We start from the raw sequence: 69800 nt of genomic DNA on the forward strand, positions 1-69800 counted from the left end.
ATCCCAGAAAGCAAAGCCTCCGCTTCATTAGAGACATGCTGGTGATGAACGCGGCCTCGGGGAGCAGGGAAGCTGTGTGAATCCTTCCCTAAATGTTATCTCCACAAGGTTCAGAGCGCAGATGTTGGGAAGCTCCTTCGACAGGATGGCTTCCTCTGGAAGGAGCCTGCTCCATCCCCACTGTGCCCATCACCTGTGTGGCTCTGAGGGGCACTGGAGCTCCCTGGAAATGCTGAGGCTGGAAAAATGCACCTTTATGCCTTTGTGTCTGCCTCTTCCCTGTGTGCTTCTCCCCACCGAAGTGTGACCGAGGCACAGTGCCCTGGCTCAAAGCAGTGCGAGCTGTGGCTGCGCCAGGGCAGAGCACCTGGGTGAGATCCAGCTTCCACATCACCCGGAGTCTGCGTGGAATTCCCAGAGCCTGGGGGGGGTTGTGAGGGATGTTCACCCAGAACCATGGACACAACAAGGCCTTGGAGAGCTGGTTCAGGTGCAGGCAGCAGGGGCAGGGCAGAGAAGAGGCAGCCCCATCGACTGAGCACATTGAAGCCGGGCAAGACCCTTGTGCAAAGTCCTGCTCCTGAACCACGACCGTACGTATACAAAATGTTCTAACTGTAATAGCCAGATCCTGCTCTGTCCTAGCTGAATTCCTGATTTTCCTCCCCAGGTCAGCTCCCCCAGAGGGAGGTTTCCATACTGGCTCCTGCCAACAGTTACTGGCAATAACTTCTTGATGCCCTTCAATGCAGCTGCTCAAGGCAGCAGATGGGGATGGGGGTTGAAGCTGAGCCAGACTGGCTGCTTTGCAAGGATAGCTAGCTCAGGATAAGCTGGGCTTATGCAAGTAGCTCCATCTACTCCCAAAGTTCCCGTTCCCTCCTGTAAACACTTATTGAGATACTGGTGTTCCTGGGAGCAGTTTCACTGAGGTAAGCATTGCCCACAAGCTGGAGCAGGGCCCTGCACCATCCCCTTCCCCGAAATCATGACTCTGCATGCTAACAACACCCACAGGCAAAAAAGCAAGGGAGGGACTGTGAGCCTTCCACATGGAAATTTTGAAGGTTTTCCTGGTTCTTTGCACGAGGGGAACAACACAGGGGACGTGGCTTTTAAGGAGGTTTCTGCTCCAGGGAATCACGCTGTGCTGCTGGTTCAGGGCATGGATGTGTCATCCTGCTCCTGCAGGTGTTAGGACTTCCTTTTGCCAACTCTTCCAAGAAAGCATCTCCCGTGGGCAAACCTGGCTGGCAGGACTCCCTGACGCCAGCACAGGCATCCTCAGTTTTCACCAGTGACAAGCCTCCCACGCCGTGACACGTCCCCTTCGCAGGGGCAGATCTTGAGCTCCCAAGCATTTGGCTCCAGTTTCTGGCTCATGCTGAGACATGGACGAGCTGGAAGCAAAGCATCCTCTACCCAGCTTGGCTTCCAGTTTGGGAGCGTCTCAGGCTTTTGGAGAATTTAGGTATGTGGAGGTGGTGTTGGTTGTTCTCTGTATCCCTGGGTATTTAAGGGAACTCAAGGAACAGTGGGGGCATGGAAAGGAGGAAAGGAGCAGCTGTCTCTCTGGATTTACATGGATCAGCAGCTGAGCAAGTCCTCAGCATAACCAGGGTGTAACTGGGAGCAGAGTCTGCCTCACATACCATATGCTCCCAATCCACTGCGCTCAATCAAGCCTAATAAAATTGATAGGGGAGCATTGAAAATCTTGTGATTAATTCTTTATGATCTGTAATAGGGGAGCTGTGTGCCAATTACTCAAGTAAATCATTCATCAGAAAATAAATAGAACTAACCTCCAGCACAAACACTAGAGGATTTCCACCAGGATTGCAGGTCTGGATTGCAGCATTACACTGCTGGTGACAGTACATTATCTGATGGAGGACACAGGACTAGCTGAAATTTTGCTGCTTCTCCCCAAGGTTTTGGCTGTGTGCTCCAGCATTATTTGTTGTTCTTCACCACACATTTCAATGCTCTGTCCTTGATCTCCATGATCCATCAGCACAGGCCCTTGCAGGTTTGCAGGGGCCAAACCCACAGGATTAGCTGTGTTTCAGGGCAGGTTTGAACATGGGGACCATGACATAGAGACATGGAGAAAAAGGAATGGGAACAAGACTTGTCTTTTATTTTCCCAGCAAGAAAACCAATCATCTGGCCTGGAAATTTTTCCTGGTCTTGTAAGGAGACCTGTCCCTCTGTGCTGAAGTTACTGGACTGCAATTTCCCAATCAATGTTTTCCCATTTCTAAGGGAAAATCACCCAACAGCTCCCTGCCCTAGATTTCCACATGTGGGGAATTTCCCGGGTTGTGCTTGAAATCTGAAATGCTCCTGAACAAACTGCATCTTGCCAAGCCACAGTGTCCTGCTAACACATATTCAGCATCCTTCGCCATGATGCAACTCCATATTCATCGGGGGCCTCTTGGGACCATGGTGGGATTTCAAAGGGCACTGAGGGAGTTCATGCTGAGAAAGGACTTGGGAAAGATGAGGGCAATATCCTCTTCCTGAACTCGGTGCTCAGAGAGTTGGATTAAAGGCATGCCATTGGGAGAACGGGAGGGATGGGCACATAAAATCCAGCCTTTGCAGAAAGCCCTATTTGTCTCCTGTGTCCAAGGTGGGGTGAAGGCCAGCATGGAGGGGCCCCACTTCCAGAAACATCTTCTTTCCCTCTTACACGGAAAAACTTCCATGGACAGGGAATTTGGCAGTGGAAATGGCAAGGAGGCTCAAGAGTGATTTGCTGTCCTAAACACAACTGAGCTGGTGGCAGGACACTGGATTCTGCAGCATGTGCCTTCACTGGGGTGACAGGACAGATGTTTCCATGGCAGCCCAGTTCTGCTGACCTTGAATGAGGAGCCAGTGAGACAGTTCATCCCTCTGTATCTCCTCACCATCCATCCCTCAGCCAGACCCATTCCTCCTCCCACTGTACTACAGCATCCTTGTACTTCCCCAGCTGGAAGTGCTGGCATCACCAGGACACCCTTCCCTTGCAGCTGGGAGGACAGGTTGGAGGTTTCTCCCTGCTAATTCCTCTTGGAGAAGGATGTTAGCATCTCACACCTCCCAGCCACCTTCCACCACCACATCCCCATCACCCCTCCTGCTGCTCCCAGCACCCAGCTGGTGGGACTGAGAACAAACATCCTCCCACCTGCTCCCACGGCCCAGCCCGGGAGATGGCAGAGGCGATAATTACACACTTGGCACAGCAAAATTATCCAGTGTGGAGGAGAAGAGGCTGGAAGCAGCTGGAGATCATCCATGGGGAACACTGCTTCCACCCACAGTGCCTCGGTGTGTGTCTCACCCCAAACCAGCCCGGTTTGTACTGCAAATGTGCTCCTTGGGCCCCTGTGTGAGCATCCCGAGTGCTGGAGCTGATGGTGCAGGTGGGGATGTGGGGATGTGCTGGTGCACCAAGGGGTTTGGAGCAGCAGAACTAAGGAAGGCTGGCTTCCCATGGAGCCAAACCCTGGGTTTTGCTGAAGTGTATCCTCCAAAGATGCTGTTTTCGTGGGGAGGGCTTCAAGTGAGCCATCACTCATGCACACTTTCGGTGCCTTCCAGGCACACCAGTAGTCAGATATCCTGTCCCTTCCCTGCTTCCATGAGACCTCTGGGAGGGACACTTGCAGCTCATTCACACCAAATTCCTTTTCAAATAAAATTTATTTCCTTGAAAAGCAGGATCTGCAAAAGCAGTGATCCTCAGGGACCTACAGGGATGATACTACCCTATCTTCCAGACAGGTCCAGGACTGTAGCCCATGAGCTGCACCAACCAGAAACATCATAGAGAGGACTGAAGAAGAAAAATGAGTAGTAATAATAACAGCAATAAAAAAAAAAAGAAAATATATATATATATATATACTGTACTGGCTGAAGGGAGAAGGCTTCAGTGAATTGTCCTTAAAATACATTTAGACTTGGCCTTACATTTTGCCCTTGAATGACTTATACTGGTCCAGCAACATTTAATTTCCTGTGCCAGGAGCCACTGTAGCTGGTGCGAGGACTGAACTGGGACGGGGCAGGAGATGGGCAGGAATCATGGAATCACAGAATGGTTTCAGTTGGAAGGGACCTTAAAGATCATCTCATTCCACCTCTACCCATGGCCTGGGAAACCTTGCACTAGGCCAGGTTACTCCGAGCCCAGTCCAGCCTGGCCTGGAACACTTCCAGGGATGGGGCAGCCACTCCGTTTCTCTGGGCAAAAGGCAATGGGCAGAGATCAGGCAAGGGGAAGGCACGGGAGTTGGCAGGGGACAGATCGGGGGTGGCAGTGCCCGCCTCTGCCCCCGCAGCAGCGCTGCCCACTCGGGTCTCGCTCTCTCTCCCACCAGGGCCATCCCACTCCCGGGGGCTCCGGGCGCAGTCCAGCCCCGGCCGCAGGGCCTCTCTCCGTCCCGCCGCGGCCCTGCCCGCTCACGCACCCACAGCGGACGCGGCCGGGCCGCCGGCGAGCTCAGCGTTGTCCCGGCCCGCAGGCCCCGGGCCCGGCGCGGCTCCGGGCCCGGCTCCTCCCGGGGAGGCGGGACCGCGGCTCCCGGCAGCGCCACCGCGGGCTCGGCGCTCGGCCCGGGCCGGGGGCGCGGCGGGGGCACCGGGCCATGGCGGGGCGGCCCGGGCCGGGCACGGGGCGGCGGGAGGCGGCGGCGGGCGGGGCCCGGCGCTTCCCGCGGGAGTGCTGCGAGGGGCTGGGCGGCCTGGACTACGGCCAGGTACCGGCGGGCTGGGAGCGGGCGGGAGGGCGGCCCCGGGGAGGCCCCGGCCTGGGTCAGCGAGGGAGAGCCCGGGGATGGATCCTCAACCCTCCCGGTGCCGCCGCGGGGCTCGGTAGATCCGCCGGGAATCGTCCCCCTACCCCGCCCCGGGTTATGCCGCAGGTGCAGCAGGCCTCGGGATGCTCGGTCCCCGGTTCCCCAGGTGCACCCACGGCCCTCCCCAACCCGGTTTCAGCTCAGCCCGGACGGCACGGTGTGAGCAGGAGGGCAGGCACTGCCCTGGCGCTGCGCGGAATGCCCGGGGGTGCTGCCACCGGCTCACCCGGCTGCCTCTGCACTTGTTTAAGTGCCCATGCGGCTCATCCAGGTATGCATTCATCTCTCCCTGGGATGCCGATACAGCTCTCACCCGTGCGCCCATGCAGTTCTCATCTAGGTGCCTGTATTGTTGTTCCCCGAGTGCCTGCGCAGCTGTCACCCGTGTGCCCGTTTATGTCTCACCCAGGTGCCCGTGCAGCTGTCACCTGGGTGCCCGTACAGCTCTCACCCATGCTGTTCCCACCCTCCTTGACTTTGGGGCTGTGATCAAACGGGCACCGCTTGCCACGGTCATTGATCCCCCCACCGTGAAGGAGAGGGCAAAGTTGAATGTTCTGTGCCTGTTACGTGGCTGTCCCAGCAGCTCTCAGAGACAGCTCATCCCATTAGGGCTCCCCTTTTATCCCGAAAAGCACACGCCAGGCACAGGCCAATCTGCTTCCCGCTGGCAGCCGCGAATTTCGTTGTTGAGCAGGAGAAAAGAAGGTGAGTGCAACGTTAACGAATGGTGCCTGCCAGGACTTAGTAGGTCAAGAAGCTTTTGTTCAGCCCGTGCTAGCACTGTGCTCAGCACCGTACAAAACGAGAGGAAAGAAGCTGTCCTGGTCCCACGGGTTTGCAATTGAAGCGGGATTAGACAGTTCGGCCCCGGTGCCAGCAGCTGCTTGGATTATGGACTGAGTCTGGAGGGACTAGGTCTGGTGGGGAAGGGCTGCTCGGGAGAGAAGGGAGGAGAGGAGAGGCTGTGGAAGGTGGGAATAAGGGGAGACGGGTCTGGATCAGGCCATGGGGGCTGTCCCTATTGTTCCTGCCTGTGTCCCCAGGGCTAGGATGAAGGAGCCTGGAGGATCTGTGGCAGTGGTGGTTTGAGGGCAGAGTGGACTCCCCTGAGGATCCCCCCTTTCCCCAGGGCTGTACCGTCTTTGCTCCTGCACTTTGCACCTTGGGCAGTCATGGCTAGGCAGGAGGGACTTGGAGCAACTGGATGTGCTCTGGGCCAGCATGGGAGCTGTTCCCACAGTCTTTTCTATGGGCTAGGAGGGGTGCTGGGTTTACCAGCTCCTTTCCATGGATGACATTGTGGCTCTGGTTCTTTTCAAGAGTCTGTGAGGAGCCAGTGGGAATTTCTGTCCCCGGACAGGTGAGGTGGAGCTGATACCTTTTTGAGCTGTGTCAGTCCCCTGGCATCCAAAGGACTTGAAAACACAGCTGTGTTGGGGAAGCAAAAACCTTCCACATCTCGATGTTGTCTTGGTTTTGTTTCAAGTGAGGGCTGGGCTATTTTGTTTCTTGTTTTCAAATGTTTTGACCAAGAAAAAAAAAGAAAAAGACGCTGTTTTTCATCAAATACCAGCACAGGGAGAGGGAGTGAGGACGGAGAAGCAGCATGGTTTACTGCACGTAAAAGTGCTGACAATGTCAGGGAGCCGTCTGAGGAAGAATCTCTCTTTCCTAAAAGATGAACAGCGAGTTTTAAGGGGTTTTTGTTGTTGTCATTAAGACAGGAAATATTTTTACAGCTCCTTACAGTGGAAATGCATTTCCTCCTTGCTGTGGAGGGGGTTTGCATCACTGACTTTATGGGAGACAAGTTTGAAGCTGACACAGTTCATTGCTAGGGGGCTCCATGCAGACTGGCATCCCTGTGTCCCAAGGGACACTGAGTTGCTATGGAATGGTGCTCCCTCTCTGAAAACACTCATGAGTTGGCAGCTGAGGGCTGTGCTCGTCCTCAGAGAAGCAGTGTCACCTCTGAACCTGTGTCCTTCTCACAGGCTGTGAGTGTGGGGCTCCTGAGGTTTGGGGGTGTGCAGCTTGGAGAAATCCCCATCCTTCTGGACTTTGCACCCTCACACAGAATTTTGCAAGTTGTAACAACACGTTGGTTAAGGGTAGTGAAAGGTTCATCTACCCTTGGGGCAGCTGGTGGGTTTGGTTTGAGGTGAGGTGTCCCAGTGGGAACGTGCACTCCAGTAACCATCCCTTCTTCCACAGGTGGATGTGGCAGCCATGGTGCAGCTCTTTGGCTACGTGGATGTGACCGACACTGGCTTCATTGTGGCTGTCCTCTCAATTGCCTTCAACCCTCTCTTCTGGAATGTGGTAAGAGCTGCTTTTGTGCCAGCTGCTCCTTTACTCTCAGCCTTCCTTTCCCAGCTCCCTTTGGGAGGAAAACCTCTCTTGAGAAATCTCCTGGGTTGGTTGGGGGTCCTGTGCACAATTAGACCTTAGGAGTGGATGAGCAGGGAGCTGAGCTGCAGCTCCTGGGGCTGGGGGTGACTGTGAGGGCTGTCACAGAGGAGGTGAAAGTGGGAGCCAGCACAGGATACAGAAGGAATTGGGAGCTGAGTTTGGGAGAGGGAGCAGAGCAATCAAGCCCATCCTTCAGCCACATGGCCCACCCAGCAGCCAGGCACTGCTCACTGCTGGGACTGAGCATGAATGGCATTAATCCCCATCAGGGTGGCTGCACTGGATATGTTGCCTGCTGCTTCCCCTTGAAATATGTTGGCAGCTGTTTGTGTGGATGGCAGGAAGCAAAAACAGCCAAAAGTTGGCCTGAAAAAATTCCTCCTCCACCATGCTGCAAAGCCTGGCAGAGAGCTGCAGGGTTGGCAGCAGGCCTAGGAGGAGCAGGATACCTGTGCATGGGTGATGTTTGCTCTGGCTGTGGCTGCCACAGTGCTTTAGGAGCCAAGGCTGGAGAAACCTCCACTGCCTGTTACTGCTGGGATCTGCTGCCTCCTTGCAAAACCAGCAGGAATCATTGCTAGCCCAGTTCTGGAGCATTCCAGAGCCAATATGCCAAGCAGGAAGCCCAGGCTGGCTGCAGGATGAGGTGACTCCCACCCTGCAGCACCTTCAGCAGCACAGCTGAGGCTTGGGGTAAAACATTCCTGTAAGCACTCCTGGGAATGGGATGTCATCTCAGCCATGATTCCCAAATCTGCCTGCCAAACCTCCCTGCAGGGATTCTCTCCCTGGAGAATTCTCCTTTAAAAGGCCTTATTTTTCCAGAGGGGGAGGACTCCTCTCTCTCTCTGAGTGCGGGGGCTCCAGAGATTGTCTCACGCTGGGCTTTGGAAAAGGGAGGCTCTACTGGCTGTGAGTCACTTTGGAAACCTCTGTTGGAGCTCTTTGTTGCAGCCTTCCTAATTTTTCATGCAACTTGTTATTGAAAAGTCTCACGGTGTCTGAAATGCGAGCTGGAATATGCCACATTATTTCGACTGCGGAGTCATCATTTAGCATAAAGAATCAATGAACAAGAAGATTCAGGATGTGGTCTCTGGGGGGAGAGGCTGGTTCCAGCGAGAAACTGCATGAAAGGCAAAGAAAAAAGTACTTTATTAGCATCTGCTGCTATGCCTGCAACTCGTGGGACGCCTGCAGCTTGGGAAATAGTGTTGCTTTTTGGAGCAGGAGTTTGGCTGCTGTTAAAGGACAGGGAAAGCCGATGTAAGAGCAGGAGGTTTTGTTGCTCTGCGCTGCTGTTGTCCCCTCGCAGGGACTGGAGAGCAGCACCGTTGGCAGCAGGTGGCACTCCAAGCCAGACGTGCAGGGCTGTGCCTGGGAGCAGGAGGTTTGAGTGAGCAGCCTGAGCTAGGTGTTGGGGATGCTCTGAGCGTGGCATTCTGTGTTTCCCCAGCTGGATCTTGCAGTCCCTGTGCCTCCGTCCTTGCTCTGCCCAAGCCCCCAAGCATCTCCCTGGTGTTTTCAGTCCCCGTGTGTGGCTCACACCAAGCAATGCTGGAAGGCTCTTGCAGGGAGTCTGTGGGTCCCTAAACAAGCCCCCACTGTTGGATACATTTCATCAAGAGTGGCCCTGGCTATCCTTGGATTTTCCCTGACCTGCTTCCTTTACCTCCTCCCCATCCTTTTATCCATGTGATCATTGTCCCTTCCCTGCACCCAGCTAGCAGCTCTTCTTTCTTTCCTTACTTCCCCACACAGACTCTCTCTGTCCTTGGCTTTTTGGTTTCCTTCCCAGAAGCTGAGATTGCTTCTGCATCTGAATTACTCTGGGTTTCCAAGAGCTTCAGTGCAAAGACTGGAATTCTGCACAGTGCCAAGCATTCTTTGCTCTCTCTGCTTAATAACTAATGTGGGACACTGGTGAAAATCCCTCCTGTGCATGAAATTCCCGATTTGGATAGAAACTGGGTGGGGATGCATTGGTTTAGTTCAGTGTCTTAATTCCCTGTTTCTGCTGAACTCCAGCCAGGTCTGCCTCTTCCAAAGTTTGGTGCTGGGTTGTCCTTGCTGTGCAGTGCCTCTGAATGTGGTGGGGAAAACCCAGCTCCATGCAGTGCTTGTATCATGGAGAGGCACATTCCAAGGCCTTGATGATAGCAAGGTGACCTGGTGTGCACCAGGCATGTCTCTGGGACAAAACCTGTAGAGTTTGGGGATGAAGCACCAACTCTGGAGGCTGTGGAGGAGTGCGGCCTTGGGAGAAAAACGTGATGCTTGTCAGGTTGATGGATGTGCTTTGGGTAAGAGCAGTTTTGAAGACCAGAGCCTAAATGGGGCAATTTGCAGACTCCAGCTGAGTTGTGTTGATGCTCCCTCCTGTTTTCTACAGGGGAGGGAAGCTCTTCCGGAAGGCCTCAGGACTTGTAATTCCCACCTTCCTCCCTGCAGGCATGTGCAGGAGGGTACTAGCAATGTCTCCCCAGGGCCACCTGCTGCATTTCCTCACCAAACCCTGGGTTTGCACCCTGTCTTCTGTTTCTACCCACTTTGTTCCAGTTAAAGTCCTGCTTGTCCCTGGACAGGTTATGTAGTCCATGCCTGAATGTGTTCCTACACTATTCTCTAGTTTTTCCCATATTTTTTTCCTCTCTCCTGCTTGTGCTGTCTCTGCTTTCTCACCCACCATGTCTGTTACGAGAGGAGCTGCTGGGAGTTGTGGTCCCACAGGAGGCAGGGTGCAGGTGAGGTCTCAAAAGGAAGCAGCGGAGCCATTTTGGGAATGAAATCACTTAAAACTCCCCAAGGATGTTCAGTGCAGCCTGAGCCACTGTGGGGCTGTAGAGGGGCACCCAGCAAGGAGCAGGCACATCTCTGGAGCTGTGCCATAAAACGTTAATGAGGCCAGAGCAGCAGGAACTTCAATAAATCCCATCTGTGTTTGGAAAGCCGCAGAACGATGGGAGAAACTTCTCATCCCTTGGTAACTAAGGAAGGCATTAAATAAAAACTCCTCAGGGACAAACATTTTCAAGCCAAGAGAGGCAGATAACCTGCATGCAGGAGGCTCTAAAGAGCTGGCTGAGCCTTGGCACACGAGGACTTTCTAGAAAGCTGGAAGGTTTCTGTCACTCTCAGTGGCAGCCAGGCATAGCTGTGAGGCCGGTAGTCTGACGTCCATCACCACGCAAGTGAGTTTTAAGTGGAGAGTGCATCCATCAGCAATCTTTTCTTGATTTGAGCTTCTTAAAAATTTAGGTTTGGCGTCATGGACCGATTTAGAAATGGCTCATCTTCAGCTGGCACCCCAGAGCTCACTCCTCCTGTCACCTCTGGTCACCCCCTAGAAGCACCCGTGTGTCTCACAGGACTCTGCAGGGTGAAACCTCAGATGTCATAGCTACGAACAGGCTTGGCATAATTCAGCATGATTTTAAAGAAAATAGACCCCAAAAGGTAGTGATTTTATTCTTCAAGGTTGCAGCTTTTCCTGTTCAGGGTAACACGATGTCTGTTCTAGACTTCTGTCAAGCGTTTAAGCTGCATGAGGTTTTGATTAAAGAATTAGTTGCACAGGGACCTGGGCTGACAACGCCTGGCTCCTGATGGATGTGTATCTCTTGGTTCATTTATTTTTAATTTCCCATCCTTTTCTCCTTCTTTGGAGACTGGAGGAATCTGCCTAGTGGGTAAGAAGTGCTTGCACTGGAAAGGGGGGGGGAGATTGCAAGCACTGGCAGCCTGTTTTCACCTACCTCTGACCACTTTTTGCTAAACCCAGAGGAAGGTGCCTGGCCCAAAACATCCCCACGCTGCTGGGAAGTAGATGGAAGCTCAGGAGTTGTCAGGATTCAAACCTCAGTGAGCCAGTGTCTGAGAAACCTTTTGGGGACAGGAGAAAAAAGCCTGATGCTGGGAGATTTCAGCAGCTCTCACTGCCTGTCTTAGAGAGGGAAAGAATTGAGCTGTGGCTTGATGCTGGTGTGTCAGCACCTCACTGGGGAAAGGAAATTGCAGGGTATAAAATAACTGTGTGAGGGCTGGGATGGCAGCAGAGCCTTGCAGGGAGTGAACCTCAGTTACCTGAAGTTTACAGGAACTGGGAGATGAATGAGTTGGGGTGGTTCAATATGTTTTTTCAGGCCTTAAAATTCTGTCAACCTGCGAGACTTTTGTGGGCTCCCCCACAAACCTCTGCCTTCCTGCAGCCACAGGGGAGAGCAGAAAACAGCCCTCAACCAGCTTCTGGGAAGTGCTTTTAGACCCCATCATAGAAGCCATGGCACAGCGGCGATGATTATCTGCTTATAACAGATGCTAGATCAATAACAGGGCTTCAAGCTACGCTGCAAGGCAATTGACTGCAGAAAGTGTTTCTTTATTGGGGTAAAGCTGGGCTTGCAATGAGGCTCAGATCCGCTCTTACATCTCCGGTCTTAAAATGTCACCACCAGCTCTGATGCCTTTCATCCTTTGTGCAGGGAGAGAACGCACATTATTCATAATTGGACTCTCTACCAGGCAGCAATAGCCGTTTTCATTTCCTACAATAGCTGAGAAGAGTGAGGATTTGCCTTTTTTTTTTTTTTCCCCCCCATTTCCCAAATAGCATTTAGTGGCAATTTTATTCCAAGTGACTTGGTAACGCTTTCACTCCGGCAGCGAGGGCTTTGCAGCGCCGCTGTAACACGCGGAAGCGGATGGCATCGATTCTCCAGCTCTCGTAACAAGAGTCACTCCTGCCCGGGTGTGTAACACCAGGCCTGTTTATCTCCTAAATTTAGCTTTTCCAGCATGTTGGCACCGCTGTGAGCCACATAACAAGCACCAAAACTGGGTCGCAGCCTCCGGCACGCCGGCTGGAGTGGCACAATTAAGAGCGCTGTCACCTTGAGGGAGAGCCACATCCTTCGTCCCAGCACTGCTTCCTGCAGCCTCACAGCTGGAGGTGGTGGTGTTTTCATCTAAATCCTCTTGAAGTAGCTGTGCAATATATTTTTATGATGTCCCTGCAGGCTGAGCTGCCTGTAGTGTGGGCATTGTGGAGCCCAGGCTGGCCAGGCAGCTGTGAGCTGAGATGCGTTGTCTGTGTGTTGAGCTGGGCACAAGTCTCAGGGCTCTGGGTGAGGTGCTGACAGTCATTCCAGCAGCTGCCCACCCACTGTGCACGGGTACCTGCCAAGGCAGGCTGTGCTGGGGAAGCTGAGCCATTTCTGTGCTTGTTCCTAGAGTGAATTTGGGATCCAGCTGGTGTGCGACATGCCTGCTCAGCATTTCTCAAAACCAGGGTCAGAATCTGCCTCTCACCTCTCAGCTGACCCGATAAGCAACCTCCTTTTTTTAGCTTCTGCAGAATGCTTCTCTGAAAACCCAGTTTTTTTGTTGTATATACTGGACTTCTCTTGTTTATTATTTTAAAAATAAACTGCAGGCTGCTGGCAGCCCTGCTGGAGTAAGTTAGTACACACACAAAAGATGAAAAAAAATATTAAGCTAAGAGTCTTGTCTCTGTATGGATCAGAGGATTATCTGAAAACCCTGGAAGAGGGAAGAGGCCCTTTCTTCTCCATCTCACTCCATCCCTCTCCTGCCATCCTGCTGCTAAGCCTCCTCACGTGCTGATGAGGTGCTGCTCATGAAACAGCAAGTCTGTGACCACCTGTGTCTCACGGGACAAGGGAAGAGGTGCAGCTGGAAGCAAAAAAGAAAGTGGTTTTATCTACCCAGACTGGGAGGCATGGAAGAGGCAGCTCCACTGGGCTTGTGGATCGCTTGGGGACTGGGAGCTACTGAGAGGAGAAACTCACTGCCACCCCTGGAATGTCAGTGATGCAGAGGGGGATCCAGGAGGGCCCTGCCACAATCAGAGACATGAGCCGGGTCTATTCCAGCTGTGCCATGGCACAGACTGTTTAGCAGAAGCCTGCCCAGTTCCCAGAAGGATGTGGTCTCCCAAAATAGGCTGTTTTGATGAAGAAATGCAGACACACAGTGTGCTGGGTGCTCTTGGGAGATTATTTCTGTAAACCCCTCTGCTGCACTTCCGTCACGATGCAGTTGCATCTTCTGCGTGTCTGGAGACTCATGGTGGGGAGGGAGGCCTTGGGGTTTCATGGTGGGAATGCTGACTCTGGCTTGTGGCAGACTGATGGCAACCCAAAGAAAATGCCACCTTTTTTTCTCTATTTCTTCCCCCCTGGGTGAACTCAGAGGGGACACATCTCCAGTTGCTCACGTGGCGGCAGCAAATGGGTAGGAAAGTAGATTATTAAATCACTAAAGCAAAACGTTCCATGTGTTTTCCACCTCTCTAATGACCTCAGTGACATGTGCAACTGGAAATGGTTCTTGGCAGGAGCATCCCACATCCCTACTCTCCTGAGGCATCAGATCCTTCAGCAGCCTGATCACAGCAGTGCTTGGTGGACATTGGTTCCTTGTACATATTAGGAGCCTCATCTTAGTTAAAGCCAACAAAGCTTAAAGCTTTAAAGCCTCCCAGGCTGCCTGCCTGCATCAGCCCCCTTACATTCCCCTTCCTAAGAGATCCTGACAAAGCTCTAAAACCCCTGTACCCAAACCCAGGGGAAAACAGTTGATTTTTGGAGGCTGGTGCTGATCTTTTTCATTCATGGAGGACGTGAGCTGTGGACACAAGAGTGTGCCTGGGTTGGGTGATATGTGGCAGAGGGATGGGAGCAGCAGTTCACTGACTGTACAGGACAAGGGGTTTTGATTTTGGAGGGTGACCCCCAACCCAGGTGAAGGTCTGTGGAGCTGCTGCCTGAATTTTCCTTTTCCCTACCAAGCCATGTGAACTTCTGTGCTTGCTCCCCTGCAGGAATGGGGGACAACTTTCTTAGGAAGTTAATTTGGTTTCCAGAAAAGCTGGAAGCCCCAGGCTTTTATACCTGTACACAGCTTCATCAAACTGCCCTGCTTGTCCAGTGGATGTTGAGGTCAAGGACAGGAAGACTGGTGGGAACTCTTGACTTTCCCATGTTTCATTGAAGTCATCAACCTCTGTGGTGAAGTACAAACTCACCTGGATTGAACAATATTTTACTTGTTTCTTTTTCTTTGTGAAACCTTTTTTTTATTCCCTCTTTTTACTTCCCCCAGACCAGGGATGATGTAGCCGTGGGCTCATTCTGCAGGTCTGCATCTTCAAACTCTGCTTTGTCTGGCTGAAGTGTTTTCACCTGCTATCTGTGTAGGCACATTTTTGGTGTGATTCTTTTTATACTTTGGGAAAGAAAAAGGCTATGAACAGCTCATAGCCCCGAAGAGGGTGAAATGGAGATGGGTTTTAGCAATTTTCTCTGCTTTTGGCTGTTGCGGGGAAGCCTGACCGTCAGGGCTCCCAGAACATCTTCGTCACCTCCTTTGTGTGGTGGGAGGTTTGCTCATTATCTGGTTTCTGCTTCGCTTATAAAAGAAGCTGTAATTGTATCAGCTCCTTGCCATAAAAGCACAAAGACATTTTCTGTGAAGGAAAGTGTACATGCAGCTTTTATGATCCTTTACAGTACTTTTTCTGCCCACTTTTCTTGCCTCCTGTCCTTTGTCCAGCATCATCTCTGTGCCTGCCTCCTGCTCAGCATGACCACCTCTGTCTTGAAAGTCTTCTTTGCGCCTTTTAGATAGAAAAGGTTGGTCATCCTCTGTGTCAATCTTGGTGAGTGAAGAGAAGACAGACCCCAAATCCCCCCCATGCAGTCAGGTGTTGCAGTTCCTGCCTCTTCCCTCAGAGCTGTCAGCCCAATAGCAGATGCTCAATCTGCATCATGCCAGGTGGGGTTTTGGGCTGGGGAAGAGAACCTTGTCCATGTGTCTGTGACTGTCCATCTGTAACAGGAAGTAGTACCAAATCTGATCACTTTGAGGAATGCATGCCTGTTCCTATAAAAAACTGAATGACCTCAGATGAGATACTGTATTTTTAACTGTGAAGCATTCCTACTGAGTGCCCTTTCCTGTTTATTTTTGCCAGGACGTTGTTGTAATGACTGCAGACTTACTCATTTCATTCCCAAGGCTGGAGAGCAGTGTTGAATTAGTTTCATTCTGAGATTTTGTTGTACAGTCATTTTCCAGAGACTGATGTACCCAGAAGCCAAAGCGAGTGCATTGCACAACGGAGGAGCATTGCTTTTCTTCCTGTGTCCATTAAGCTTTGGGCACTGGTGTGGGTGTGAGTAGATCCATATCTGGAAGGACTTTCTCAGCCTCTGTCTCCTCCACCTCTGTGCACACCTCTCGTAGAAATTTGTAGAGCAAAAGGCTGTGAGAATCTTTGAGTGCTGGGTGCAGGGCTGGTATCTGTATCCCAGCTTTGGGCTTTGAGGCTGCAGGGGGGGGAAGGAGCTCCCCTGGGATGCAGATCACAGAGTCTGAGGATGACTGAGTGTTCACTCAGCTTTTGGATTACTTTTCTTGCATTGAACAGATAGCATAGGGCACATGCTTACACCCATCCACACCCAGAGGAACCCCAATGCTGACACCAGCAAGGCTGAGGGGTCTGATGGTTGTGTTTAACCCTTCAGGTTGTTATTATTGGTTGTGCCAGTGTGTTGAACATCTCATCCCCAGGCAGAGGGGAACAGAGCCCGTGTTACATAAAGATCACATTGTCCCTCTCTATTGTTGCTGCCACGACGGCAGCATCACAAACATGCGTGTCCTTGGTGGGAAATGTTCCCAGGGGAGGCTTAACACGGAGTGTGGAACATGATCTGTCCAGCTGGGAGAGGACAGGAGGCCCTTCCAGACAAAATCAGTGCTTTGCTGAGCATGGCCAGTGCAACCAGTCCCTCTATTCCAACAACCTCTCACTCCTCTGTGAAGGAGTATTGGATTTCTCTTGCATTTTGTGCTCTCTGAGATGGATTTATTTTTTTCTCCCCCCTTCCCTGTCCCCCTCCCATCACAGCTCCTGGGGGAGCGATGAGCGGGTACACGCTGTCCAGAGGATGGGTGTGTTGGGACTCCTTATTAACAGACTTATTCCAGAGAATTAAACCCTAATTTCACAAAAGGGCAGCAAGAGAGTGGCTGCAGCTCTGGGAGAAGCTGAGTCGTCTTTGTGTGTTATTTGCAAATAGCACAAGAAGTCCTGGTCTGAACCTGCTGGTCCTGGTCACTGGGGTATTGTGACCAAAAGAGTGATTGTTGTGCTTCTTTTCTATTTAAAACAAAAACTACGAAGTTCTGTACAAGGAAATCAGCCATGCCCCCTCTACCATGCTGTCATTTGTGCCTCCGCTTGTTTTTGGTTTCAGGCAGGGATTTAAAATGTTCCTATTCTTCTTCCACTTCATCTTTTTACCACCATTTTTTTTTACTACAAAGTGTTCCTCTGCAGTGCCTGCCATTGTTTCTCCCTGGATTAATTGTTGTGTGTAATTGTGACCTGCTGCAGGACGCTGCCTTGCTCTATTAGAGAGAGGTGCTAATGAAGAACATTGGGTACCATATAACAGGAGAGCCAGGCTCAGCTCTCTGGGACGTGTACTTGCTGTACTGCTACTGCCAGCCTGGGCAGAAATGGTGTTTTTGTCTCTCATCACTCACTGGCTAATGATTGTAATTTTTACTTGCTGAGAAACTCTGGATATTATGGACTTCATTAACAGATACATGAGATGCTACCAGACCTGCATTAGGGGGAGAGAGGAAGAAAACAACCCCTGCGTGGAGGCAATTCTGTTATTTATCTGTAGCAGTAGAAGGGATGCAGAATTAGTGTGGGATTCGGCGGTGTGGCTAATGAGCTGGGCTGAGCTGGAATCCAAGCAAACCTATTAACAGGAGCAAACTGCAAAGATGATACCCAGGCCTGAAAACCTTTACATCAAAAACTGGATCCAGGCAGTGCTGGGATGGCTTGGCTGCTTTATCTTCCTCTGTGTGGGGCCAGGTGCTTGTGTGCTGCTGTGTTTGTGTCTTGAGAGGCTGCTGCTTGCTGTCACCCACAGCCTTTTTCCATCCCCTTCTCTCCTGCCAGCTCCTTCTTACTCATACATTGGGCGAATTGGAGCTTCTGATTTAATCTTTTAAGACAACAGAGCTGGAGTATTTTCACTCCCGTGGACCACAGCTCCTGGAGTAATTGCCTGAATTGAAACATTGCAGCATCCAGCCCCAGATTTCAGTTGCAGGCAGTGTGACATCTGCAGGTTGGGCTGGCTGGGGACACTGGCTGTTCACAGTGGTACCTGAACCTGTATCTGCAATTAAATACAGGTCATACAGGAGAGAAAGAAACACCTGATTTAGCTGACATCTCCAGTATAGCTTTACGTGGTCTCTTTGCAATGAATCAGAGGCTGCAAGTAATGTCATTGTTAGGTGACCTCAATCTCCTTTTACCTGGAGCCCGTGAAGGTTTGTTTCAGTTCAGGAGCAGGATTTTTCTTACATAGCACATGCTGGCTGAAGATTGACCATTTTCAGTCCACCTAGAATAACTGGTTTTTAATCAGGCTGACCTTATTTGCAACAGCGATCACAATTGGAACTAGAGGTTTGCAGCAGCGTTGGAAAGCTTTGAAGAGCAGAATAGATGCTTGGTAATGCACATAAAGCTTTATCCCCACATTTAAAACCAAACCCAAGGCGCTGAAGTGAATTCAGAGGGACTTGACCTCAGCACTGTGATCCACTGGGATCCAGAGCCTCATTTGGAAATAATGCAACTGAATGGAGGTGCGAAAGTAAAAGTGGAGTCCTAAAAAAAAAAAAAAAAAAACAAAACAAAACAAAACAAAACAAAAAAAAAAAAAAAAAAAAAAAAACAAAACAAAAAAAAAAAAAACGTGGCATTTGTACTGAGTGCTTGCTGACAGTGTGGTGCAGCAAAGAGCTTGTCTTCCTAAATCCATGCCAGTTCAAACATCGTCAGTGCTATTGTTGGATCGCTTTGTTTGAAAATGGGTCTGTTGGGTAGACAGCCTGTTTCAGTGAAAGCAGCTGTGTAGAACACTTCAGGCACTTCCTCAGCTTTGCTTTATTTAGGGCTGCATGAGTACTAGCAACAGGAAAAGAAACCATGCAAATACAGGATGTGAGGTGGGCAGAATGTTCTCAGTCACTCAAGAGACTGGCACACACCTTTGCTTCTGGTTTGTTTATGAAAGTGCCTGCTATGGGCTGCCTGTTTCCAATCTGTTTGCCCCAAGGAAAACACTCTGAGCTTCAGAGAAACGTGTGAAAATACAAGGCTTGTGGTTTTCTGGATGGGGACTGTGTGCAGTGGGAAGCTGAGTGTGAGCCAAGTCATCTGGGCACAGAAGATGAAAAGAAATCTGGCAAAATGCTTCACCGTTCTGCTCACGAGACACTCATCTGGCAGCACTTACCTTCCCTCTGAGCTCCAGCAGAGCCCCACATATTTGTGTAGGGGCAGCTTCTACCTTTCCCTCATCTCAGGAGATTATTTTATCTGGTTGGATTCATGGTTTAGAAGAGCTGGGTGTGTCCCAGCTGCTCCCTGTTCCCCTATGCAGCCTGTCCCTCCCACTGTTGGTCCAACCCTTCCACATCCCAGGCTGGGACTGGAAAGGTCCTTCCCCATCCCTTGCTGTGCTCTGGAGAAATCATTATTTCACAAATAGTTTTTCCGTGGGATTTGCTGGCTGGGAAAGTCGGGCTGGGCTGTGTAGCCTGATTCCCTGTGGTGGGAGCACATCACCCTTCCCCTTCACTCTCAGAGAGCTGTTCATAAGGGCTCCCCCTGCCCACTCTCAGAATTAATTAACACAGCTCGTTCTGGGTTATTGAAATCACCTACCTTCAGCTTCCAGCTCTTTGGACATAAATCATGAGCTCTTTGCTTTGAGGAGAAAGCGTTCAGATTTTGTGTTGGAAATTGCTAGCAAATACAGCCCATATTCTGTGTCATTTTTGTTTTTATTGAAGAGGAGAGGATGTGGCTCATGGAACATCAATGGACTCAGGCTCCCTTGGCATACACTAAGCAAGGGCCTGTTTTCATTGCAGCCAGCTAATGAGATCCTACTTTGACAAATCACATAAACACTATTAGAGAAATTAAATTTTTTATCTCACTCTTTATCATGAGTGGATTCAAGGTAAAGGCTCATGTGGAGGTAATCTGGAGGGATAACTCTGAGGTAAAGCATACCTAGTCTTTGTGAAACCCTTATCTGTTTACCTGCAGGCTTGTTTTGTTTCCCCAACTCAAGGCTGTTAGCTGAGGTGACCTGTGCTGTTTCGGTCCAATTGCTTTCACTAGGCATGGGTGCAGGGAGGGTTGTTTTTTAGACTGAACTTGGTGGAGTCAGGCTGGGTTACTTCAATATCCTTCCACTTCTAAAGGAGTGGAATCGCTTTACTCTTCTCCCTGTGTCAAAGTACTCAGACTGGACCCTGCTGACCTCCTCACTGGCAGCTTTCACGAGGAAAGAGTCACTAGAAGAGGCACTCCAGCTTATGTTTCATCCTCTTAACTTGCTGGTTTGGGTAATGGGCAGTGTAGGCAGTGAGGGTTTGTCATTCTGTCTCATCTCACTGCAGATTTTTGGTTTTGGAGAGCAGCCCACCCTGCTCTCTGCTTCTAGGTAGTTCTCTTGTTCATTACTTGGGTGTTCTCCTTTTTATGGAGTCTTTTGTGTGTTCCAAACCTCGGGTTCCACTGTGAGAGGCTACAGACATGTGGTTTTTCCCTCTGTGCAGTTCTTTGTCACCTGGGTGTGCAGCTCCAGTGTTCCAGCTGGCTGTTCCTCACCTCAGTGTCCTTGCACAACCAGGCCACACATCACCCCATCTCTCCAAAATCCCTCTCCTGTTTCTTTTGGCTGGAATAAACAACAAACCCCCCATCCAGAGCCAGTAAAAGGCAATGGAAAAATCTTCCTTGCGTCAAATCGACGCCTTCCTTTCCAAACTGAAAGCCCTTGGCAGGCATGGAGGAGCTGAGCTGTCCTGCTCAGCTGAGGCTTGCTGACAACTGTTACTGCCATCACACCAGTGAGGGGATGGGAAAGGGGAAAAACTTAACTGGTACAGCTTGCTGGGGAGACCTGGATGAGCCAGCCTGTCCCCATCTCTTGGGACACGTGCCAGCCCTCAAACCAGGATGCTTGGAGCCTCCAGGCTCTGCCAGGAGTCCCTGCCATGCTCTGGCTCCACCTGCATGGGCACAGACTGTCACCTGTTGTCCCCAGCGCCTGTTGCTTGCCATCAAACCATCTCTGGGTGCATCTTTTCTTGGGGTGTTACCATGAAAAAGCCTTTACTAGCTCCATGGACACAGTGCTCAGCCTGGTTTGCCTCACAGCTCACATGAAGCGATTAAGACGGTGCTTGTCTCTTCTATATCGGTTCAGGGTTTTAATTGCAGGAACTCCAAGCTGCTGCTCCCGTACTTGGTAGGGAAACTTCACAAGGCTTTAATCATTGGCTGAAAAGCTTTCAGGCTGCATTACCATTTCATGACTCTCTGTAATGGAGAGCCTGTGAGTTGAGAAACCTTCAGAGAAGCAACTCAGTCTCTGCATCAGATACTCCAAAGCTGCCACAGTTTTTCCCAGTGCGAACAGGAAGCAGCTAAGTAAAGTGGAGCCCACTGGGATGCTGGCAGGAGCTTGGCAGCTGTGACCAGCTCCAGCAAGGCACTGTGCTGGCAAGAGGGGCTCAGAGCCTCAAGGTGGTCTCCTGGTCACTCCAAGTGCCAGCTTTTCCTCCTGGGCAGTGTCCAGTGGGGGTGGCTCATCCTGCAGCTCTGCAGCATCAGCTTTCCATGGTTGCAGAGGTGAGGGGTGATGCTCCCACCCCACCGAAGGGACAGCAGGTGATGGCATATGGGATAAAGGCTGCTGGATGATCAGTGGAGGAGTAGAGCTGAGAATTAGTGGTTCATAGCACAGTAGAGGTGGTGGATGAAACCTGGTGTCTGCCCCATGCTGGAAATCACTGACCAGCAATGGGCACTGCAGTGGGCACACACTGCCCAGCTCACCCCTGCCTGCCTGCCAGGCCCTGCCCACGGTGATTTTGGAGCCCTTGTGGGTTTAGGGTCCCTTCCCAGGGCCATGTGCCCATCCAGGGCTGGCTTGGTGGTCACACCAGCACACAGGGAAGGAGTTTTGTGCTTTGCATCAGTGGCACTGCTGCGCCGGGAACGTGACTGCAGGGAGGTGATGGCTAATTGCTGCAGCGAGTCAAGGACTGTTTAAGCAGCTAATTAATTCCTCCTAATCAGCCCTTGATCTGTTGAAAACTGCATGGTATTATCTCCTCTGCTGCAACACCTTGATAATTCCTGTCTGAATGGCCTTCACGGAGAACATATTTAAATAAACTCAATAGAGATTTCAGACAGATAGCAACTATAATTACCAGCTTGTACAAATTAAAACCGTGGTTTGTTCTGTTCTTTTTCTCCTGCCTTTGCTGCCCAGAGCTCCTGCTAATCATGTTCCTGCTGCCAGTGGCACGCAGGTCCCCGGGGCGTTTTCTGCACATGCCTTTGGAAAGCCTGTGCCTGATGCTGGGGTGGGCTGATGTGGCTGCACATGGGCACATGCCAGCCTCGAGTGGTGCCATTCCTGTGCCAGGGGCTCAGTGCTGTCCTGGTGAGCTGCAGGAACAGCCCCCACACATCCCATGGGGCAGCCATGCACAATCCTCCCCAGGGGCAGCCCTGCAGTTTCCCCTCCTGCCTCTCCTAAGCTTTTCAACCTCCTGAAAACACTGAATTTTTCTCACCTAGGAGGAACACACTCAGCCAAAGTGATGCAGGCTTTCAGCCTGGCCACAGTATTCACCTGGTGTCGTTGGTGCTTCCTTTTAGCACTGGACTGTCTGCCCTGAATGCTTCTGGCTGCAAGCACCGAGTTAGGAGGGATAAGGTCAGGCCATACTCGTTTCCTCCACAGCCACTTGGGACAGCCAGAAAGGCTGGCTCCTCTGGCATTTGGCAAAGGTCAGCCAGCCCCAGTGCTTACATTTCCATTCCAGCCAGCTCTGCTTCCCTGCCTGCTCCTGGGGGCCCTACAGCCAGGGCCTGGGTGCTCAGGTCTATCTTTTTCCTCCCCGTCTTTAGATAAATGTAATGGCTGTGAGCAGGGTTGTTTTCCAGCATCCAAGCAGTGACAGAGGGCAGAGAATGTCCTTATGCTTTAATGAGGGATTACAGGGAATCAGAAAGGGAAAAACGGATTTTTCGTAACAGGAACGGGTCGATGCCTCTGGTCTACGTGGGTGAAATAAGGATAATATCAGGTTTTGTGCTCTTTCAGCAGGTCAGGAGCCAGCTGGGGCATGTCTTTCCCAGTGGGAGATGCTCACATGGAGCCATCTAAGCCCAGAAGCAGGAATTCTCCTGCCCTAGCACCCCACGGGAGAACTTAGCTATGGACAACCTAGGAGAGGTCAGACCGAAGAAGAAATTTATTGTGTTGGAAGAAATTCCTTACTATAAGGATGGTGAGGCCCTGGCAGAGTGTGCCCAGAGAAGCTGTGGCTGCCCCATCCCTTGAAGTGTCCAAGGCCAGGTTGGAACAACCTGGGATAGTGGAACGTGTCCTGACCCATAGCAGGGAGTAGAATGAGATTAATTTAAGGTCCCTTCCAACCCAGAGCACTCCCTGATTCTATGAAAATTAATTTGCCCAGGTCAGTTTTGTCTGAAGGTTTTTATTGAGTTGGGGCTGGATCACCCATATATATCCTGGGTTTGCCTTATGAATTTGCATCCTCTTGCTCAGATGTGTCCTGGAGAGCTCATTGGACTTTTCTGGAATTTCTGACTTGTGGACCCCTCAGCAGGTTTTCTAGATCCCATGGGATGAGGAAAAAATCCTTCATGCTGTCAAATACTGTGAGATGGGCATCCTGTTCACTGTCATCTTTTCTCCAACCCAGACTTGGACACTGAATATTTTCATGCCAACAGTTTGGCAAGGGCGTGGGCATCCCAAGAAATGTGCAGAGCATCTCTGTGGGTGGATGATGGGATTTTGCAGGATGTAGGCACAGCCTCTCTACCCTGCTCCCTGGAGAACCGGGAAGCAGACACTCACCTCAATCCTCCTGTGCCTCAGTTTCCCTTGATTTGAAAGGAGCTGCTAATCCATCTCAGCCTCTCAGGAGTGCCACAAGGCTAAATTCATCGGTCCCTGCACGTTTTCCTTTGGGTACCATGGTGATGGGGCAATGTGAGGACATAAAATGACTGATTTGCATCAAGATGCAAGGTGTCCCTTTGTCCTGAGCCTTTGGGCTATCTGATTTCATTGCCCATCTCTGGGGCGAGCCAGATATAGCAATGGAGTCACATGAAACAGCACAAAGGCTCTAATTCACAGCTAGGACTGAGCAATTAAAATGTAGCATGTTCAGAAGGCAGCTTCCCTGGATAGCAGACAAAAAGAATCAATTTCCTTCAAACAAATACTAAATATTAATGAGAGGCCATGGTCTGCCATGCACACAGAGCTGGAAAGAGCATTTCCCGTTGATCACTGCAGAGGCAGCTTCGTGAGATGAAATTGCTTTTTGAATGGTTATTTGTGGCCTTTCTAGAGGTGGCTCATGGTTTGCCTGCCCAAAAAAAAAAAAAATTAAAAAAAGAAAAGGAAACTCAGAGCATTTCCATTTTCCATCAGGGCAGGCACTGGGGATGTGTGCTGGTGCTTTCATTTTTGTTTACGCACTTGCCCGAGTGGTTGGGGAAATGTCTTGGATCGGTTATGTAGAAATCAACCCCAAATTTACGTCTAGAAGGAAGCAATTCCCTGGGAACATGAGCCAGCTGAGCCTGCCCCCGGAATGGCCTGCCAAAGGCAGAACATGGGACCCAAGAGCATCCCCAGCTTTGCAGCCACATCCGCTCGTTGATTTATTTCAATAACGAGCATTGGGGGAAACATTAAAAAAATTACTTGCAGCCCTCACCAAGTATCCTTAAGTGAAAGCAGAGTACTGGGAGCTTTGGAAAAGGAATTTTTTTCTATTGCTTTGACCCTTGGGTAAGTCAGAAAACTTTGTATTAACTCCATTGCCAAACTTGGAGTAGGAAGAAAAAGTAAAAATGCTCCTCTCCCTCCTTCCCAGGACACACAGCCCTGACATGGGGTTTTTCTCCCCAATGCTGCCCATGGTCAGCACAGTGCCTACCACAGCTGGGAGGGCAAACAGCAGACCAGGAGTGGGTGCAGCCTCCTGGGAAGCTGCCAATTTCAGCCCTGCTCTGTCCCACACATGGCCATGGAGGATGCTGGAAGCATTTTGCATCCATCACACAGTAAATAATAACGCGTCGGCTCATGATTTTATAAAGCCATTAAGGCAGCTGCGTAGCTGTGGGTCGATCGAGTGCTAATATTAGCTCAAAATGACTAAAATTAGAAAATTAGAACCAAGCCAGAACTAATTAGTTGTTCAAGGAATACGACCAGAACCGGAACTAATTAATTGTTACTGAAATATCACCGCAGGGCTCGGTGGGTGCCGCCGCTTCCAGCCCTGCGCTGGCTCCCAGCTTTGCTTGGGATGGCTCCTGTGTGGGCTTGAAAAGGAGCCTGGGGTCCCATCTGATGGCTGTGACAGCTAAATAAGAATTGGCCTCTCAGTCCCAGCTGTGTGATGCAGCACAAGCTGGGCTGTGCTGGGAGTGATCCCATCACAGCCGTGGCAGCTGCTGCCTGAAGGGCTCGGGAACTTGGCCCCTCATCCCGGAATTGCTGCCCAGATGTGCCTTTCTAAAGGTGAGGGTAATTACAGTGACCGCCTCCGTGGCTCCCAGCTCTTCCCTCTGATCCCCATGGCCCTGCCTGCTCCTTCCCCTTCAGCTCTGCTGCTGCTGAGATGCTCTTCAAAGCTCCCTGAGCAAGCCAGGAGCTGCCATCCATGCAAACACCGCCAGAATAATTTCCAGGGAATTAGGAAGCTGGTCCAGATAGCTGGCACGTGGCTGCATTTTTCCATCTGTGACTCAAGTCACCTGTATGGTCACTTCTTTTTACTTTCCAAAGGTAGTAATGCGCCTTATATTTCTTTTTCCACTCTCTCAGCACTCAAACAGCAGCTCCGATTTTAGCAGCAGCGTGACGCACGGTGTTTTAAATTCAATTTAGAATACAAACTATTTATACCAGCCAGAAAAAGGCAGTGAAGCAGCTCTCTCTGTCATGAGTGGATTTGTAATTTCAGAGCAATCATTGCATAACTAATTGAATCAGCTCTCAGCATGTGAAATCAGTGCCCCTGCTTATCAAAGGTTTTCATCGTTCCCCCCTCCTGAAGCCAGCAGTCCCCCTCCACCAGCAGCACTCTGTGCTTCTGCATCAGCCTGGGAAGAAAGTGAGACCTTGCAAAGCTGCCTGTTTCTGCTCAAATTGAGCCAATAAATTACCAAATACATTCAGAGCAGATGAAGAGCTGGGTTGCAGGTGCCCCCCGAAAGCTGCCCAGGCTCCATGCGGGGGAGTGAAGTGCATTTGGAGCTAATCAAGTGCCAGCCATGTCTGAGAAGCAAATTGGTGCTGAGATGTTCTGCTGACTCCCACTTCCTGCTTCATTGCCCAGGTGTGCTGTCTCTCCTTGGCTGGAATTTCGGGTCTGATGTCTGATCCCAACCTCCATCTTGGCGCCTGAAAGTGGAGCCTAAGAGGGGTGATAAATACAGCGACAATTTTCTGAGGGATGCAGGAAAGGTGGAGAATAAAGTAGCTGTGAGGATTTTAATCAGCTGGATGTGCCAGGCCAGGATTTGGTGACTGGGGTGGATCTGGTCCTGTAAATTTTGGGAGCAGCTTCAACCACCTGCATGCAGCAGCCTCCCAGGGTGAGAGGGCACCTCCTCATCTGTGGGGCGGTTTGGGAAGGGGCCCATCAGCATCTGCAGAACAGGAAGCTGAACATGGGAACAGTGTGCTGTGAAGGATGCTAACACCTCCCCAGGGATGGTGTGGGTGGATGTGTGAGTCCTGGGCTGTCACTGCTAGGCTGGGATGGGTGAGGAGGGCAGACTAAACCTGAATGGCTACAATTGCTGAGTGCTAGTGAGGGCTGAGCTGGTTTAGCTAGTACAAGTGGAAGCAGATCTCTGGGCAAAGCTGTGGCAGATCTTGTCTTGAAGAAGCTTGAGGGAGGGCTTGCAAACTTTTCTAGATGTGAAGAGAGAGGGTTTATTCCTGCCAGGTGTGGTCCATGAGACCAGTTATGGGAGATGCTGCAGCTCATAAAATGAGAGCTGAGTGTCCCTGTGGTGTATCCCCTACTCAGGGATCTGTTTTCCTGTCAGGAGAGAAATATTAGGATCCATGGCTGGGGCCTCTTGTTTTTGGTGGCCAGAGGACAGCCTTAGCAATGCTCTCAGCCTTGTTAGACACACGTCCAAGCCTTGTATTCCCTAAAACTGATGTGTAGGGTATTTTCTGGTTTGTTTTTTTACTTTGTTCCCTTGAGCCTGTACCTTAATGCTGCTGGCTGACCTCGTGCGCAAGGGCATATGCAATGCAAGCAGGGTCTGGCATAGGCAGGAGAAAGAGCTCCCATCCCCAGGCTTGGTTCAGCTGTGTCCCACCAGTGGCCTCGACTTGCACAAAGCCACACAGACAAAGTGTCCTGAACGTTTGAGGCCAAGGCTGTGGGATTTATGCTCCTGGGGCAGCGTGTTCCAGGCAACCCCAACCACCCACTTTGTTTTCCCTTGTCTCTCCAGGTAGCCAGATGGGAGCACAAAACACGAGCACTCAGCCAAGTCTTCGGCTCTCCCCATGCTGCCTGTTACTGCCTGGGCACTGTGATCCTGGTGCTGAATTGTGTGCGGAGCCACTGGTAAGGAGCTCATCCTGCTGCTATATATCCATGGGAAAAAATGCCCCTCTAGAGTGGGGAGGGAAAGGGATATTTGCTCAGCAGTGTTAAATCCAACCCCAGCGTATTGCTTCTCCATGGTTGGATAACTTCAGCCAGCAGCAGACTTATTCCAGGATTTGTAATAAAAATGAGGGATGCAGCAGCATGGCCAAACCCATCAGTTTCACTCGTTAAGTGTCACAGGTTACCTTGCTCTGCTCTCTGGGGATGTTTCCTTTCTCTTGTGAGCAGCCCAGGTGACAGGGCTGTTTACACAGGATGGATCATATGTAACAGCAGAATTTTTTAATTTTCGTGTAAAAATCATAAACAAAATTAAAGCTGCTTTTAAGAAGCCGCAGTTTCCTGTGCAGAAGACCAGGATTACCCATGCACTTAACAGTCTCTTGAAACTCTTTATCTGCTATCTCTAAACACTACCTGTGCTAGCTAATAGTATTGTATGACTGATACACCATACTCCATGGGAATATGTCCTTTAATGTTCCCAGTGCAGCAGAGAGGTTTTACTGCAGAAGATTTCCTCAGTGCCAGCAATTTATCTGCAATCTGGTAGGCTTTATCTCCACTGCTGTTAGGAGAGACAGACTCACTAAATTCCCAGATTCAATTATACCAGGGTCAGAGCTAATGGGTTGTTTAGTACTCTGGGTAATTTCCCAGGCAAGGAGTTCTCAGGTTGGAATTTGCACATGTATTTAAGAGCTCTGCTTTCCTGGAAATGACACCAGAACCTGCCCTTGCCCTTCTGTGTTTGTCCCAGCTACTACTGATGGCAGAAACTGAAAGAAAGCTTGCAGTGAACAAGGCTATAATCGAATGCAGAGGGCATGTGTGTGTGCTGCTGATGTCTTAGTGACACAGCGGGCTTGGATTTTGCTGGGGATTGTCTCGACAGTCTCTTGCACAAATTGCATTTGTTGTCGCTTGTTGTCTGGGAAGCAATGCAAAGCCTTGTCCTTGCTTTTAATTAAAAACACAAGTGGTGGAGGGACAGTCTTCATTTCCAGTGGTCCTGCTGGCTCCTGGGTCAGCGAGGCATTGCAGGGGAGCTGCTGGGAGAGCCAAAGTGGCCTCGTGTGTCCTGGCACTGGGTCACACTTTGCCCCTGCAGGGCCCTGGGAGCCCTACCAGGGCTCTGCTGTGTGTCATGAGTCTGTGGGGACTGTGGGACCCCCTGAGTTTTGCTCTGCCTGTTCAGCCCAGCAGTTGGGCTCTGAAGAAAAAAAAGCAAGGTTGATCCAGGGGCTGGTAAAGCCCCATCTGGACCTTGGGTTTGGAGGAGAGGCTCTGTATAGAGCTTTTCCCAAGAAGATGGGGCAGCTCAGCCCCAGCAGAACACAGATGAGATGCCAGTTCATCTTAATGGGCCACACCCTTTCAAATTATTGCAGTGGAAAGTTTATTTTGCCCAGATGTTTCCACGTGGTTGGGTTATTCCCTCCCCTTTCCTTGGTGCTGAAGTTGGCCTGAGTGATGACTAGCAGGCTTTGGAGGCTCTTCTGGCAAGGCACGCCCTTAACTGTGGGAGGGATTGGGTGGTTCCAGGGTGAACATCAGAGCAGCAACTGCTGGAGTTAGCCCAAAACACACCTGGGAGCCTCTGCCTCCATTCCCAGCTCAGTGAGCCCTTCAGGGCTGCCCAAGGCTTTTTGCTCCAGCCTGGAGAGCTTTTGCTGCTTGGCAAGGATTCATCCTACCCGTTACCCTTGTGTGATGATACCAGCCAGGTCCAGCCCAGGGTTCTGGTGACCAGGGGGACTTCATATGACACAATCACTGTCATCTCAGTAACCAGTGATGCTGGGAGGGACATGTCAAACCTGCTCTTGCTATTTTGCTTTTCCCTTTATTTTATTTTCTGAGTCACTTTTACTGGAGCAGGTTTTCTGCTCCCCAGCCCCTCGGAGACAATCCCTGGGTGCAGTGGCCAGATTTGCTTGTGCAGAGAGTGAGGACTGCTGATAGTGAGCAAAAAGGCGGCCTCAGGGGTCCCTCCACCTCCAGTGCTGTAATCCAACCTTTAAAACTCCTGTTTTCCTGCTCTGGGGGCTTGTTATGTGGGTGGGGGCTGCCAGGGAGCAATGAGAAGCCCAGGGGATGTTTCTTTTGGTTTTAAAAGCCTGCTTCCTTTTTGCAGCTGAATTTTTGAAAGGCTCCAAGCTGGGGGCGGAGGAGGGGAGGGCAAAGCAGACAGAACTTTGGGAGTGGGTTGGCATTTTGGCTGACAGCACCTGGGAGCCAGGATGTGTGGTTGCTTCACCACTTGCCCCATGCAGGGTCTGTGCTGGGGTCCTTCTTCAGCCCGGCACCCTGATGCTCTCATGCCAGCTTGACTCCAAAAGGATATCTTGTGAGTAAGAAGAGGGATGTCTTTGTGCTCAATTAAGCAATTAGATGCTTCCCAGCTCTCAGCTTCATTATCATCCTTGGCTTGCAATCCAGACTGACCTGTGACCGTGGGGGGGACCTGCTTAGTCAAGTGCACAAGACAAGCATCCCTAATTGCTTTGGTGCAATGATTATTTTCATTACAACAGTTTCTTTCTGCAAGAAGCAAGGAACTTCCATCACCGAGGCTCTTATCTGTGAAAACAATTCCTGAACTTCTGAACTATCTGCACTGTGTGCAGTTTGTGACTGTTATCTGTGTGACATGGAACGTGACAACCTTCACTGTCCTCCAGACTCGTATCTGGTATCACTCTCTCCTCCCTCATCACATTGTTGATATCTTTCCCTGAATCAATTTATTCACAATTAGCCACTGGCACTGCCTCCAAACCCTCCTGCACTGCTTTTGGCACACCCTGGCATGCTCTCCACCCTTGGGCAGGTACACGGGGAAGTTCTGAGCTTCCCTTCTGACAGATCTCAGGATGTTTGACTGAGCTTAAAGGCAACACCCACGTGCACACCTTGACTGGAGGACTGCAGGCGTTGGGATGTCTCAGTGTGAGTCCCACAGAGGCTGTGCCAGCCAGTGCCACTGGTAGTGGCTCACTGGCATCGTGCTGCAGGCTGGCATCAAGTCCTGCATTGATGCCACACTCTGGATATTGCCTCCTGTGTGGATTTCTCACTTGGAGCTGATGCTTCCAAGAAAATAAATCCACCCTGGGATGGTATTTTGCACAAAAAAAGGGTTGTTTGTCATTGCCAGGTAGTACCTCTCACCTTATGCTCAATCCTATTTAATTTTGTGAGCTGGCACCATGAATGAGTGTGCTGTAAATGGCATCAATTCCAGAACCACATGGCCCTGTGTGCAGAAGTGACCAAGTCTGATGATGGGAATCGAGCATGGCCTGACAGAGCTCATGTCCCCTCTCAGCCGTAGTGCCAGAAATATCTGATGCCTGTTCAGGAAAAGCCCCAGGGAGCCAACAGCACCTCCTGCCCACAGCATCCAGATGAGGAAACCTCACAGCTCAGATGAGAGGGAGGGGGAGAAGCTGCCACAGCCCCCAGCTGACCTAAATAACACACACACCCCAGTGCTGTCAGGAAAGCAAAGTCATTATTGGCAAAAGAAGCTGTGAGGATGATGACCGGGCTGACAATTGTCAGTGGTATCGGCAGGACGATTTCAGTGCTGTTGAGGTTGCTGTTTTCTAATGAACAAGATCTTTTGTTGCAGCTTGTGCTGCTGGGCACCACCGGATGGTTTTTATCCCTGTTGCCTCCTTTAGCCAAGAGGAACAAAACCTCAGGCATGAGGGACAGACTGACATCCCACACAGTGACTGTGGCACCTTGCAGTGGTGGCTGTTATCACCAAAACCCTGGTTGCCTGTACCACTGCTGCTTCCTTGCTGCCTGCTGGCCCCTGGCCCAATTCTGCTCCAATTGTGCTTATCAGCCCCAGTTTCCAGGCTGGTTTTTGGGATCAGTCAAAGGGAGCACTGCTGGGTTGCTCCCTGCAGCGACCCAGTTTGCTGGATGAGGTCTTTGTCCTTTGGAGGAGAGGGATGACAAAACACACTTGTTGAGGGCCACTGAGAGATGCCCCCAACAAGACCTAGAAACCTCAGCATCTCTTATAGTACAATATTTCTGGGTTTTCTTCTTGCTCCATGTGGCCTTTGGGGATGTGTTTCAGATTCTGACTTGTTTTCTGGCTGAATAAATCAGCACCTGATGTACAAACCTGGCTGCACGTCCTGTCCGTGTCCCAGCCAGAGGATCTGCTGCCCCTTCTCCTCACTCCCACTTCTTCCTGTGAACCCACTGGTGTGACATGTCCATCCCCAGAGCCACTTTGAGTGGTTTTCCAGTTCATGTGGTTTATTATGTGGTAGACAGAAAGAGGAGAGATTCAGACTAGATATAAGGAAGAATTTTTTTATGAGGAAATGTTTTATGTGGAAACACAGGTTGCCCAGAGAAGCCATATCTTCCTCATCCCTGAAAATGTCCAAGGCCAGGTTGGATGGGGCTTGGAGCAGCCTGGGGTACTTGAAGGTGTCTTGGCCCATGGCAGGGGTTTGGAACTGGATGAGCTTTAAGGTCTCTTCCAACCCAAACCATTCTGGGATTCCCATGGAGCACTGATAAGACTTCTGAGTGTCTGAGCAAGTACCTCTGTTTTTGGGAAGGGTGGGCAGAGCAGTGCCTACTGCCTTGGCTGCTCCCATCCTGCCAGGAATTAGCCAAATCTGCCAGTTTGGCCAGAGCAGAGTTGAAGGATTTGGGCTTTTCCCTGCTGGTGGAGAATGTCTGCCTCTGGCATCATGCTTCAAACCGGCAAGTGTGGGGAGATGTCAGGAGAAGCCCCATTTCCCCATTTTCCCTTTGCAAAAGCATCTTGCAAGCCCCACTGTGGGAACAGCCGTGCTCATGACAGCAGCCATGGATGTGATCAAAGTAGGTCTCAGCCTCCCCACCCTCCCCTGTGCTGGAGGAGGGATGGATGCTCCTCACCATGGCAATCACTCCGCTCGGCACAGAGTGCAATTCCAGGTACTGGGACAAAGCCTGGCTCTAATTGATGTCCTCTAGGATGCTGAGCTGCACTGCTGCCTTGTCATGAGCCTGAAATAAATGCTGTCACCAACGTGACTCAGAGGCACATGAAGGAAGGGACTGGTTTCATGACAGACTGAAATATGTTGTATTTCAGGAGACTGGCTCCCTAGCAAGGGAAATGCCCAAAACCTTGTCCTTCCCTGCCAGGGAAGGTGAAACATGGCTAGGGAGGCTCCCTCACCATCGTGGATGCTGGAATAATTGATGGCTCCATGCTGCTTGTCACAGCCCAGTGTCATAAATGCTTAAAAGGTTTATTTACCAATTCTGAAAACTCCTGAGCACATCATGTTTAATGCAAATAGAGAGTGTGCTTAGGAAGATATAAACCATTCCTAGAGGGAAAGGCAGTCCATTATCTCCATGCAAACACCTCCCTCCCTAGCTGTAAGCCAAACAGCAGGGAACTGAGCAAGACATGCTGATGAGAATAACTAATGCAGATCTATCCAACCATAGAAAGGAAGGATGGGATCATCTGGAGCAGGAGAGACAGCTTTGCCAAAACAAACCATACCATGTGCTGGTTGCAAAACATCCAGTGCTGATTGCTAGCCAGCCAGTTCCTGCTCTTGAAGCCACCTTTGTTCCATGTTCTGAGACCGAGTCAGGTCATCAGCATCTGAGAGAGGAGCACTGAGGATGTGAGAGAGTGTGAATCCAGCTCATCCAGAGCAAGAAGCAGGCTCTGAGGGCTTTGCTCTTCCTGTACCTCTTTCTGCTTTGCCATCTCTCTTGCCAATGCCTGGGATCCAAGTGGGTTCCAGCACAGCATTGCTGTCCCAGATTTGCCTCCCTGGGGATTAGCAAATTGCTATAAAATCCTTTCTGGTGCTGGTGCCCTCTGGATAGGTCCTGGCCAGATGTGGAGCCAAACCCTCATGCTGTGAAAGGCACATCCTCTGTGAGTAAAGAGCTGCAGAGCATCCCCAGGGATGTCAGGGTGTGTTTTGAGTGCACAGCCAGGATTCCTGCAGCCAGGCACATCCCTGCAGGGAGGTTGCTTTCCTCCCAAACCCAGGCAGTGCTGGTAGCAGGGACATGAATTTCTTGCCTTCCTCATAGAGGAGACTTGTGTCATTTAAAAATAAACACCACGGAGATGATGCAAAGGGTTGTGCAGCTGCTGCTGCTTCATGGTGCGCCCAGATTTGTGTCTTCCCATTGGAAATGATTTTAAGCTAAGCCAGTGTGAGCCTGGTGAACACAGGGAGCTGTGCTGGGCACTGGAGGAGGGCCAGCCCTGGGGACTGTGCCTACATCGCCTGGGGCCACGCTGTTGTTCCTCTGCCTGTGCTTGGTCCCCAGGAAGAGGAATTTTCCTGTAATTTTCAGAGTGTAAATCACCTGGATGTTGTCGTTTTGCTCACTTTTGAGTGTATTACATTTATTCTGTGTTTTGTTTCCTTGCTCCAGGTCAAACTGATGATTAAATTTCTTGTTCTAGGGTTCTAAAAACTCCTCAGCAGTAGAAAGCCTAGTGTGAGCAAGCTCCAAAGTGAACAAAGGGTATCATCCAGGTTCCTAAACCACAGAGTTTAAGTATTATCCCAGACTTGCTTGGTGCATGAATTTGCCATCAAACCTTTGAAAGATGTGTTTCCAGCTGCCTGGCCCTCAGCCAAGCAGGCAGGACTGTCTCTCTCAGCTTTTATTTGGGCAACAGGGGAAATCCAGAGGTTTGCAGGGCTTAGGGAAGATGACACCAGGGAAGAAAGCTATCCCAAACCCTGCAGGTAGCATTATGGGAGCACTTTCCATCTGAGGAGCCCAGGACTGTGGGCAGGAATAACTCTCCTGGCCCTGACAGACAGTGGTGGCCGAAGGTGCAGGAGAGCTGTTATTCCACTTGAATTTTAGCCTCCAGGGTGCTCATTAAAAAAAGGGCTCAAAGATTCCTACCTCATGTGTCAACAACATGTGGAGAATCACTGTGCAGAGCTCTGCAGGTCTGTTATCTCCTCTCGTGTTATTAATGGTGTTTTTTTAATCAAAGCGTTGTCTCTTTTGTCATCGTGCGTTTGTGGCGGAGCCGTGTGCGATGCTGAGCCTGCCAAGCCCTGCTCTGAGCAGAGCTCAGGGGGCTGAAGGGAGGGGTCATCATTATTCCAATCACAAATGAGTATTTGGAAGGTCAGACCTGAAATGCCTGACCCAGCCTGGAATGGAGGAGATGTGCTCGCCCTCGAAAACGCCTCGTCTCTCGTATTTTCCTTTTGCTGTTCCAATCCTCCCCCTGACTGTCAGGCTCCAGCCGTGAATCACTCCTGGGCACGTGGCTAACACATGAATGCTGCAAAATATTTTGATGGAGGGGGAATGGGGGTGGGAGCACGAGATAATCCAGCCAATTGTTCCCAACCCTTCGAGTCCTGTGCCGAGGCATCGCAGCCTCTAGCATTTGCAAGGGCATCTGTCCCAGAGCTCTCAGTCATGATGAAAACCAGGATTTAGTGAATCAGGGAAAGCATGTGATATCACAAGTCAGTGGGACTGGTGTTTCCAGGAGTGAGCATGGGTTGTGAGTAGAAATAGCTGCACCAGATCAAGCCCTGACTCCTCAGTCTTCAGCTGATTGCTTCTTCCATTGGGAGGTTGAATAGACCTGTGTGGAAAAAGGGATTTGGAGAGGGGACTTCCTCAGCAGCTTCCACTCCCAAAGCTCCACATTTCCCAGGGTGATGTGAGTGATGTTAATTATGAGTTGCTGCTTTTAAGAGCCCTTATTGTCTCCCCAACAGCTTCACAGAAGCCATGAAGAGCCAGCCAAAGCTGGAGGGCTGGGACTGCCACTGGACCTACTACTCAGGCTTGGCCATCTCAGCTGTAGGGACCTTGTTTGTCATCTCCAGCTTCTTAGCACTGGGATTCACTGGGACCTTCCTAGGTAAGCACTGAAAATCTGACAGCTTTACCAGAAAGTGTATTTAATTCTTGCAGGGATCTCTTGCTTGGGTAGAGTCCTGCAGGAAATTCCTCATCCTTGCCTTGAGGGCTGTTAGATTTGTCATTATGATACCAAATCATGACCCAATCTTGCTGTTACCTCTGTTACCTCGCACAGGGGGGATGGCACAGTGGTTTTACACAGCAATTCCCATCACCTCCAGCATCAAGCCTGGAGGCTTGGAGCACAGCTGCTCATCTGCCTGCCCAAACACCCTCCAGAAAAGGGACCTCAAGTTCAAGACCTCACAAGTGGCACTGGCACAGCTGGTATGAGTTGTCCAGCAGCCCTGCTCCAAGCACCCACCTGCTCATCACACGTGCTGAGGCAGGATGTTGTTTGCTCTCCCGTCTGCAATAAACCTGATGTTCGTTGATAGATCCTTTTATCTGCTGTTTTATGGCAGAAGGCATTTTCCACTGTGCCTGCTTTCACATTTAGAGCATAATTCTGTTAGCATTGTTGACTCTGAAAACATGCCAGTATGTGTGGAATTCATAAAAATAAAGTAGAGACAGGAACAATAAATATCCAAGGAAAGGGGCAGCTCCTGCTGGCTGAAATAATCACAGCCTCAGCTTTGACACCTCATTTAGGCTGTGCTTTTGCAAGTGCTTTACAAACCAAATTCAATTAGCTCCTGTGGCGTCGCTAGGAAGAAGAGAGGGACGTAATAAGCCTTCCTGGTTTCAAGTGGAGTTGCAAAGAAATGTGTTGAGTTGGCCGAAATCCTGCTGCCAAAAATAGAGCTCAGCACTCCTAAACATGTGCCCTTACTCTCCATGTGCAGCCTCACTGCTGACCCCCTGTCACACCCCTGTCCCTCAGCTACGGGGCACCAGCATTCTCCAAAATCACCAGCAGCCCCCTGAAGTGATGTTGTGCCTGTGGAGACATGTCCAGAAAGGCCAGGCACAGGAGTACTCGTCAGCAAGAGTTGCTTGAATGCTCCTGAAGTTCAGCCAGATCTGGAATTGTTTACGTAAAGCCTGATTCATCTGACCAGGAGGATCCACTGGACTTGAACCGCTGGGAAAAAGCAAACAAGTGAGTCAGGCTCAGCGTAAGAGGTGACAGGGCCCTGTCCCTCGGATCTGTATCCCCCGAGGCAGGGGAGAGGTGGGTGTTAGTAGTCCATGTAAGGCATTTCTGCTTCATCCTCTCCGCTGGGGAAGCTCTCCCTGCCACCACTGCCCTGGACTGACACGGCAAGGACCAGCTCTGTCTTCTAGTGGAGCATGATGGGCACCAGGGCAGAGCTGAGTCAGGGTGGGGATATGCCAGGATCATGTGCCAGTGCAGCCAGGCTGGCTCAAGACCTCTGCAGCACCTCTGTATGGCCCAGCTGGAGCCCCACAGAAGATCCATCCTTGGGCTGCTAACAGCTTCTCCACTCCACACAAGCCCCATGAGTCCAAGCCAGCAAACTCTTAATGAAGAATGTCCTTCAGCGTGGTTTGTTACCCAGCCACGAGGAAAACGATGGGCATGCAGGTCTCTGAGGATCTCATGTGGGATATTCTCTTGCTCAGGACTCTCTCAGGACTGGTACTTCCCACATCCGTGCAGGATTTTAGTGCTGCCCTGGTGCTGCAGGAGTGCTGCAAGGACTCCAGAAAGCAAAGGGCTGAACTGCTTTGGCAAGGAGGGGCATCCAGCTTCTCAGTCGACATCTGAGCTCAGGAGAAGTTTTGAGGGTGCCTCTGACACACAGGCACCTCAAAACTTACTGGAGATGAATTTGATTCATCGTGGTTTTGTTCTACAACAGTGAGGGCTGAACCAGGCAGGGCACAGGGCTGCCTGTTGAATTCCTTCCTTACAGCACATTTAGGCTTTGGAGCAGCTGCAGAGCACTTTGTCTCTCTAGTGTGGGCTAAATGGTACAGTGGGAGCTGTGTGAATCACCCATCTCCAGCAGTCTGGCTGTGCCACCCCATCTCTAGCACAGCAGCACCAGCTCCACATGCTGTTTTCAGCAACTGGATGTGGCTCCTCTCCCTGGTAAAGCCATCCCTGGTGCCCTGGCTCCATGCTGTGCCCTCTCTTGAGATTCAGGTTTCACTTCAGCATCACTGCAGCACCCTCCTTCCTTGCCCTGTTTCCCAAAAAACACAGTGATGAGGGCTTGGCTTATCTCAAGGCTGAGGACATGGAGAAGCTGCTTTGCCAGTCTGAGCCCATCTGCCTTATACCCCAGTGACATTTCTTCCAGCACTGTCAAAGATTTCAAGTCAATCTGACTTTACCAAAGTCTTTTGCTGGGCCTGGAGAAGCCAACAACTCTCTGGGGTGAAGCAGAGGTGGTGCTTCAGCCCAGGTCAGGCTCCAGGGATTCTGGGGGACCTTGCAGAGTGCACTGAATGGCTTTTTGCTGCTGTGATCCTACCCTGTGCAGAGAGATGGCTGCACAGACCTCCAGCAAAAAATAGCTCAAATTAGATGCCAAAGTGCCTCATCTTGGCAAGGAGCTGATTCCTGATTTGAGGGCTGAGTGAAAGCACAGGAGATGCCCAGGGTGATGCTGTGCAACACAATGCACAGTCCTGTCCTCTGAAGCACCTCTCTGAACATAAACACATATAAACCACCTCTCTGGTGGTCATGTTCATTGACCTGTGCAAGGCTTAGACGCAGAGATTACACTGGAAAAGCTCCTGGGGAGCTGCCTGTGTGCTCCTGCCCATGGGGAGCCTGCCTGGAAGGTTGCACAGCCCCACCAGTGCTGGGCACAATAAGCCCCTGCCAGTCCCATACCCAGAGCTTTGTGTGAACCTCCTCAGTGCCAGTGCCATGTGGGGAGTGAGGTGTTCAGCTCAGAGGCAAGGGCGGGCCGGGGATAATGAAGCATTTTGACACATAAGAAAGCACAGAAACGGGCTGTGGCAGGGGGTGATGTGTTCTTTCTGCCAGAACAATCTCAGAGATGTATTGCCAAGTAACTGTGAGAACATATAGTGTGAATACAAGGCAATTATCTCACTTAGTGGCCTGTAGTTAAAGCCCAAAAGCATTGTGTAATTGGGCAGGGGCTGTTTATCCTTAGAAATAAATGTTTTAGCGCCATGTGGGGTCAAAGAAATTACACTACGATCCAGGTAATAATAATAACCTTGAATAGTTTGCAGTCCTGTAATGCCTTTCATCTGGATTTGTGAGCACTTTCTCACCATACATTAATCCTCACCACCCTCTGTGTTCTAAGAAAGACTGATGTTATGATCTGTGCACAATAGCACCTGGAGGGACGGAGGAGACTTGCCCAAGGTCAGGGAAGGGGTTGGCAGCAAAGCTGGGAGCACAGCCCAGGGTGGTGGCAGTGCCCTGGGCTGAAGGACCAGCTGCTCCTCATGGATCAGTGCTTGTGCAGTGGACATGGAGCATGGGTGGTGCAGTGGACAGAAGGGAGCAGAGCTGGGGAAGGGTCTGAAGCATCAGGATTAGATGAAAAAGCTAGGGAGGGGCTCAGCCTGGAGAAAAGGAGGCTTAGGGGGAACCTTTTGGCTCTCTACTTCTCCCTGAGGGGAGGGTGCAGCCAGAGAGGGGTCAGGCTTTGCTCTCAGGCAACTGGACAAGAGGAATTGACCTCAAATTGTACCAGGGAATGTTCACATTTGATGTCAGGAAAGAAATTCTTCACCAAAGGGGTTGCCAAGCCCTGGCCAGGCTGCCCAGGGCAGTGGATGGGTTTAAAAGCCATGTAGATGTGGTGCGTTGTGGTTTCACTTGTAAGACAAACAGAACCAGAGATCTGCATCCTGGCCCTTTATCCACCCCCCCCTCCCTGAAATGTGTCTCATGAGCTTCACATTTCCTTGTCATTTCTTTTCCAAGCTCCCTTCAGGAGGGTGGAAGGATTACTCCAAGGTAGATGGGAAGCTGCTTGGATGTTGACAGTTCTGAAAGCTTTCCTCATTACAGATGACAATCACCCATTATCATCATCATCATTGTGCTGATAACTGAGGGTTTTGTAGGAAGAAGTGCTATTTTCTGAAATTCTGAGGAATTCTCTGAACTATGAGATAAGGATGACACTATGGATGAGGGCATTTGGTCGTGGTGGTCATGATTATAACAGCTCCAAGCACCATTACATGGTACTGGGTTTATTTTCACATTAAATGGATTTGATCCCATGCATTTGCTTCCTCGTGAGGTGACATTTGACAGGCAATTTTACAAATGAGAAAAACAGGATTAACCAGTTGGGACCTCGAGAGCTGTGTCCTGATGAGGGACGTGGCTGCCATAACCTCATTGCAATGCAGGAACCTTCCTCGTGGGCAAAGAGCCATTCCTGGAAAAGCTGATAGACACAGCGTAAACAAACAACTTATTTGTTGCTGTTTCCTCAGTCTGGAAGTGAGTGCTGAAACCCTTTGCTGTGTATCCCTGGCAGGGATGCCCTGTGGCACAGGGAGGGTATCAGTGTGCCAAAGCCCTCCCCCCATGACTCCCAATTTCATGGAGCCTAACCAGAAGCTCTCTTCTTGCTCTTAGGTGATTACTTTGGCATCCTGATGGAGGAAAAAGTGACCAGTTTCCCCTTCAGCGTCCTGGATAATCCCATGTACTGGGGCAGCACAGCCATCTACCTGGGCTGGTCCCTCATGTGAGTACATGCCCCTACAAACACCTCTGGTTGTAGGGCAGGTGTGGGGTCTCTTGGCAATGCAGGAGGTGCCAGCGTGCACTGGGAGCCAAAAAGACACTCAGTGAGGGCAGAGAAAGTGAAGCATGCCCTGACTTCTGGCTCCCTGGCTTTTTTTTGTGCGTGGAAAATCTTGTGCTGTCTCGAAACACTCCCAGCATTTGTTGTAGAAAAATAAATAGCGTCCAAGTACTGGGGGAGAGGAGGCATCAGCAAATGCTCTGCAGCTGAATGAGGTCCTTGGCAGGCTCTGCACGTGGAAAAATCAACATTCAGGGCCAAATTCATGCAGGGTGTCACTCGGCAGGGGCAGGGCACTGTACTGAGGAGCAGTGTGACCCTGCAATTACTCTGAAAAAAGCAAAACAAGCCAAGCCACCCTTTCCCCCAGCCCACGGTGATAACACTTCCGAAACACTCCTTGTGTGATACAACACAGCTTAATAGCCTGCTTAGGAGGAAATGAATAGGCTGTAATTTAGCAGCAAATGAGCAATATACTCTATTCAGTGTAACAAGTTTGATGTGGTTTTCATTTAATATCACATTTTATTTATTTGCCCAGGAGAGAAAAAAAAAAAAACAACTGGCTGTGTTACTTCAGGAGCCCATGGAGTGTTGCAGGCCGTTATCACTGGGTATTTTGCACTGATGCTCCTGACTGTGACCACCTCTCCTCTGCTTGGGTGGAAAAAATGAAGTGCTTTGCCACTTTCTGGTCATTTTTTCAGCCATGTGCATAGCCCCTGGTAATAAGTAAAGCTGATGGTTTCTCTCCTGTCTCCACTGAGCCTTACTGCTGTTAGTTCTGCACTTGAAATTCCCCCCAGTGCTGTCAGGGTTGGCTGCATGAGGCTGTTTCCCTTTCTGTCAGAGCCACGGCACTGGACGGGGTTAAAATCCTGGGAAATGGTGCAGGAGAGCCAAGGGGAGGCAGTGCTGGGCATGAGACTTGGCCACAGGGTCTGCAGTGGCACCATGGAAACATGGATATTGCTGTGGGACAAAGCTGGGGCAGGATGAGTCCCCCCACACCACACCATGACCCCAACAACAGCACAGAAGTAGGGATTTGACCAGGAAGAATTATAAGGAGATCTTTATTTGCTTTAAAATCAGCATCAAACTACTTCCTAAAACCTTTGCAGAATCCACTGAACCCTCCTGAGCCGTTTCTGTCACAGAATCCCTTCTTGACCCCTCTCATTGTGGTCTTCCAGCACAATTCTGGGCCAGAGCAGCTCGAAGCAGCTCAGGATAGCAGTGATTGCCTCTTTTTTTCTAGTTAAAAGGCTGCCACCATTAAGGCCAGCGAGGCATGACAAATAATTGCTGTGAACAAATTGCTGGATCTGTGCAAAGTGGCACCAAGACACCACCCACCTGCCTGAGGGAAGCTCAGCACAACCCTTCTCACAGTGGTTTTGGCTGTTTCTCTTCCCTGGGACCTCAGTTCATACAATCACAGAATCATTTAGGTTGGAAAAGAATTATAAGATCCTCAAGTCCAAGCATTAACTCAGCACTGCCATGATCATCACTAAAACATGTCCCCAAATGCCACATTTGCATGGCTTTTAGATCCTTCCAGGGATGATGACTCCACCACTGCCCTGGGCAGCTGTGCCAGGACTTGACAACCCTTCCAGGGAAGACATTTTTCTGTGAGGCAACTTGAAGTCATTTCCTCTTTTGCTGCCCTGGCTTCACCCTTCTATCAGGGAGTTGGAGATAGTGAGAAGGTTCCCCCTGAGCCTCATTTTCTCCAGACTGAGCCCCCCCATCTCCCTCATCTGCTCCTGGTGCTCCAGACCCATCCCCAGCTCCGTTCCCTTCTCTGGACACACTCCATTGGCTGATTTTTTGAGGAGTCCATGCTTTGTCCTGAGGTCCCAGGGTTTTCAGAAGATGTCAGGTGTCTGCCCTCAGAGGCCAGAGCTGATGTCCCATCTCTGTGGCAGCAGGAGGGATGCTGGAGGAATCCTCCAGCTGTCTGATTCTAGCCAGACCTAAAACACAGAGCACATTTGTCCTCTCTTGGTGATGCATCACAGTCCCTGTGATGGCATCAGAACCCAAAGGATTGATCCATTCTCATCCATGAAGGGGTGAAAACACATCACATCAACCAGCCTGTCCTCTGATTCCAGTCCAGCCTTAAAAGCATCAAGTGGGGTGACAACCCACAGCCATAGGGAGCTGCAGCAGGGCTGGGGACAGACAGACATCCTACCCAAAAAAAAAAAAGTCCTACCAGGACAGCACAACCTTCCTGACTGATTCATCATTACTGCTACAATCAGATGTGACCAAATATGTAGGTCAAACTCGTAAGAGGACAGGAACAGTTCACCCAAATGCTGCTCATCACCTGTGTCTAGCAGCCTCATTTCTCCTGCGAGACAAATGGAGCATTCACTGTGTGGGGACAGCTTTGTGTGCCTCTGGTAGGGAAGTGTTCTAACTCACAGCAACAGGCTGTGTAAATCAAAGCTGGAGCTGCAGCCAAATGATGCAATTAGAGGTCTCGCTGTCAACAAACAATCATGTAAATTTGTTCTCTCTGATAGGAATCAAGAAGGAGACATGACTAAGCATGTAATAGCAGGAGCTTGGGAGAGAAAGAAGTTGCCCAAAGCTTCCTAATGAGGGGAAAAGTTATTACAAAATGAAAACTGAAAAGATGGAGATTTGTGGGTGCCTCCCCAGGGATTGATGAGGCTGGGTGGTACCTGAAAGTGGCTCCAGTGTGAGGTTTAGGTAGTTCAGGCTCTCTGTGCAGGTGTGCCTTCCCAGCAGCACAAGTCATCTTGCACCAGGCTTGTGAGATGTTTATCCTCATAAAATCACGGGATGGTTTGGGTTGGAAGAAACTTGAAATCTTATCTTAATTGTCCCCTTTAATTAGGACACTGGTGATTGTCTTTAATTGCTGGTGGCAGCTCTGAGAGGAATGAGAGCTGGTTGTCAGCAAATCAAGTATTTAGCAGGGCCTTGGTGGGGAAATGTGCAAGGCCAGGCTGGACAGGGTTTGGAGCAGACTGGGATTGTGGAAGGTGTCCCTGCCCAAGGCAGGGGTGGGATGAGATGAGGTTTGAGATCCTTTCCATTCAAAACCATTCCATGATTCTATGATTCAGTGACATCTCTCTTCAGAGCAGGAGGTGACGAGGATTTTTGGTCCCAAAGCTATGGCCTCTGCTAAAAGGAGCAGCCATCTCCTTTGTATCCTCAGTTCTTGATCATCTCTCCCCATAATAGACAGTGAGGAGCAGTGGGTGGCATCGGTCCCCCGTGCCTTGCCTGGTGACATCTCACTGGAGGACACATGCCTGAAACACTTTGAAATGGGTTTAAAAGTGAACCAAGCCCCCAGCACCCAGCCCCAATGCAGCACCCACCCCAGCACCCTTCCCAGGGCAGGAATGGACCTTCCCACCCCTTTCCATCCCCATCCCTGCACTGGCTGAGCCACCACTTGGATGTGTACACTGCTCTGGCTGCCTGGTGTCCCGTGTACCCTGGGTGGCCCATCTTTTTGGGACATCAGGCATTTCCCTCAGAGCATGGGCTGGGAGCTGCAGCCGTATGTCAGCAGCTGCTCAGCCCTTAAACATCCCTATAATCTCAGGATTTAACATCAAAGCAGGAGCTCTCATAGCAGAGACATGCAGGGATCAGACTTAAAAGAAGTCGCTGAAGTAGGCTGGGGAAGAGTCTCTGCCAAGTAACATCTGCCTAAGACAGTTAACATTAAGCACAAAAAAAAAAAAACCCAAGCCCTTTTGTTTGCTTCTGTTTAATGAGCAAGTGAGAGCTCTCTGCAGCCCAGTGTCTCATTTCACTTTCTCAACCAGGTCTTGCATAAGCCCATGTACTTACCTGATCTTTTCCTTCTCTTTCAAAACAGGCACGCCAGCCCAGCTGGCCTTTTGCTGACAGCTGTAGTGGCAATTTCCTACACAATTGCTGTGCTGTACGAGGGGTGAGTAGCTGTGCAGAACTGGAGAGCTTCTAATTATTTCTACCAGCTTTAACTCTCGAGGTTTCAGAGAACTGCACAAGTAGAGATGTTTTTTTCCAATTAATTCAGTAGAGAAGAAGGAAAACAGAGGATTATTTTTCAATTGTTTTGATAATGGGCAGATTCCACTCTGAAACTGTTTGTTGAGTTCTAGGAACATTTGTGCATTTTTTTATTTTTATCAAAATGTGGTCTTTTTTTCCTTTTGGGTGTCAGATTCTGTCTATAGAAGAACAATAAGGAAGGCAGTGAGAGAACTCATTGTGTCTTTAGAAGAGCCCCCTACAAGAAGCACTTGCATTTTGTAATTTTCCTTGGATGGGCTTCTCTGCTGTTTTGCACCACAATAGCCCAGCCAGCAGCACAGGATGGAGCAGCACAAAATAACTCCCAGAATTAGCAGTTGTACTTCAGCACTGAAAGGTCTTTTGTGTTTGCAGGGGAGGAGGAGATGCAGAGAGCATTAGGGGGAGTCTGGGTGTGTGCTGAGCCTTGTCCTCCTCGGCACAGGCATGGTCCTGTAACTGCTCCACAGTCCAGAGAGGCTGAAACCAGGATTACCACGGCACAGGAATAGTCAGGCTGTGCAAACCTGTGAAGGACAAATTTTGTAGGCCCAAAGGCAAGCACTCAGTAGCCTTGATTTTAATTTTGCTTCCCTTCTTCTGCCCCTCTCTTTTGTCTCTGCCCCCTCTCTCCCCCAAATTCCCATCCTCCCAACTACAGGCCTTTCACAGAGGAAATCTATCGGAGGAAGCAGAAGGGAGTGAAGAGCAAGTAGCCCCAGGTACGTTTGTTGATGGGAGCATCTCAGGGGTGCTTTGCTGGGCTCCCCCACCAACGAGCACCCCTGCTCAGTGCTGCCTTCCCTGGCTCCTCCAGAGCCTTTCCCACACTTCTCACAGCATTTGAGCTTCAAGCCTCTGCAAAATCCCAGGCAGAGAGGCTTTTCAGAGCAGCAGTGGTGTCCGCCTCTTGGCACCTGACCAGCAGCCCCCAAATTGTTTTGATTATATACTTGAGAATCAGTGCGAGGGAAAATTGCTGGGAAGCTTCGAGGCTCCAGGCTTAATCTGAATCAGGCAGGAAAAAAAACAGCTATTGGCTATGGCAGGTGCTCCAGAGAGTGGCAGGGATGGTGTGAGAGGGAATGTGTGCCTGCTCATCCCTCAGGGAAATCAGGCATCCCTGCTCCAGCTGCTCCTTGCCTGAGCAAGGAACATTTCTACCAGTGGGCTCACCCTAAAACCTTAGCTTAGGCTTGTTTGGGGGGCCAAAGGCTTCTCCAACAGCACAAGCTCCTGGCCAAGCTCCTCTCCTGAGGGTTCATTGCCATCTTGGAACACCCAGTGCTTTGCCTGCTGGTTGTTGGAGAGTTGGGGCAATCCAAGGGCACTGCTGAGGTTTTGGCAGCACCATAACTGCTGCTCTGACAGAGCTGCTGTGGCACCAGTGAGGTCCCCAATGGACTCTTGTCCCTTTTCCTTTTGCAGAGCACTCTCTCGGGTACTTCATGCCTCTCCGGTCCCCACACTGTCCAATTTGCCCATTTTCCTACTGAGATGTATCCTAGTAATTAACCCAGCAACCCTTAATGAACTGACTGAGCTCCCTGCAGCACTGGAAGTGATCAGAGGAACAGCCTGAATGTGGTGGCAGCTCCTTGCCACAGCCCATGGGAGATGGAGGTCCCTGTCCCCAGGTCTCTGTCCAGGTCACTGCAGCTCTCCCAGGAGTTAGACAGCACAGGATCTCCCACACCGATTATTGGAGATCTGCAGGCAAGAAGGAATTCCCTTTGGACTGGAGGGAAAGCAGAGTCACAATGGAAACACCGGGGCCCTTTCATAAGTGAGCTCAGAGCATTTGGAAGCTCCAGCTGATCCTGAAGATCATCTGAAGATGCTGCCTAAGAGCCACGAGAAGCAGACAAAACTCAGGTGCAGCAATGGAGAGAGCTTGGGAGCCCCTGAAGATTCAAACAGGAGATGGAGAAGGAACAGGGGAAACTGCTGTGAGCTCAGCAACAGCAAAACCTGCTGCAAACCCAAAAACTAACACCTTCTTTTTTGGGAAAGGAACCTCCCGGTCCAGAGCTGCAGTTTCCCGCCCGTGCAGAGCCCTGCAGCTGTTTCCACACCATTGTAAAGGCTCCCAGAAAAGTGACTGAAAAGCACAGGAATGTGAATGTATTACCTAAACCACAGCCCAGGGGCATAGAGAGATGGCAGCTGTCCCGTGGGGAAGCCCCAGCATAGAGAAGACCCAGGGGAAGAGTCAATCCCTGTCTGCACCTCACAGATATCCCTTCCCTGGCCAAATTGATGCCCCAGCCCCTCCTTTTCCCTGGGTCCACATGAGGGTCATGCTGCCTTTCCCACCACCCAGTGCCTTCCAGCTGTTTATCACTGTCTTGCAGGGGCAGTGGGAGGGAGGGAAGAGAGGGAAAGGTTTGTTTCTGCCTTCCACACCGTGCAGCAGCCAGGTACAGATGTGCCACTCCGCCCCTGCCACCAGCCTTGGCATGTCCCAAAATTGTCCAGTGCTGAATCCTGCCTTGAACAGAAAGACTCCAGAGGTGATGCTCCAGCCCCAGGCTCTGTTTTCACAGATTCCCAGAACAGTTTGAGAAATAAACTGTAAATGACCAAACGATCAGGTGCTGGAGAAGGGAGCTGTGCTGCTGCCGGCTCCCTCCCGGGTGGGCACTGGAATGCAGGGCCACATGGCAGCATCACATTGTCCCCTCCACAGAGGGTCCTCCCTCTTCTCACTGTCACCTCCACGAAACGGTTCCATTTCCTTTTGCTTTTACACCTTGTAATTAACTCACCCTCCTGGCATTGCTCAGTAGAATTAAAAGTGTTGGTCTCTTTTCAGTCCGGCCTCCATATCCTCTGGCAGGGCTCTCAAACTCTGTGTTTGTGTTTCATCACTTCAGAACCATTACACATAGATTTATATTTTTATTGCCATCTCAACCACCTTCCTCTCAATGATTTGGGCATAGTACTTTATTTTTAGATAAGTTTCCACATTCCCTTCACAGCTAATGTTTATAGATGGAGGCTAAACCAGCCCAGTACCCATAGCAACCATCGAGGAGAGGATACATTGCATTATTCAGACAATTTATGTCAGAGTTGCCAGTCCTGGCTCAAAGTCTCTGATGTCAATAAACTTGGATTTGTTGATAAGTGAAATCAGTATTTACTGAAGAAGCACATGCTCATACGGGAAGAATTATTCCTAAAGAGAACACAGTGAGGGCTGTAATTGTGCTGTCTCATTTTTGGTCTGGAGACCATGTGTGCCTTTCCCAGTCCCTGCTGCAAGGCCAGAAGGGACCCCAGTTGTACCATTCCCCTCCCCAGCCAATATCAGCATCCTAAAACGTGTGTCTGTCACCATAAACCCCAGTGGTGGAGCTGCTTCCCATCCCATGCCCACAGCATCCCATGAACACAGGGATTTGGTGCTGTGCTGGGACTGGCTTCACAGATTCCTTCCCCCTTGATCTGCCATTTCCAGCCTTTCTCACTTCCCAGCCATTCTGTGGCAGCTGTGCATTGCACAAGGATGTCTTTTTTTTCTGGGGCTATGCCAGACACATCCTTGGTTTTCGTAGCTCTTCACGCAGCAGCCAGCACGGATTAAACATCTCTGCCTTCACAGAACTGGTTCTGGCTGCCATAAAGTTGGAGTTTGATATTTTAGGGACATCTGCTCTCTTCCCTGAAGAGGAAAGGTGAGGAGCTGGAAGTTCCAGACCATCTCATGGGGTTTAGCCTACCTTTCTCCCTGGGGCAGGGGGTGGCCTTGGCCAGGACCAGTCCCAGGTGTTGCTGTGCTGCTCCCTGGGGCTGCAGGGAGGGAAACACAGAGACACCATTATTTATGTTGTTTTATGGTATTTAACATTAAGGCATTAGGGGACTCTCCTTGGTTATAAGAAAAGAGTATTCCAATTGCGTCATATTTTGAAGAATTTGAGATTACATAGGGAGAGGGTGAAACCTTCAGGCTGAGCACGAAGCCCTGGTGGTGTTGCAGCTGTTTCCCCCATTCCTGACTGCAGCTGGGACACATCCTGCATGAATGCAGGGATGGATCTCATGGTCAGGGTCAGAGCATGAGTCCTGCTGCTTCCAAAGGAGAGATCTGCGCTGTGGGACTCCCAGGACCAGCTGGTTGCAGCCCCAGCTCTGCCCTGGCATAGGCAGGAGCATCCAGCTCTTGCAGAGACATCAAGGACCAAATGGGGTTCCTGGAAATGGGGTCATGGGGCCATTTTCATACCTTCATGCCTTCAAAATCCAGCATGGGGCTTTCTGGGCCCACTGGAGCTTGGCAGAGGGTTTGTTTGTAGCCTTGGGAATTGCTTCACGTGATGCTGTGTGCTGACGCCACAGATAACACTACTTTGAAGTTTGGGATATTTCTCCAGAGCAAACACCAGGAAAAGGAGAAATTAGTTAAATCTCAACTCCTGCCTGGCAGGGACAGCTGGGTCACAAAGGCCATCGCTCTGTGCTGCCTCAGGCAACCTCTGCCCATCCTCATGGAAGTTTTCTCTGTGTGGTTCCTTGCGTGGCTCCCCCCACACGCATCTCCCTTCCATGGAACTGCACGTGGTAATTCCTTGGGATGAGAGGATCATTTGTACAATGAACACCCCAGCAATGGGGATGCAGGGCCAGCTCCACACTCACAAGATGCTTCATCCAGGAACACTTCTGCAGGTGGAGGCTGCATCCTGTGGTCCTTTCCCTGATGCTGGTGACATCCAGGAGCAGGGACGCATTCCCAAAGGCCCTTCCCTCTGTTGTGACCTCCTGTAACCCTGTGTTTGCTTTCACCCAGGGAGGCTGCACTGCCAGGGAGGGATGGCCACCAGCCCTTACATGGCAAACAAACACAGAATAAACACGTGGCGCAATCAGGACAGCACGTGTGGCACTGGCAGCACTGGGAATTCACCATTCCCACCCAGCTCCTGCTTGCTGAGTCTGCACTTCGGCTGTTTGGGAAGATGGCAGGAAAAAAGGGGCTCAGGGGTCTGGTGAGGGCTCCCAAATCCATCCCAGCACTAAGGCAGGAATTTGGCTTTTTGGCCAGTGGATGGGATTTGATTTAAAAGCTAAGATGAACTTTGAGCTTTGGGGGCAGTTTAGGCACTGCTTTATTTGGGATCCTTTAATCCAGAGAAGGTAGACAGGGGACACGACAAAATTTATCTTTGCGGAGGGATAAACCATTCTGTTCTATCCCTGCTGTGTAGGGAAAACCATCTGGACTTTAAATGCTCACAAAGCATTGGGGAGAGCACCCTGGAGGGAAACTGTTCCCATGTTGGAAACCCCCAGTGCTGGAGCACAAGGAGAGGGATCCCAGGGCTGAGCTGCATGAGTTTTGCTGGCAGGTCCATGCTCAGGGATCTGGGATACAGGCAGTTCCCAACTCAGTGGTGTCCAGGGAAAGCTTTGAAATTTCCCCCAGTGCCACGAGAGCAGCAGCAGCAGCAGTACCCCATGCCCACTGTCCCCCTGCCCCTGGCATCACCCCTGTCAGGGACAGGGTGGAGAAGACTCCATCCAACCCAACCCCGCTCATTTCCACCCTCGCTCGGGGGTCCTTACGCACGGAACTCCTGCCATGAGGCAGAGGACAAGTTACCAGGCTGTTTTCTTTAATTTTCACACTCAAAAGCAGCCCTGAGACAGCCCGGTGAGCCGTATCCTCCTCGGATCCTGTTTCAAAGGGAAAAAAATGGTAGGAATGTGCTGCTTTTTCCATGTTGCATTTTCTTCGGGAGGAGCTGTTTATGGAGCACAGCTCCTTTTCCAGTCAGGGTCACAGGAGGGCTCAGAGCTGCCAGAGTCCTGGGAAGATGTGGGGGCCAGACTCTGCCTGCTGGGATGGGACCCTCCAGGGTCCTGGATTTGGCCACTGGTTCAGCCTTTGCCCAGCTCAGCACCCCCAGATCCCAACCTCTCCCTCCCCCCCCCCGTGCTGGCCTCAGCCCCTCTGGACCCACAGGAGCAGATGTGGGACCTGACAGGAAACATCTCCAGGCTCCAAGCCCCCAGCACTGCCAGCTCCTGCCTGGCACTGCCCACCCCGCTCCCTGCCACCTCCTGGGCTTTAATTTCTGTCCTGCCAATCCTGCCAACCATCGCTATTTCCATGGGAACCTTCCTGAAATCCACAGCAATGCATCCACTGGGGTCACCAAGCCTCCCTCTCCCTTGTACCTTGTATTCCAAGCCCAGTTGCTGCCTACCTCTGGCTACAGGTGACATTTCTCTCTTAATTCCAGAGAAGCTGAAGGAAACTCTGCTCTCTGGGAGGGAGCAGAAGGTGCTGGAGTTCAGGGACACATCCAGGACATGGAAACACCTTTGTTCATGGCAGGATGTTGCATGACCTATGTGCAAGAGGATGGGATGAAAGGAGATGGAAACTGGGAGCAGGGGATTTCCAAGGTGCTCCTGGCTCAGAGCTGCATCATGCTGAGCACAGGGATGGTGTCTCAAGGGTCCTCTTGCCACTCCTTGCCTGGGTAACTCCAGGAACTGGGGATTTGAGACATCTCAGGCTCTCAGATGCTCTGTTAATCAAATCCCAAGTGCTAAAAGGAATCAAGAGACATGCTGCTAAAGAAGCAGAGGGTGGGGGAGGGAAACAAATAAAGCCACCCCCTGGTCCCCAGAGAAGGACCAGCTTCTGCATCATATCTCATCTGGGAAAAATTATATTTTGGGAATTACGTGCTTGTGAAAAGCCTTAAAGAGATTTAATAAAATGAGACAAGCTAATAATATAGGGAATGAAAAGCAACCCTGCATGCTTCATCTTGATTTAATCACATGCTTTTCCTCAGGGGGACAAGCAAGAACTATGGCTAAAGCCTCCCTTCCCTTCCCTGCTCAGCTGCTCCCCTCTTCACTCCTTCTCCCACCCCCGGGGAGCAGCCAGGGAAGGATTTGGGGTCCCACAAGTCCCTGCTGTTCAGCAGCAGCTGCTGGGAAATGCACAGCCCACACTGGTTCTTTGGGAGCAGGGTAAGGAGCTGGACACCAGCTTGCTGTACAGCCCCCAGGGAGAGGGACCCGGTCCAAAGAACAGTCCTGGGGGAGAAAAGCAGGAATCGAGGAACCAGGAGAGCTGGGTTTAGCTCCATGTGCATGGTTGCTCCAGAGCCTGGGAATGCTGTGTGCTGCTGCACAGAGAATGAGCCCTTGGTACGATGTGAAGCATCTTAATGTGGGATGTGCCCCTCTCCATGGCCTGGGACAGCTGCAGGGTCTGTCTGTGCCAGGTGGGAACGGCACCAATGGCTCTTCCAGTCCTGTTTCACTGCTCAGACCCGCAGGACCCTGCCGTGAACCGAGGCCAGCCCGGCCCCGGGGGGATGATCCTTCCCAGCTCTGCAGCACACTCAGAAACCAAACTCATGTTCTGATGTAATTGTCCTTTTCCGAGTATCCCCCGCTCGCCTGTCCCTGTGCTGGGCACCCCGGTGCCAATCCTGCTTCCTGGAACATTTTGCTTCCTACATTTTTGCCGTGGTGCTGCTGCTGTGAGCTCTGTTTTGCTGCTGCACACTTCGTCCAAGACAGGCCCTGGGGAGCCACATGTTCTGTCGCTGGGATGTTTGTGTGACTTTCGTGGAATTTCCTTTCCTCAGCCACTTGCTCGCGGACACAGGGTGGGTTTTGCTGGCTGGCAGGTGGCTGGTAAACTGAGGAGGGTGAAAATAGAGAGGGAAATAGCAAGAAAACAAGGATTGATCTGTGCTGAAGGTGATTCCATTAAAGGTGTCGCTGGGGTTAGTGCAAAGCATCCTGCCTGCGGCTCTGGTTGTGCTGAGCTGCTGCATGAAAGAGATTCTATCCTCCAAAACCAAGCAAGGAACAAAACATACCACAAATAGCAGGGGCAAACTCTAGCAGCCGTGGGGAAAATGCCCTTTTACCTGCCTCTGCTTAAGCCTTGGGCTATTTGCAGTCAGGTCAGAAATAGGTGGTGATTTGTAAAAGAGTCATAACCGTGGGAAGGCTGTGCCTTGCAGCGAGGAGGATCCTTTATCATCAATCACTGGCAGCAGCTCCCAGCAAATGTGCTTTGCTCTTACAGGAGATGAGTTTCTAGATGAGCCTGAGAGGGCTCAGCTAATGCTGTGTAATGCTCCCTGCTCGGGCTCTGCGTGACTCCATGAGGAGCTGGGCTCTGTGATGGCACAGACAGTACCGGTGTCCTCTTCTCTGGCAGCTCCCACCACCAGCTCTTCTCCAACCATCCCAGGTCCCTGACACCCTGTCCTTGCTGTCAGGCTCCGGTCCCACTCCACCAAGCCCGCAGGATCCCAGTGCACATCTGTCTCCTGGCATGCTCTGCCCAAAGAACTCTTTAGAGGGAGTAAATGGATTTTTTTTTTTCCTGTCAGCCAGGAACAGGTTTAAAGCAGGCTATTTTTACCTGTTCCTGACTCTATTAATAGTTGTACGGCCAACAATAAATGCTGATCGAGATATTTGATTTGTCTGTCCTCCAGAGGTTGCCACTTCCTATTCCCCCTGTTGTTTTCCATCAACCGCTTCAATTAAATGATCTTTTTGTTGTTTGGGTTGATACATTTGGGCTTTGCGTTTGGCTATTAAACTTCTTCGCTGTCTTGAACACAGATGAATAAACACAGGAAACTGTCCCACTTTGTCTCCTCCAAGTGTCCTTGTGCCTCCAGGCAGGATGTTTCCCTGCAGGCAGGGACAGGGCTGTTTAAGTTGCTGCTCCCTTCCAGACAACCACAGACTACCACAATCCCTACATAAGCCTTCTGAGAGTGTTTAAATTAATATCCAAGGGAGATGAGAAGCTCAGCACCATCCATTTCCCAAGTGATGCTGATGAAAGGCACTGCTCTGTCCCAGTCTGTGTTCTGGCTGAGAACACAGACTGTTCCCTGAGGTCCCTCTCTGTGTTATAGGTGAGGCTTCTGCTGCCCTGAACTTTATTAAAGCATCACCTTTTCCTAAGATTTTTTTTGGTTGGTTATTTTTTTATATAATTTTTTAAATCATAGAACAGGCTGGGTTGGAAGGGACCTTAAAGCTCATCTTGTACCACCCCCTGACATGGGCAGGGGCACCTTCTGCTAAACAAGATTTCCCCAAGTCCCATCCTACCTGGCTTTGGACATTTCCAGCAATGAGTGCAGCCACTCTGGGCAAATTATTCCAGTGCCTCATCACCCTCAGAGGGAAGAATTCTTTCCCTATATCCCATCTAATCCTGCCCTCCAGCAGTGGGAAGCTATTCCCCCTTGTCCTGTCATTCCAGTCCTTGTCCAAAGTTCCTCTCTATCTCTCTTGTAACCCCTTTGGGCACTGGAAGGGGCTCTAAGGTCTCCTCAGAGCCTTCTGTTCCCCAGGCTGACCATTCCCAGTTCTCCCAGTATGGCACCGCTCCCATTCCCACTCCCGCTCCCATTCCCACTCCCGCTCCCATTCCCACTCCCGCTCCCACTCCCACTCCCATTCCCACACCCACTCCCATTCCCATTCCCATTCCCATTCCCATTCCCCATTCCCATTCCCCATTCCCATTCCCATTCCCCATTCCCATTCCCATTCCCATTCCCATTCCCCATTCCCATTCCCATTCCCCATTCCCATTCCCCATTCCCATTCCCCATTCCCCATTCCCATTCCCATTCCCCATTCCCCATTCCCATTCCCCATTCCCATTCCCATTCCCATTCCCATTCCCCATTCCCCATTCCCCATTCCCATTCCCATTCCCCATTCCCATTCCCATTCCCATTCCCATTCCCATTCCCCATTCCCCATTCCCCATTCCCATTCCCCATTCCCCATTCCCATTCCCATTCCCCATTCCCCATTCCCATTCCCCATTCCCCATTCCCATTCCCCATTCCCCATTCCCCATTCCCATTCCCCATTCCTCATTCCCATTCCCGGCCCTGCACGCGCTGCCGCCGGCCGGACTCTCGCCTGTCCCCTAGCGGGGAGAACCGGCGCTGCAGCGGCACCGCTCCGGCACCGGGAGCGGCACCGGGACCGGAATCAGGGTTGAGGTCGGGATCAAGGAAAGCCACTGTCCTAAGAGCCTCCGTCAAGGTGTCACCGCGCAGCCCCCAGCCCGCCTTGGGACCGACCCTTCTCTCTGCTCCCGGCCCCCCGCACCGGAGCTCGCACCCAACGGGGTTTTTTCTCCGGACTTTCGGGCACTTGCACCGGGCAAGTGTAAACCGGAGCAGAACCGCGGCAGGGAGCGGCGTGGGACCCTCTGCATCCCCCAGCCCCCGGTTCCTGCAGCTCGGTGTCTCCCCACTCCCCGAGCCCCGGGAGCCCCAAACCGGCTGCGGGGCGCCGGGAGCCCGCACGGGGCTGAGAACGGGACGGGTACAGAGCGCAGGGACCCCGTGCTGAGATGCAAAGAGATCTCTTTGCAAACGGGACGGTGAAAGGGACCGGGAGTGCGAGCGCGAGTTCGAAGAACCGGAGTTCCAATCGGGCTGCGAACGGGACCGGGCTGCGCAAGCCGGGAGCGAGAACGGCGATGGGGAACGGGATCTGTCTGCGCACCCCGGGAGTGCGAACCGGGCTGCGAAGGAGACGGGACTGCCAAGCACCCGGAGCCCCAGCCGGGCTGTGAACGGGACCGGGCAACCGAGCGGCAGGAGTGCGAGCGGGGCTGCGGGCGGGAGCGGGACTCGCAGCCCGGAGCCCGGTGGGGGCTCGGGCCGGGCCGGGCGCGGAGCCGGGCGCTGACTCAGCCGCCACCGCCCCGGGCCGTGACGCGCCGAGGGGCGGTCGCTGCCGGCTCCATATAACACGGCGGCCGCCGTGCAGAGCTCGCACCGACCCTTCCTGAGAGGGAAGAGGGGCTGAGCAGCCGGGCCAGGCAGCGCTTTTCCTCCTTCTCCTCCTCGGTGCAAGCCGCACTTTTGCCGGCGTCAATGAAACTGGCGGCGATGATCAAGAAGATGTGTCCCAGCGAGGCCGAGCTGAGCATCCCCGCTAAGAACTGCTACCGCATGGTCATCCTGGGCTCCTCCAAGGTGGGCAAGACCGCCATCGTCTCGCGCTTCCTCACCGGCCGCTTCGAGGAGCAATACACGCCCACCATCGAGGACTTCCACCGCAAGTTCTACAGCATCCGTGGCGAGGTGTACCAGCTCGACATCCTGGACACGTCGGGCAACCACCCCTTCCCAGCTATGCGCCGCCTCTCCATCCTCACAGGTACTTGACAGGAGGTCCCTCTGCCAGATTCCTGCTCAGTTTGGGGATGTTTTTGCAGACCTGGGAGGAGGGTGGTACGATTTTGTGAGTTCAAGTGGTTGGGCAGCTCTTCTTGGTGGACTGGAGGATGCAGGACCTAGGTGCTGCCTGGTCCTTCCTTCTCCAAGCTTCTGTTTGGCTTAGGAGTGGGTCTCTGTGTCCCCATCCCTGCAACCACCTCACGTTCCCTCTTTGTCCCCAGGAGATGTGTTCATCCTCGTCTTCAGCCTGGACAACCGAGACTCCTTTGAGGAGGTGCAGCGCCTGAAGCAGCAAATCCTGGAGACCAAGTCGTGCCTGAAGAACAAAACCAAGGAGAACATAGAGGTGCCCCTGGTCATCTGCGGCAACAAGGGCGACCGGGACTTTTACCGGGAGGTGCAACCCCGGGAGATCGAGCAGCTGGTGGGAGGGGACCCCAAAAAATGTGCCTACTTCGAGATCTCAGCCAAGAGGAACAGCAGCCTGGACCAGATGTTCCAGGCGCTCTTCGCCATGGCCAAGCTACCCAGCGAGATGAGCCCCGACCTGCACCGCAAGGTCTCGGTCCAGTACTGCGACATCCTGCACAAGAAGGCACTGAAAGGCAAAAAGCTGCTGAAGGAGGGGGGCCGGGGCGGCACGGAGGAGGCGTACGGCATCGTGGCCCCCTTCGCCCGGCGGCCCAGCGTGCACAGCGACCTCATGTACATCCGAGAGAAAGCCATCGGCGGCGGGCACGGCAAGGAGAAGGATCGCTGTGTGATCAGCTAGGAGCCCCCGCTCGCCACGGGAAGGAAGGAAGGAAGGAAAGGAGGAAAGGAGGGGAGAGAGATGCTCGTTCCCGAATTGACTTTGGGCAGGTGCCCAGCCGGGCAGAGAGGGCGTCTCCTCTCCCCCAGCCTCCCTCCTCCCGCTTTCATCGTCTCCCTCCCTGGGGGTTCGTTTTGGGAGCGAGGGATGCGAAGGGGGAGGCGTTGGAGGGCAGGAGGGGATGTCACTGGGAACAGCCTCCTCCTCTGGGCAAGGAGACAGGGAAAGGGTGAGCTGCTGGGCAGCCAGGTGGGAGGATGAGTGTGGAGGGCACAGACGTTGGTGTTTCTTTTCCTCCCAAACCACCCAGCCTCAGGCACTGCCCTCAGGAGGGAGGGCAGGGGCCTGCCAGCACCTGCCTGGGGCTTTGGGGTTGGTTCTTGGTTTTGTTTTTTTTCCAACTTGAGAAGATGTGCACGGACTCTGGCTCTGTGTTGTGTGTTCATGTATGTCTGCAAAACACATGCAGAAGACACTCCTAAGATGTTGCAAAGACATTGCAGAGTTACAGCCCCGATGGACCAAAAAACTGACTCTTGTTTACACTTGTCTTGTTTAATTTGCAAGATTTGGGGAGGGTGGGGGGAGCGGGAAGGGTTTTACAAAATAAAATAATAGGCACTTTATGTAGGTATTGTTTGTCGTTGACATGAACAAAAAAAAAAAAATCTTCAAGTGTTTCTACCGTGGGTGAAACTTGATGTTTTATTTTTTCTACAAATTAATAAAATCTTTTAAAAAATGACACCTGTGGGTTTGCCTTTGCTTCCTTGCCCTATCCCATAGCAAAGCCTGCTAAGCAAAAGGCCTGAACCCCGAGGTGGCAAAACCAGCCTCTCACTCAAGCCCCGTATTGCCCCATTTTTCCCCGACTCCCAGTGCAAAGGTTCCCGCCTCTGCAAGCCGCAGGGGTTTTGCCACACAGGGTAACGAGGGGCCACGCAGGGAGTTACTCACTCCAACGGGTCACTGAGCCAGCACTCTTTCCTCACTCCACTACGCCGAGTGACGATGCTGCCAGCCCCACGGCACGCCGGGCAGTGGCATGTCACAGCCTGCAGTCACCCTGCAAACTGACATCACTTGGTTGTAAAGAGCTGATTGTGTTTCGTGCTCTTTGCCGATTAACTAAGCATGCTTTAATGATGTCAATACACACTGATTCATTGGCACCCCAGCTGGGATATTGTTTTTACTCTGCAATATGAGTAAAGGAAGTACTTTGCTCAAAAGGTCACCTTTACATCTGATGGTTTTTAATCTCTTCCCAATAACAAGTTGCAGTAATCATTGCTAGAAGTGAAACAGGATCACTGTTCAAAGAAATCTTTACCCAGCTCCAGCTCATTTTCAACCTCCGCTTCCACCTCATGCAGCAGCACAGATCCGTGTTTAATACATATTAATGGCAAAAAAATATCATATTGAAGCCACAAAACAACAGTGGGGGAGCGAGACTGCAAAGCAAACCATCTCAGTTTTGCCTGAAACTTGGATTCAAGTTGAGAGAGTTAACTTCTTCCTGAACTAAGTGCCAGACATTTCTTTGGCAACAAGTTGTTTCTTCCAGCTCTGCCTATGCCTGATTTCACAGGAACAGCAACTGGCAAAAGAATGGAAAACATCGTCCAGGCATGAGACACAGGAATTTATTGAGCTGGGATAGGCAGTGGCTGGTGGAAAGGCAATTTCAGTAATAAAAAATGTGTACATTGTGCTTTGTTTATCTCAGTGTTCTGCTTTACTCAGAGTTTACACGCTGGCACTTTCCCAAAGAAAGTACTAGTAGAGTATCTCAGTGGGGACAGAGTAAATCTCTGAGCTACAGGTGAGTTGCAACCATTTCACTGAGCAGAACTACCTGTTCCAGCTCCTCAAATTTTTGTGGTTGTGGGAAGCCTCTAGATGTGGAACTTACCTGTCTGTTGAGCATGACTTTAGAATAGAATAACTAAAAGCTTTTATCATTTATGCCCTTTGTTTTGATTCTTGCTGTTCCTCTGTTGTAAGAGGGAAAGATGTTGGAGCTGGGCCCAGGATATCATGTGCTGCCAACATCCTGCCCCTGCTCTGGCCACATCCACTCAGTGAACACACAAGAAGGGCAGTTTGGAATTTAGAAATCTTTATTTGATTCATTTCGGACACAACCACCAATTGTTTAAAAAGAGAAATGCAGAAGTAATTGAAAGCAATCATTCCTCTTCCAACACACAGGGAATGGAAAGTGTACCAGAGACTCTTTCCAGGAGCATGGCCAAACAGTACATGCTTCCCTCTTATGTTCCCTTTTGATGTTTGGCCATTTTTAAGTTAAAAAAAAATTGCAAAATGTCCCCTTTTTCACCAGCAGGTACTTTGACCCTTAGTGAGGAGAAAGCAAAATGTCTCCTGCTTGTTTGAACATAAAAAAGAAAAACCCCACCCTGAGAGAAAACAGGAGATGGGATACATTAAGTGCACAGTCCTGCAGCTGATCAAGGGAACGTGCCACTGCCATGGTCCCAGGAGAATACACGGTGTCCTGTCTCAGTGTCACACACCCATGGTTCACACAGGCACAACACCACAGCTCTGCAACCACAAACCCTAAAGAAATGTCCACTTCTGCCAGCCTGGATAGGAGGTATCTCAGACCTGGAGAGAGCTGTGCCTTTCCTACTCCTTGGGGATTTCAAACATACAAAGGCTCTTGTACTTCTGCAGCAGCTCGTTTTTGGTCCGGACCTGCTCCCTCAGGCTCTGCAGCTGCTGCTGCTGCTGCTCTGGGCTCACCCCGATGCCAGGCATGGAGCTGATCAGCTTCCTCATCTCCTGGAACTTGTTCTTGAGCTCGTTCAGTACCTGGTGAACATCCTGGCTGTCCTTGTCCATGCTGCAGAGGAGAGAAAATCGAGACACTGTGAATTCTCCTATTGAAAATGCTGTAATTTCCAATACAACCAGGGTTTAAACTGGAATTCACTGGGAAAGTAGCTCTTGCTATCTAGGTACACACACTTGATTCACCTATCCCAATAAAATGACACAGATGGATATAGATTGGGTAGCTCAGGGGCAAACTGGTTTCCTGCAAGTTTTCAGGACACAATCCAGACACCTCAGGATGCATTAATCAGGTTAGGAGCTGCTCTGCAGCTTTCAAACATCACCCTGGGCAGGCTAAATTCTCCCTCTGAACTCCTGTACGTCTCTTTGGGGAAGGTAAGATTGCATATGTGTTGTGTGTAGTCACCTGGAAAAAAAGATCTCAATCTCACCCATGACCTGTTGCTGCTGTAATACAAAAAAATCAATGCAGTCAAACAGCTTGACAGCAGAAAACAAAAACTGCTCCCCAAAGTGCCAGAGTGTCCAAAGGCAGAGAAAATGGTACTTGGGAGCTTTAAAAGAAGTCTCTGGAGATTTATACTTAATAAAAGAGAATCAGTGGGGGTTTTTTTATTTGGTTTGGGGTGTTTTTTTTAAGACCAGCAGAATTGGCTCTGCAGACAGCTCTGTGCTTTTCAAGGCTCAGTGTTGTCTGAGGCAGCGTCTGCCCTTGAACCCTCATTAGTATCTGACTCAGCTTTGTTAGCACCAGCAAGAAGTTTCACCGATTCCAGGCAAAAGCAGTCCCCGCTTCCAGGCTGCCTGTTAACAGGGAGAGCAGGATTCTAATGGTCTTTGAAAAACTGGGAGTCTGTTCAATAGCCAGACCTAAAAATAAATCTGCTTGGCATGACCAGGGCAGAGAGGTGCTCGATTATAACTTTGGGGAATCGTGACATGGCTGAGAGCAAAACTTTTAAGCAGATGGCTGCCGCTTGTTTCAAAAGCCTGTTGGAACAAAATATTCATTATTCCCTTCTAAATAAAACTGCAGCTGGTACTATGATGTCTCCCCATTATGCAGGCACTCAGGGCCAGGTCGGCAGTGGAAAAATACAGAAACACACACAACCAACCCCATGGCACATCTGGGCAAGGATGGGGTGACACTGCCTTTCATTCACCACAGCTGGAGGCTGGCTTTGACAGGGGTATCCTCCTCACATCTCATCCCCTTCCTCACTCAAAGAGAACTGACAGCTGCCTGTTGCCTGGTTGATCCAAAGGGATAAATATTTCAGGGTTGGTGGTTTTTTTTCGTGATGAGCAGTAGTTTTACTGCTGGAACAAGCCACTGAAGTGATTCCCTATTTGAGGGCATGGAGAGGTGGGAGTGAGAAGGTGTGGGAAGAGTCTGCAGCTTTCTGAACTAACACAGGATTCAACACAGCATCTAACCACAGCCTATGCTGATGGACGGGGCACAAAACCTGCCTTAAGGCACAGTGTTTTTCATCACACCAGCACAACCCACCATGAGTGGAGCCACAAAGTGGGACCTCAGCAGTGATGCCACTGACTGTACAAGGCTGGAAATATCAGTAGACCTGATATAGGAAAACTTTCTCCAGACCCAAACAACAGGAAACAGCACCCGTCCTTGAATGTCAGCAAATTTACATGATACATCCTCACTCTGGAGCACAGAGTCACCTTGGAGATGTGTCTTCACAGCTGAGTGAGTGTCAGAACAGCAGGGCTGGGCTCTGCCACTCGAGGCAGTGTTAGAGGACAGCCCGTTTGCCATCTGTCAGGGACAGGAGGCACAACATCCCACCGCTGGCTGCCGTGGTGCCACCTTTCTGCCACACTGTTCAGCATCTACATTGGCTCAAGCCGCCCAGGTAACACCACACATGCATCCAAGGGAGGCAGCAGGGCAGCAGGAGTGGGTGGCTTGGTGGGACAGGACACAAGACATCCCTGGGACTGTCATCTGTGAGTCACTACAACCTGATCAGTGAAACATCACATTACGTGAGGTCTCAACCCATGGCTACTGCCCACTTTGGTGATGGACACACACACGCCTGGCAAGGGATTTAGCCTCACTCTGTGGTCTGCACAGATCAGAGAGAAGCAAGGTCAGAGGGCAACTTGATGGCCTACACCTAGCACAATGGGGAAACTGAGTGAAATTACAGTGTTTGTGTTCTCATGCCCATTCTGGACTGGTGTGTCAAAGGTATTCATTCCCATAGATTGGGTTGTTTGGGCCATTAAGGATGAACCTCCCTCACCTTTCAGACATGCCTGCTCCAACTGAAACATCAGCAGGACACAAATCAGTTCCTCAGTGTGTGCACACAGAGAGGGCAGGAAGAAAGCAACTCAAGTTTCCCATGCCTACTCCCTTACCCTGCAATCTCTCCAGGTGAGAGCACAGAGCCTGCCTGGATAGATTTCCATGGCAGAGACATTCCCTTTCTGGGAATTCAGATGAGCATCTCTGTAGGGTTTATCCTGGGCCAGAAACACGTCAGTTCTCAGGACCCTTGTACCAGCACCTTTCACCTGTACAGTGCTTATCTTGAGCTGGGAAGAGAACAGTCTATGTCTCACTGAAGAAGCCATTCTCCTTTTAACAACTGCCCGGAAATGGGCTGCTTTCCTGATGCACTGCCTGTACTTTCTGAGGCTGTTATCAGCCAGAGAGTGCAGTTCTCCAGAGCAATAACCCAGCGGACACACAGTGCTCCTGCTCCAGGGTTAGTGGTGGGGCAGTGTACCTGAGCCTTGGGAGCACCTGCACGGCTCAAGTGACCCCGACACCACCCAGCTACTGACTCAGAGTGGAGATGTACTTAGGGCTGTGCCAGCTCCCTCCAACACCCTTCCCAGGAACTCCAGCTGAGAGAAAAATGGCAAAGGAGATGCTGGGAAGGTAAAAAGCATCACTGGAGGGGTGACCCCATTGCCCTGCTACCTCTTCAGGGCTTCCTGGGGAAGTGGGGGCTGGGGGAGCATTACTTGAGAGAGGATCCAATAGCCCAGCTCCCTATTCAAGGCATTATGAGGATGCTAAGAATGAGAAAACAACTTAGAGGAACCCCACAACTGTGCTCCCCGTCCAGGACATCCCACAGATGCTGTGGTTGGCAGAACATCACTCGAGGGAGAACCCCATTGCCCTGCTCCCCATCCAGAGCATCCTGGGGATGCCGGGAACCGGGCGAACATCACTAGAGGGGACATCCCATTGCCTCACTCCCTATCCAGGGCATCCCCGAGGATGCTGTGACCGGGAGAACATCACTGCCGAAGGCACCCCTTAGCCCTGCTCATCACGCAGACCTCTCAAGGGCTCTGGCGTGAGGCAGCACCGTCCGAGCGGGGCGGCTGCGGCAGGGCCGCGGTGCCCGGCGGGGCGGGGGGTGGCGGTGGCCGTGCCCGCCGTTACCATTTGATGATGTCGTGGACGAGCGGCAGGAAGGAGAACTCCTCCTGCGCGGGCGACAGCGGCGGTGGTTTCTGCTCGGCGGGCGGCTCTGGCGGCGGTGGCTCCTCAGCGGCGCGGCCCGCGGGCCCGGACGCCATGTCGGGCCCGGCAGTGACGGAGCGGGGCGGGGCGGGCCCGCCATGGCTCCGCCTCACGGCCCTCAGCGGGGCTGGAGCCGGGACGAGGTGCGGGCGGCGTTCCGGTGTACGGCTGTGTCCTGCCGGCGGGCTCTGGTCCCGTTGAGACACCTGTAATCCCCCTGAAACTTGCAGTGATTCCCCCCCGAAACCTTCAGTGATCCCCTCAAATACCTCCAGGTGATCCCGCCTGTGTCCCAGTGATCCCCCTACACCCCACTGGTGATCCTCCCTTAGACCCTCCTGTGAGCCTTCCTGAAACCTCCCGTGATCCCTCCTGAAACCTCCAGGGATCCCCCGAGACCCCCCAGTGATCCCCCTGAGACACCCAGTGATAGCCCCTAACATGCCCAGTGATCCCCCAGAAACCTCCAGTGATAGCCCCTGACATCCCCAGTGATCCCCCTGAGACACCCAGTGATAGCCCCTGACACCCCCAGTGATCCCCCTGAGACACCCAGTGATCCCCCTGAAACCTCCAGTGATAACCCCTGACGTCCCCAGTGATCCCCCTGAGACACCCAGTGATAGCCCCTGACATCCCCAGTGATCCCCCTGAAACCTCCAGTGATAACCCCTGACGTCCCCAGTGATCCCCCTGAGACACCCAGTGATAGCCCCTGACATCCCCAGTGGTCCCCCTGAAACCTCCAGTGATAGCCCCTGACATCCCCAGTGATCCCCCTGAGACACCCAGTGATAGCCCCTGACACCCCCAGTGATCCCCCTGAGACACCCAGTGATCCCCCTGAAACCTCCAGTGATAACCCCTGACGTCCCCAGTGATCCCCCTGAGACACCCAGTGATAGCCCCTGACATCCCCAGTGATCCCCCTGAGACACCCAGTGATCCCCCTGAAACCTCCAGTGATAACCCCTGACGTCCCCAGTGATCCCTCCCCATGCCCCCCTATTGCTTCCCCCTCCACTCCTCAGTGATCCCCCTGCACCCCTCAGTGATCCCCATGCGATCCCCACGGATCCTCCCCTTACACCCCCTCAGTGATCCCACCTCACATCCAAGTCCCACACAGGAGGTGGGGGGTTGGAGGAAGAAGAGATTGTGGAGTCCCACACCTCAACAGCAGGATGAGGAGAAGGGGTGCCAGGTGCCATCCAGGTGTCCCAGGAGCTATTCAGGGACCACATGAACTACCCAGAGGTCCCAGAAGACATCCATGTATCCCAGTAACCACCCAGGGATCCCAGGAACCACTCAGAGGTTCCAGAAGTTACCCGTGGCTCCCAACCCCTCAGCGCACTTGGATTGCTGTCCCAAGTCTCTATACATCCCTCTCTTTCAAGCCAAATCTGAGGGGAAAATCACATTATTGTGTGTAAATAACCACAGCAGGATTTTGATGTCTCTTATATCCCAGCTTTCCACCATGTTTTTTGTTATTTGGTGTCCTCAGTTTGACTTTAATGCAAATGGGAACGATATGAGCTGGATCATGGGAATGTGGTCCTTGAAATGCCTTAAGGACAGATGTTTACGTGGGACCAGACTTTCTGCTCAAGGGAGGAATCATGTCCAGCATCAGTTGGAGGGAAAGCAAGCTGGAGTGTTAGGTGAGAGCCCAGGCTGGAGACTGGAGGAATCTGGAGAAAGAACAGAAGTGTGATGTCAGGGTTGGGACTGCTGTGAGGCTGGGAGAGGGAGAAGAAGGGGGAGGAAGGCTGAGAGAGCTGGGGGTGCTCAGCCTGGAGAAGAGAGGACTCTGGGGAGACCTCAGAATCCCTTCTGCTGCCTAAAGGGTCTCCAGGAGAGCTGAAGAGTGACTTTGGACAAGAGCTGGAGTCATAGGACAAGAGGGCTCCCCACTGCCAGAGGGAAGGGTTACCTTGAATATTGGGAAAGAATTCTGAGAATGAGGCCCTGGCACAGGTTGCCCAAAGAAGCTGTAGCTGCTCCATCCCTGGAAGTGTCCAAAGCCAGGTTGGACAAAATTTGAAGCAACCTGGTCTAGCAGAAGGTGTCCCTGCCCATGGCAGGGGATTGGAAGCAGGTGATCTTTAAAGTCCTTTCCAACCTAAACCATTCTGGGATTCTGTGAAGAAATGGAGCTCTGGTGTGACTGACCTGCAGGGGGAAGAGGTGGCTCAGGATGGTGAGTCGAGGCTGGGAGAGGGAGGGTGATGCCCCTCTGCACCAAGCAGCCTCATTTTGCTTCAGTGAAGTGCTGCCCTTGTGTTCAAACCCTGTACCCACACAAAGCATCACAGCATGGATAATACCAACCACAGTTGAGAGCTTTTATTCCTGGTTTGGCTTAGACAAAACGCATTATTTAATTTTTCATTTGAAATAGGCCTCCCTGCTCAATGGTTATAGGCTGAGGAGGACTGGGAAGGCAGTTTTCTTTTTTAAACCAATTTCTTTCTGAAAACAAACAGAGGCTATTTATACATCTAATGAGAATGCTGGCAAGTGTTTAAATGGGGGGTATTGGCTGTTTACTCTAAATATAGCAGATGCAATCGCTCACTTTGTTCCTACTGTCAGGAATAGATCCTGGTTTGGTAACTGATGCTGGAATGTGCAAAGGAGCCTGGGGGAGCCCAGGTTCCACTGAGCAGATCCCTGTAGGAAGGCTGGTGGTATTTATGACCCTTGACTGAGCCAAGCAGGAGGCACAGAATGCTGTGTCCTTCAGATGGGGCTGAGACAAGAGGTTCATTTCTGCCTCTTTTTAAGGGCTGTTTCTAAAGCAAGGGTTGATTCAGGCTCCATGGGGGACACTTCCCTCAGTACTGTGCTGGTTTTAATTCTCCCCTTGGCTTTCTGGAGGAGGGCAGCAGTAATTGCTGGGCTGCTGGATGCCTGCCTCTGATGGTTGAGTCAGGCAGTTGTTCCAGCAGGTGACAACATGCAGATACCGTTCAGTGCCTAAAGTGCTGTCAATCAGCATTTCTTTTTGCCTTCCCATTCCCATTTGGAGTCTTGTGTTCTCAAAGTTCTGGAACACAGCTTCATCTAGTTGATGTGTCCTTGCCTCTTGCCTCCTCTTCCTTGTAGGAACAGCTCCTCCAGCTCCCCCAGGTGACCCATCTCTGTCCTTTGGGGCTTGTCGTGCCTTATGGCAAGTCCAGGTGACAGCAAAGGTGTTTCATAGTCTGGTTTAAGTTCAAAAGGCTCCTCTACCACTGGAGATGCTGGTGAAGATGAGACTGTGTGGTGTTAGCCTGCGCTAGGGCACAGTAGAGCCGTGGTCTGTAGCATGACAGTGTGTTCATAGCCCTAGTGAGGGCTGCAGGAGCTCCAAGCTGTGAGATCTTTGTCCCAAGAGGGTGACTTTGATGACCTTTGTTACGTCCTTGTAGTGCAGTTCCTTCCAAATCCCTTTGCACATGTGTTGGGGTCTCCATCTCAGATGGAGAAGGCTGTGTCAGCCCATCTGTTGTTCTCAAGAGGAGCTGGTGGTGGGTTGCAGTTCTTCCTAATGTTCATTCTGGATTTTTTAACTTGCTATCAGTTCCTCAGCAGAAGGGTTTGAATGAGCAACCTGTGAAAAGTCCATGTGAGGCAGCTAAACATGAACAAAGACACTTAGTGATGAACGAAATGAATAATTTCCCCCTGGATTTGGTAATAAATGTGAAGTGCAAATGATTGACCTGTTCCTCAATTTAATTGCGGCTCTTTGTACAATTCGCTTGCTGGACAGGCAGGGTCTGAAATGTGTGAATGTTTCCAAACCATCTGATTTTCTGTGTACATTCATTGCTCACCCAGACATTTCATTAACCCATTATCCTAAAACCCAGCTGATCAAATAATCCATATCCAGAGTATCTTTTGTTATTGCCTGTTCCTTTATGATACCAATGTTATTCTTTCTTCTCCTGTCATTTCTGTACAGATTGTACCTCTTGTCCTCCTCCAAAGGGAACTTTTGAGGTATTTACCACCAGTTATTTAATTCAGCACCAGGTGACTCTGTGCCTTTCACTATTTCCTTACAATGATCTGATGTTTTTATATTGATGGTCTGACATTTCACTGGGCTCTGTTTCTTGCTGTTGGACCATCTGGAGCTGTTGTGCTGTTGCCACCAGCTCTGTTATCGTTTTTTACTATGTGGCTATCACCAGGTTGAACTTTATCTCTTCCTCCTGCTCCAGCACTGCATAATCAACTGAATTTTCTGTTTCAGTCTTGCTAAGCTGCTGTGGTGGGATAAGTCTGTATTACTCAGTTGGGGAGGTGTTGTCAGGGTTGTGGCCACCTCGGAGGGGGTGATGGGAATGAGAAGCTGCAGCTCCAGCCCTTGGCTGTAGTCAGGGCACCATTTTGTTAGGTCATGGCTGTGATCCTACAACTGCTTAGGTTTGTGGCTAAGATCTCCCTAATTTTGACCAGAGGTGAATTGGGTTTTTGGCTCTGCCTTGTCTTGACTCCTGGGATCATTTCAGACCCTGGTGTCTCAGTCTTCTCATGGGGGTGCTGATGACCATGGGGTATCATAAGCTGAGCTTAATCCTTGGAAACTGTGTTTTACCAGAGGGATTTAGGCCCTGGAGGTCTGGCTGCCCCAAACACTCAGCCCTGCACTCCCACATGTTTCCAGAGATGCAGGTGCCTCAGGTGCCATTGAGATTTAAGATCCAAACAAGCAGCACCAAAGGGCACATCACCCCAATGCCTCCTGGAGTCACTGGCTTTTGGTGAAACTGGGCTGCCACAGGAGGAGGGCCATCATCCCATGACTGAGGAGATGCCACCCTTGAGGAGAGCCCAGTGTGCAGGACAGAGCCTGGGACAAGAGGTGGCACAGGAGGCTTGGCCAGGCTGCCTGTAGTACCAGGTTGGGTGTCACAGCAGGGCATTGGCCGGGCCACCTAGTGCTTTGGTGTTCCAAGCCTCAGGAGTGAGTGGGGATGACTCAAGGCCACAAGGAGTGTCCAGTGACAGTGACTCCCCTGCTGACCAAACACGGAGGCCAGCCCAGGCCACGCTGGGGAAGGCACCCTGCCCATTGCATGGGTAGAGAGTGCAACGAGGGCTTCTTGCACAAGATCAGCTACACAGAAACATGGATCAAGGAAAACATGCAGCCAAAGCCTGGGCCACTCCAGCTGCAGGTGACTCTGGAGCTCACTGTCTCCATTGGGCAGCTGTGTGCCTGTGCAGCATCCCAGGAGTGCTGAGTCCTGGGAGCCACCAATCCCTGCAGAATCCCACAAGACCATCCCACAGCCAGGCTTGAACACTCCAGGCTGTTTTCCACCCAGGGCAAAGGGGCAAAAGTCACCTTGCAGGAGCAAGGCAGGAACTTGAAATGTGAATTTGGGGTGTCCCTGAGGAAACCTACGCCTGCAGTGGGAAGTGCCCTTGTTACCACTGGGCAAAAGCAGCCCTGGATCCCTGCTAGCTCTCTCTGCAGTGTGGTGAGTCAGCAATGTCCCTGCCATTATTTACAAATAATGAGTGAGACTCTGAACACGTGCCACCAACAACATGAGGCTGCAGCAGTTTCACTCTCAGTCTGCAATCGTGGCCTTGAAGCAATGCTGCAAGAGCTTGCACTGGAGGTCAAGGCTCAGCCAGGCAAAGATTTCTCTCCTGAGCTTCTGGATGCATACCCAGCATGCTGGGAAGGTGTTGGAGTGAGACAGCACATATGTGTGCATCCCTGTGCACACGCATCCGTGTGTGTTTGTACATTCCTGGGTGCATTCCTGGGTGCATCCCTGGGTGCATCTTTGTGCTCTTGTGTTCCTGTGCTTGTGCATCCATGGATGCACACTGCCCTGCATAAGGATGCTGTGGGTGTCACAGAGGACAGATAAATTTACCTGGATGCACATAGTAGATACTAATGGGGCCACATTAAGGATATTAATGAAATCCCAGCTCCATTTCTTGGAATCAGTCCTTATTCTCCTAAAGTGGGTCAGGCTTTGTTCGTGTGTTTGTCAGGGTCCCCTCAAGCGTGGCAGAAAAAGCCATTACCTGATGCTGGAGCCCTTCAAAATGTTTCTCTTGGGTTACTTAACACAGGGGGGAGAGGAAAGGAGCTTTGTTCAGACTTTGTTTTGGCACCATAGAAAAAGCATCTGGTAAAGATTTTAGCCCATCCTTCATGTGAATTGCAAACAACATTTTGCTATAATTGGCCTAATTACTGAAATGAGACAAAATTTATATGGGCTTTGCAAGATCAGTCAGGTGTCCTTAAAGAATAATTTTACACAGCAGAGCAGTGGGTTTCTGGGGCAATGCTGGCACCATGGGAGACACATCTTGGGAGGTGAAGAAGTCTCCCTCCAGCTCCAGTGAGAAACCATTTAATCCTTCTCTTGACCCAGGAAATGGTGCAACTCTGCAGGGCCACAGCAAGAGCAATGTTTTGCTGAGCCTTTCTCCCCCTGACCCTGGGCTTTGTGAGCCCTGGGCATCCCCAGGACGCTGCCATCCCCTACCTGGAGTAGCCTGCCCCCTCCTCAGCCATGCCAGCAGCTCCCACCTGGTTCTGGTGCTGGCACCCATGAGTGGCTTGTCATAGTCACATGTCCCTGGCCCCAATGATCCCGGTTTGCCAAGGGCTTAATGTTTAGCTGCTAATAAACAAGGCATATCGGGGAGGTTTTGATGACCAAGTAGCTAAACTTTTCCTGGGAGGTTTGCTGACTCTTGTGGTGTCTCTCACAAGGCCTCTCACAAGGCCAGAATGTGGTGACATTTTTGTTTCAGATAAAGTGTTCATTAGAAGTTTCCCAGAGCAGGCTTCCAGCATTGCTCCAGCTCCTACTCCCTCGCTCCTGGGCATTCCTTGAGTTGGCAATCCAATGCTCAGCCATGCCCCATCCTGCCCAAAAGTTTTCTCTCCATTCTGGCTGCACACTGATTTATCCAAGGAGGAGTTGTTTATTGGGGCTGGATTGGTTTGGGGGTTTAGTTCCAAGCAGCTGCAGGGGAATCAAATAAGGTTTTCAAACAATGTCAAGGGGTAAAAGAAATACCCTCCTTGTTGTTCTGACTTGAGAAATGAATGAATTTGTCCTTCCTGCCTTTACCCCATGGGCATTTTTCAGCCAAAACCATTACTTTTTTCCCCAAGGGACTATGCCCTATAGCCCATCTCAGCAGCTGCTGCCCATCTCAGTGACTGTTGAGTGCCCATGGCTCAATCCAGCCTGGAGACAGGTTTTGCTCATTTCTACTTCGTGGATTAGCTGAGCCCATCCTGGCTTCTCCTGTGGGGGCATCCAGCAGAGAGGGAGGCCAGATAATCACTCAAAGCATTTCCATCCCTAACACTCTTCTCTTACCCCAGTGTGGCTCAGCTCATTCATCATTGATCCAAATGCAAACAAATGTCATTAGAGAGGGACGTTTGGCATTCAGGTTAACATTGAGCCCTCCTCGCCCTCACTCCCATGCAAAAACCGCCCTCTTGGCACTTCAGGAAGCTCTTGGGATGCTCCCACTGCCAGCCATAGCAATGGCAGCTGCTGGCAAGGCTGGGCA

At 51.2% G+C, this 69800-nt stretch overlaps 3 protein-coding genes across 3 annotated transcripts; 2 read left to right on the forward strand and 1 right to left on the reverse strand.

Annotated features, from left to right (window-relative positions):
• Positions 1-4649: 4649 nt before the first annotated feature.
• Positions 4650-44559, forward strand: PEMT (phosphatidylethanolamine N-methyltransferase). The gene is made up of 7 exons (XM_062503750.1): positions 4650-4760; positions 7077-7184; positions 26968-27083; positions 34895-35040; positions 39604-39715; positions 43665-43739; positions 44505-44559. The coding sequence occupies exons 1-7, from the start codon at positions 4650-4652 to the stop codon at positions 44557-44559; spliced, it is 723 nt and encodes a 240-aa protein (XP_062359734.1).
• Positions 44560-54762: 10203 nt separating this feature from the next.
• RASD1 (ras related dexamethasone induced 1) lies at positions 54763-55840 on the forward strand. The gene is made up of 2 exons (XM_062503749.1): positions 54763-55048; positions 55290-55840. The coding sequence occupies exons 1-2, from the start codon at positions 54763-54765 to the stop codon at positions 55838-55840; spliced, it is 837 nt and encodes a 278-aa protein (XP_062359733.1).
• A 2147-nt stretch (positions 55841-57987) lies between these two features.
• MED9 (mediator complex subunit 9) lies at positions 57988-62295 on the reverse strand. Its single transcript, XM_062503682.1, has 2 exons — positions 62151-62295; positions 57988-58754 (listed from the first exon to the last, which is right to left on the reverse strand). Exons 1-2 carry the CDS (start codon positions 62285-62287, stop codon positions 58538-58540), a joined length of 354 nt encoding a protein of 117 aa, XP_062359666.1. The 5' UTR covers positions 62288-62295; the 3' UTR covers positions 57988-58537.
• Positions 62296-69800: the final 7505 nt, after the last annotated feature.

The sequence above is a fragment of the Cinclus cinclus genome, chromosome 16 (assembly GCF_963662255.1).
Source record: "Cinclus cinclus chromosome 16, bCinCin1.1, whole genome shotgun sequence".
Classification (NCBI taxonomy): Eukaryota; Metazoa; Chordata; class Aves; order Passeriformes; family Cinclidae; genus Cinclus; species Cinclus cinclus.

Bases quoted from the DNA above. Each gene is read 5' to 3' on its own strand.
- PEMT (XM_062503750.1), top strand. From the start codon at position 4,650: ATGGCGGGGCGGCCCGGGCCGGGCACGGGGCGGCGGGAGGCGGCGGCG. The intron at 27,084-34,894 runs GTAAGGAGCTCA...TCTCCCCAACAG, and splicing joins AATTGTGTGCGGAGCCACTG to CTTCACAGAAGCCATGAAGA. The intron at 43,740-44,504 runs GTGAGTAGCTGT...TCCCAACTACAG, and splicing joins ATTGCTGTGCTGTACGAGGG to GCCTTTCACAGAGGAAATCT.
- RASD1 (XM_062503749.1), top strand. From the start codon at position 54,763: ATGAAACTGGCGGCGATGATCAAGAAGATGTGTCCCAGCGAGGCCGAG. The intron at 55,049-55,289 runs GTACTTGACAGG...CTTTGTCCCCAG, and splicing joins CCGCCTCTCCATCCTCACAG to GAGATGTGTTCATCCTCGTC.
- MED9 (XM_062503682.1), bottom strand. From the start codon at position 62,287: ATGGCGTCCGGGCCCGCGGGCCGCGCCGCTGAGGAGCCACCGCCGCCA. The intron at 58,755-62,150 runs GTAACGGCGGGC...TCTCCTCTGCAG, and splicing joins GTCCACGACATCATCAAATG to CATGGACAAGGACAGCCAGG.